At 38.9% G+C, this 65,520-nt stretch overlaps 8 protein-coding genes across 8 annotated transcripts; 7 read left to right on the top strand and 1 right to left on the bottom strand.

Moving 5' to 3' along the window:
- The first annotated feature begins 5,588 nt into the window (after positions 1 to 5,588).
- On the top strand, positions 5,589 to 13,305 carry pmpca (peptidase, mitochondrial processing subunit alpha). Its single transcript, XM_053325282.1, has 13 exons — positions 5,589 to 5,648; positions 7,185 to 7,387; positions 7,490 to 7,569; positions 7,676 to 7,758; positions 7,864 to 7,958; positions 8,074 to 8,174; positions 8,377 to 8,640; positions 10,153 to 10,245; positions 10,333 to 10,451; positions 10,538 to 10,628; positions 10,815 to 10,877; positions 10,980 to 11,124; positions 11,267 to 13,305. The coding sequence occupies exons 1-13, from the start codon at positions 5,602 to 5,604 to the stop codon at positions 11,434 to 11,436; spliced, it is 1,554 nt and encodes a 517-aa protein (XP_053181257.1). The 5' UTR covers positions 5,589 to 5,601; the 3' UTR covers positions 11,437 to 13,305.
- A 100-nt stretch (positions 13,306 to 13,405) lies between these two features.
- On the bottom strand, positions 13,406 to 22,442 carry inpp5e (inositol polyphosphate-5-phosphatase E). The gene is made up of 11 exons (XM_053325278.1): positions 22,354 to 22,442; positions 20,454 to 21,320; positions 19,234 to 19,357; positions 19,047 to 19,144; positions 18,314 to 18,438; positions 17,034 to 17,153; positions 16,790 to 16,897; positions 16,264 to 16,425; positions 16,039 to 16,154; positions 15,499 to 15,635; positions 13,406 to 14,560 (listed from the first exon to the last, which is right to left on the bottom strand). The coding sequence occupies exons 2-11, from the start codon at positions 21,248 to 21,250 to the stop codon at positions 14,428 to 14,430; spliced, it is 1,920 nt and encodes a 639-aa protein (XP_053181253.1). The 5' UTR covers positions 21,251 to 21,320; positions 22,354 to 22,442; the 3' UTR covers positions 13,406 to 14,427.
- Positions 22,443 to 25,030: 2,588 nt separating this feature from the next.
- On the top strand, positions 25,031 to 26,096 carry LOC128364694 (gamma-crystallin M2-like). Its single transcript, XM_053325285.1, has 3 exons — positions 25,031 to 25,063; positions 25,466 to 25,708; positions 25,818 to 26,096. Exons 1-3 carry the CDS (start codon positions 25,031 to 25,033, stop codon positions 26,094 to 26,096), a joined length of 555 nt encoding a protein of 184 aa, XP_053181260.1.
- A 3,204-nt stretch (positions 26,097 to 29,300) lies between these two features.
- On the top strand, positions 29,301 to 30,217 carry LOC128364695 (gamma-crystallin M2-like). Its single transcript, XM_053325286.1, has 3 exons — positions 29,301 to 29,333; positions 29,585 to 29,827; positions 29,939 to 30,217. The coding sequence occupies exons 1-3, from the start codon at positions 29,301 to 29,303 to the stop codon at positions 30,215 to 30,217; spliced, it is 555 nt and encodes a 184-aa protein (XP_053181261.1).
- A 3,568-nt stretch (positions 30,218 to 33,785) lies between these two features.
- LOC128364698 (gamma-crystallin M2-like) lies at positions 33,786 to 35,074 on the top strand. The gene is made up of 3 exons (XM_053325288.1): positions 33,786 to 33,818; positions 34,442 to 34,684; positions 34,796 to 35,074. Exons 1-3 carry the CDS (start codon positions 33,786 to 33,788, stop codon positions 35,072 to 35,074), a joined length of 555 nt encoding a protein of 184 aa, XP_053181263.1.
- Positions 35,075 to 39,459: 4,385 nt separating this feature from the next.
- On the top strand, positions 39,460 to 40,702 carry LOC128364700 (gamma-crystallin M2-like). Its single transcript, XM_053325290.1, has 3 exons — positions 39,460 to 39,492; positions 40,070 to 40,312; positions 40,424 to 40,702. Exons 1-3 carry the CDS (start codon positions 39,460 to 39,462, stop codon positions 40,700 to 40,702), a joined length of 555 nt encoding a protein of 184 aa, XP_053181265.1.
- Positions 40,703 to 45,833: 5,131 nt separating this feature from the next.
- LOC128364699 (gamma-crystallin M2-like) lies at positions 45,834 to 47,145 on the top strand. Its single transcript, XM_053325289.1, has 3 exons — positions 45,834 to 45,866; positions 46,513 to 46,755; positions 46,867 to 47,145. The coding sequence occupies exons 1-3, from the start codon at positions 45,834 to 45,836 to the stop codon at positions 47,143 to 47,145; spliced, it is 555 nt and encodes a 184-aa protein (XP_053181264.1).
- Positions 47,146 to 50,674: 3,529 nt separating this feature from the next.
- Positions 50,675 to 51,864, top strand: LOC128364696 (gamma-crystallin M2-like). The gene is made up of 3 exons (XM_053325287.1): positions 50,675 to 50,707; positions 51,232 to 51,474; positions 51,586 to 51,864. Exons 1-3 carry the CDS (start codon positions 50,675 to 50,677, stop codon positions 51,862 to 51,864), a joined length of 555 nt encoding a protein of 184 aa, XP_053181262.1.
- Positions 51,865 to 65,520: the final 13,656 nt, after the last annotated feature.

Raw genomic sequence — 65,520 nt, 5'->3', positions numbered from 1 at the left:
CTTTTATCCAGCCTAACAGGCGTGTAGCGTAGCCACACTTTAGAGCGTTTAGGTGGCATCTTGGCGGCTAAACTGTTAAACGCGCTAATTCAAACCACCACAGATGGTTTGTACTGTAGCTGCTTATGTAAACAGAAAAGAGTTTTCCCCAAACTGTTGCCACAAATTTAGAATCGTATTATTGTCTGAAATATTATTGTTCATAGTTGGATTAATATTTACCTTAATATGAATTAGGGTCAAGCCCAAACCACAGAAAACATCCCAAGACTTAACAAGTATGTGGATATGGGAACACTTACTTTTGGGACTAATCTATATATCCGTACATCTGCACTAATTAAATCTGTAGTTAGGTGTATATGATGTACTGTAATATCTCACTCAATATGTTAGAAATTATACTAATATTAATAAATTCCGTTTTAAGCTCCTTTTTTATAACCTAAAGGCACTATACAGCAAACACACAATATTTTATTTTCTAACTTATGAGCCTATGGATGTCTGTGATACTCAGCATTTTATCTATTTTGATGATGGTTTAAAGTTTAGTTGTGTAAAAACCTGCTGAACAATTTGCCAGTTTTCTTCACCAAATATTTGAATTATTTTTCAATTACACTGACATTTAGCTGATTATCTACAGTAAAGTTAATGGGTCACACTGTGCATCATCACTACTGGCAGCAGCTGGATTCAACCATCCACCTTTAGTGGATGAAGCGCTGCCAGCACACAGCGATCTTTACTTCAGCACATTTGTCCATTTAATGTTGCTGGCAGTGCTGGTCGAACTGTTTCCCTCTTAAATGTGGGTTAATGAGGAGTCATCAATCTATGCAAAGCATTTTAAAGACAAGTATTCTTCTTTATTCCTGACTCTACTTAAATAGTTTAACTCTGTGTTTTACTCATTAGTTTATACATGATGTGTTTATGTGATTTGTGCTTTTATCTTCACTTTTGGAGACCAATAACATGGATTTACTGAGAAGCACACAACCATAACTATCTCACCATGTAAGATATCGATGTAAACTTGTCTTAAATTGATTCTTTTGTCAGAGCAGGTGACAAAATCTTCCAGTGCATTGAATCAACACAACCTGAGCAAAGCACAGTAGATTTTCTTAATAGATAAGGCCAAGATTTCAGCCCCTGTGGTGGATGTTTGTCCATCTCTACGTCTGTTAAAATGTTGTCATGTTAAAACAGAAACACTGAGAGCTCAGAGTTGTCTGTGCAGCGGCTTCTGCCTCGATCGCTCACAGGCTCGCATACTGAGGTCTTACCACATGTCTACTGGCGCCCTTGCAAATGTAAATTGACAATCCATTCAGCATAATCAAATGTAAATTAAAGTACAAATGCACCGATTTATAATCTATGCAGGGAGGGTCATTTTAATTAAGCAGACAAAGACTGATTTAGCAGGCGAAATGTAACACTGTTGGATTCAGGACAACATCAAACACATAAATCCACCAAAGGAGATTGTAGCATCTCAGTTCTGCTAAATAATCTGTGTGGGAACACAGTTTGATGATACTGAAATGTTTTTAATTCTGCTGAAGACCTGTTTAGTTTGTCAACGCTGAAAGAAGATGAAATATTACTGTTGATACACTGACATATTATTATATACTAATATCGCTGACCTCTGTACACTTTGTCTAGTACATTGTCTTCAGTCAATCCTTTTGCACTTGACATATGTGTTTTGCTTTTTAAAAAGATTTTTTTTTTATTTTATTATATTTCATTTTTATACTTAATATTAGAGCTTCAATTGATTCATCTAATAAAATAAATTTTGATAATCAATTAATCATCAATCCATCAATTTTAATTATTTTTAAGCAAAAAAAAAAAAAAAAAAAAAAATCTCAGATTCCAGCCTCTTAAATATCAATATTTTCTGTTTTCTCCTATGACAGTAAACTGAATATTTTAGAGTTGTGGACATGTGGACATTTTAAGACACCTTGGGCTTTGGGAACAGTGATCGACAAAATTTCCACAATTTTCTGACAATTTATTGATTTACTGAGAAAATAATCCAGATATTAATCAATAATGAAAATAACTGTTAGTTGCAGCTACTTTTCTTATCTCTACTTTTCACATTAGTCTTTCAACACAACCTAAGACCTAATATATTACTCTATTAATGAACTGAGTTCTTAGCAGCTAAAATGTCCAAATCAAACATAATTTCATGGGGTAAATTTTATGAATTATAATCAATGGACGGGAGCAAGTGTCAGAGCTTTGAAGTGCTGCAAAACTATGAATATGAGTTAATTAAAATGATGAATAAATATTTAGCTGAGGTGAGAGCTGTTTAAGAGCATGTGGGTGTTTTTAAGTGTTAAATCATCATTAACATCAAACAGCCAGTCAGGTGATAACAAGAAATAAAGAAAAGGATGCTTAAAAAGTCACAGTCACACAAAAATACAACATGAAGGCCAAAAATGTTTATTCATGAATAATAAAAAAGCCATAGCTACCAGTGAAGTCAAAAACACAACATCAAAAAAAAAGAGATCACGTTATTTTTGCATTTTATAGCCTGATTCTGATATATTATTTTGTAATTATCTTAATATTTGACAGCTTTAAAACACAAAAACCCACTGGCAGACATTAAAGGGTAACAACATTTATAAAGTGAAACAAGCAGAAAACAACATTTAGACTAGTATGTATAAAGTGATAACATTTACAGAAGATTTAATTAAAAGCAAATGAATGAATAAAATGTGTAAGTACTTAAAAATGTTTCCTGAGAATGATTTAAACAATACTCATGACTTTAATATTTATAAAAAATATGTAATAATTACACGTACAAATACTTTCCTAATCTAGTACATTAATTACAATGGACGGTGTTGTTTTTATGATCTGAGAGATGCTCTTTTTTTTTGGAGCAGCCTCATAACAGCACCGAGAGCATCATAGAGACAAGAGGTAAGAGGAAGAGGAGAAGGAAGCCGGGGGTGATGAAGATGGATGGAGCGGCACCGTGGAGCTCGGACAAGCAGAGGGCCTGCGCCAACATTTGGTGAGTCTCATCACTGATGCCTGGAAAGCAAACAGAAAAAGAAATTGTTGTTTTGTTGTGAAAGAACAGGATCTGGATCTCCTTCATCGTGTCGAAGACCACCAGGAGAGCTTACCTTGTTGGGACCATTCCTTCCAGGCGTGCAGGTACTCTATGTAATCTTCCCCTCCAGAAACTGTGAAAGAAAAGACAACTTAAAGCTTCAACTCTTTAATTTTAACTATATCTGTGCAATAAATATATTTTAAAATGCAACCTGGTGTCCGTTCAAAGATGCCCTCACCTTTAGAGTACTCTGTGAGCAGAAGTTTCAAGTCTCTGAGAGCCTGGGTGAGGTTCTCTAGCCGGTGCTGCAGGTGAAGGTTTTCATCTTTCAGAGTGTGGATGGTGTCCTGGAGCTCGTAGGCTGAGCTGCAATGTGAAAACAGAGCTATCAAGCAAAATACCACCCTGAAGAGCATTGTTGTCTGGGTTAGTGCTATTATTGGAGAGGCATGATGGATGCTGATGGTGAAAGCTGCTGCCAGTCGCCTCTTTGGTAGAAAAATGTCCCTTAAAATCCATCTGCAGATACAGAACATTCTGAAATCACGTGGAAGTGGTAATGTTGTTCAAGAGATGGCCTATTTTTGAGTCAAGATCGATGGGGTGATGGGTATCTAAATGCTCTTGGCTAACTGACCACTCTAAAGAATCAATAGTTGTTAAACACAAATTAGACAGATGGAGTTGTTATGGAGTTAAAGGCCAGATCCACAGTTTTTCAAGTGCCCATATGAACATTGAAAGAGGTTTTCCTTGCTGTAATCTTTCCTCCTGATCATACAGACTATTAAAAGATCCCCTTCAAATGTGCTTTTAAAGTGCATAACTGTCATGTTTACAGTCGTTTTAGCATCAAATTTCCTCTTTGTTTTTCCCTGTTGAGCTGCAGTGGAAGTATTGTAACAAAAAGAGGGATATCCTGTTATAATCATTCAGTCTTGGATTGTTGGAGCCAGATTTGATCTCCAAAGTTTTAACAATAAGAACTCAAAAATAGTCTTGTGACAGAGAACAAAAAGCAGTTTCAGAAAGTACGGGGCTAGACCAGCCAACAAGTGCCGAGGGAGAAATCCCAGTGGGCCACTTGAGTGAACAAGAGTGAGGGAGATGCTTCATAAACCCCATCCCCCTGACCAGATTATGGAAGCACTTGGTCTATAATCAGGGGAGAGGGGATTATGTGTGGGGCCTGTTGTTGTCATTATCAATTAAAGTTCATGTGCTTGTTTGCTTCCATGTGTTTTATTTTCTACTTTTTGTCTGTGCTTGTGCAGTGCAGCAGAGGATGTTTATGTTGATTTGTTTTGTTGTAATAAATAATAAAAAAAATGATTTAAAAAAAAGATTGTAACATTGAAAGATATTTACTTGATTTGATAGATTTTGAAGACTGTGGATCATAAAGAGGAGGGACTATGTAGAGGCAGAAGGTCAGTTTGAAGATGTCGCAACAGGCCTTACCATGTTGATTTTCACCATGTTTAATATTCCCAGGGAGATCTGTTCACCATCACTTATGAATAGAATTCCAGGAAACCGAATATTAGCCTGAACATGCCAGGCCAAGCTGACCTGGTGCGCACACAATGATGTATGACACCCACACGCCACCGATAGTATAAAGAGTCTGTAAGAGCGTGCCTCGGGGCTGTTTTGCTGTTTGTACTATTTTGCTGTGTTATGTCTCATTGATGAGTGCAGTGTCTTCAATAAAGATCCCAGTTGGCTGTTCGACGACTTCTGTTCTTCGTCTCATACTTTAAGGTTACTGAAGTTAAGTAATCTAGAAGTTCTACTATAATTTCATCCCCATCACTTACAGTCCATTATGAAGGGATCTTTTAACAGCCAGTATGAACAAGAGAAACAATTATGGCAAAAAAAAAACCCCAAACGATTTCACTGTCCATATGGGTACCTGACTGTTATTTTAAGACAATTGAGAAATTGCAAACCCAACCTTTTTCCATATACTTGTCAGTCAGGTACATAAAATATAGGATACTTAGAAATGTATGTTATGGGAATCCTATATGATCCAATTGGAAAACATGGAAATCCTATAGGACTGTGCAAATCCTAAAAGCAAAACCTTTCCTATATAATTCCTGTAAGATCTTTAGAAACGTATGGGAAACCTATAGGATCCTATTGGAAAAGATGAAAATCCTATAGGACTTTTTGACAGGGGGCACCTGAAAAATGTGAAGTTGTCCTTTAAATTCAAGAACATTTCAAGGTCAAGTTTTTTCATTTGGGATTTTTCTTCTTTTTTTTCAACCACCAAAACAACTTTCAGCTTTGTTTCTTTATTTTTTAAAGATTTTTAGAGAATGTGATGACATTATGTCTCTTGTTCATATTTTTTTTTTATTTGTTTGTTGTTTATTTATCGGTGTCTGAGAGTTGGTGCGGCCGGAAGTGCGTCAGGAAACCTTCCTCATCATCATCCGGGTCACTTTGAGGGTCACAGCGGATCCGAGATGGCGACTCACATGTCGAGGTGTAGGAGCTGGAGTCGTGTCCACAGGTAAACACACACGCTGCTAATTAACGCTTCAAAGTCTCCGGTCAGACACGATAGATCAGCTGCTGTCGGTAAACCGGTGTGACCGTCGTAACCGTTGTAACGTCTCTCATCGTTACTCAACGGTAGCTTCTGCTAACGGCTAACCGTTAAACAAACTGCTGTCTAACGTTCAGCCGTTGACAGTTAAACCACCTCGTTTTAAACGTCTGAGAGGTACGCTCGCGTGCAGCTCAACGGCTGTACTCTCAGTTCTAATGGTTATAAAATGTTTCTATAGAAACCCATTTCCGCCCATGTGATGACCAAATATGATGTAAGTCATTGCAATGAGACAATCTCAAAATAATGACTTTACTTATGGCTTGTTAGTATTTCAATATTGTAATCCTAAGTCATTATTTTGAGATAGTTTCTCATTATTTCAATAAACTAAGTCATTATTTTGAGATAGTGTCTCATTATTTCAATAAACTAAGTCATTATTTCAAGATACAAAGACTTTATTCCCAGATATTAAGTCATAGGGCTGAGCGATATGGACAAAATCAAATATCACAATATTTTTGACCAAATACCTCGATTTTGATATTGCAACAATAATGTAGAGATGACTTGATGCTTTCAAATATTTACACTATGAAATTTTTGAGAAATAATCATCGGTAATGTGGATATAATGATAAAGTGGGTAAAAAGTAAATAACAGAACAGCTAGAACAGTACTGTAATGCAGCATTTAAAACCAGGAAAAAAACACTGATGACATTTCACAATATTACGACATCTAAAATCTAAGACAATATCTGGTCTCATATCACGATATCAAGACAATATCAATATATTGCCCAGCCATACTAAGTCATTATTTTGAGATACAAAGTCATTATTTTAAGACACTTTGTTATTATATCAAGGTACTTAAATATTTTGAGATACTAAGTCATTATGATAAGACACTTAGTCATTATTTCAAGAAACTAAAATAATTCAAGATACTAAGTCATTATTTTCAGATACTAAGTCGTTATTTTAAGGCACTACGTCATTGTTTTGAGATAGTATCATTATTTTAATATCTCATTATTTTAAGACATCAAGTCATTATTTTGAGAAAGTTTCTCATTATATTGACTGACAGAATTTGTTTTTCATCACAATGGCAGCAATGGGCTATCCAGGCCTAATGTTACTTGGAGGATTTTTCTTTTTAAAGAAATATTGCTCTATTCAGTTTTTAAGCTCCACATATCTGAACAAACTCCCAGAAGACTGCAGGTGCTTTTTTGTTTTCAACTGCTTTTTAAAGGTTAATATCTTCAGCTGCACCATAAGATTTTATTCTCCTGTTTTTATGTCTTACTGTATTATAGCTTATTTTCATGTCCAATTGAACACTTTTAGGCTTGTGTAAATATTTTTTCTTTTGTTGCCATGTGTTGCTTTCATATTCTGTCCTGATGTATTTTATGTTTTATTTGATTTGCCTTGTTGTTGAAATGTGCTATACAAAATTGCCTTGCCCTATTCTTCTCAAAGGTTTGGGATAGCAGCTTACAGAAAGTACAGCAGTGGCGGTGGATACCCCAATATCTCTCTCTCTACACCGCTGCCTGGGATCCCCAAGCCGGTGTTTGCATCCGTGGATGGTCACGAAAAATACGAGACCAGGATTACCACTTTAGAAAATGGCCTTAAAGTCGCCTCTCAAAACAAGTTTGGTCAATTCTGCACAGTTGGAGGTGAGTTGTAGCGGTGATACACAAATAATAATGACATCCACTTGTCTTCAAGACCAAAAGTGGTAAAAAATATGTGTTTTTCCTATCTTTTTTTTTCTTCAGTCTTAGTAAACTCTGGATCCAGGCATGAAGCAAAGTACCCAAGTGGGATAGCACACTTCTTAGAGAAACTTGCCTTTTCTGTGAGTCCCTCCATTTTCTAACAAACCATAATAAGTTGATGTATTTATTGTTAGACTATAGTCACCATGCATTGGGAACTGATGCCATTTTTAAAAATCTATTTAGTCTACAGCTCAATACGGCAGTAGAGATGAAATTCTTCTCACGTTGGAAAAACACGGGGGGATATGTGACTGCCAAACATCGAGGTGTGAGATCTTTTAACATCATAACATTTAAACTTTGTTCTGTTGGAGAGTTTGTTAGTGTGTATGTGATACAGCTGTGTTATGTGTGATGTATTTCCTGTGCAGAGATACCACCATGTATGCCGTGTCTGCTGAAGTGAAGGGTCTGGACACGGTGGTCAATCTGCTCTCTGATGCCGTCCTGCAGCCTCGCCTGCTGGGTGAGTTTATTTTCACACGTTAATCTCATCACACAGGAGTTGTGCAGGGTGACGATCTTCACCACTGATATCTCTGCTCCTCTAGAGATGAACTTTTTTTTTTCTTTTCATGCAGACGAAGAGATGGAGATGACAAGGATGGCGGTTCGTTTTGAGTTGGAGGATCTGAACATGAGGCCGGACCCTGAACCCTTACTAACTGAGATGATCCATGCTGTGAGTCACATCATTGTTTAAATCCCTTTAATAGTGACTCTCTGTTAAAGTGGTTAATCAGTCAGTGAGGTTAGAGGGTGGATCACACTTAAAAAAAAATTAGTAATCAGCTTATTGATCTCTTATTCTGTAGAGTAGCAAAACTTCTGTGTAGTTTTTTAACATTAAAGACTTAAATGATTGTCTCTTTTTTTGTTTCCAGGCTGCGTATCGTGGTAACACGGTTGGACTGCCTCGTTTTTCGCCTGCAGACAACGTGGATAAGATAGATAAACAAGTGCTTCACAGCTACTTGCGCAACTACTACTGCCCTGAACGGATGGTGCTGGCGGGAGTCGGCATCGAGCACGAGCAGCTGGTTGAATGTGCCAGAAAGTACCTGCTGGACGTGAAGCCGGTGTGGGGAGCGATCACAGCGGCCAACGTGGACCTCTCTGTGGCACAGTACACCGGGGGCATCGTTAAGGTGATTTATAGGGTTTGCATTTGTACATTTTAATCTGATTTGGTCCTAAAATTTCTCAGATAGTATTCAGAATTTCATTTCCAGTTGAGAAATGTCTGAGAAAAAAATCACAGAAAACAGCCATGAAAACAAATCAGTTACCAATGCTTTCAGCCATTAACCAGGAATTTAAAATATCATTCTAAAAAATAAATTTGTCATATCAGATAAATATATCATTTTCCTCCGCCATATATCAGCAAAACTGAACGAAATAAACTAAATACATCAGTTTTCATGACTGTGGAGTGATATTAGACACCAAATAGCAGTTCATTATTTACAGAAATAAACCTCAGTGTGTGTGCATGGGGAATATACAAGGATTAAAAGAGGAAGTAATTTCCTTTCTTTATGTATTATGTACCTTTTTTATGAATGTTTTCTAAAGATGGCAACAGAAAGATATCATATATCAAAAAGCAACAAACCCTCTCATCCACCCGCACACAATGTCCAATTCCTTCTTGTCAACCCTGAACCTCGACCAGGCCGGCCAGACATAGAAACATGACATTAAATTAACACGTAGTACAAATAAGTTAAATAATAACAAAAAACAAGTGAGTGTAATTTATTCAAAAAAACAGGTGAACACAATCCTGCAAATAAAGAACAGATACTGCAAGATATTTCATTACTATGTGATATTCATTCCATGCGTGGATGTAGAATGAGAACTGGATACAGGACCACCTGTACACCAAAGTCCATTTCCCACTCCATCTAAAGTCTAATTACATCACGTGATGCTGTTAGACTCATAAATTGACAAATTTTGAAGAATTTGATCCATTTGGTCCGATCACATTTCGAAAGTCTTGTGGAGCTGCACAGTTGAATAATTTTATCCCCAGTCAAGTTAGCTGGAGGGGGCTAAAGTGGAAGTTAGCTGTCTCGGCCAGTGGAGGTCTCTAGTGAGCATGCTCCATGGTTGCATCAGTCCTATAGAGCATGTACAGTATGTTTTCATCCGTGTAATTCCTTTACAGAAGGAATTTACTTTTTGGCTTTTCTGCACCACTGAGCGGCTCTTTTAGGAATGAACAGGGTGCTGCCTCCGAGGCCGTATCCAGTTATCTTTATACATCCACGATACCAAGTTTGCATTTTTGTATCATTTTATATACATGTGCACTTAAATATAATAGATTAAAAATGTCCTGACTAAGACAGGCTACAACATAAAGTTTCAGACAAACAACATAAAAAGAAGTAACACAGACAGATCCATCACAACCTTTCATTAGTCATTATACAATTATACACTTATAAATTGTATTATGTTTCTAAAATCAATAAAACTAAAATTGCAATAAAAGAGTGAAAATTAAAATAAAATCTTACAGTGACTGTAATTATAACTAGGCAGACCCAGACTTATATCTATAATGAGAAGTAGTTTTGATAGAAGCATTTCTTCTTAGTTTGTGTACAATAAAGAGTTATAACTGTTTTCTTTGCACCTGTCAGATGGAGAAGGACATGTCAGACGTGAGCCTCGGCCCCACCCCCATCCCAGAGCTGACCCACATCATGATCGGCCTGGAGAGCTGCTCCTTCCTGGTGGGCGTTTGTCCTTTCTGGATGCTTACAAATCAGGTTTCTGACATGTGTAAGAGTTCAAACTTAAAGACATGTTTGTCGTTACAGGAGGACGACTTCATCCCATTTGCTGTTCTCAACATGATGATGGGCGGAGGTGGCTCCTTCTCAGCCGGAGGACCCGGGAAAGGCATGTTCACTCGCCTCTACCTGAACGTACTGAACAGGTGAAAATCTCACACACTTCAATTCAGCATTATTTCAAATAATCATGATATATACATCCTTACGCCATCCTTTCTGTTTGTTTTAGGCATCATTGGATGTACAACGCCACCTCGTACCATCACAGCTATGAGGACAGTGGTCTGCTGTGTATCCACGCCAGCGCAGACCCCAGACAGGTGGGTTCAGGCTCCAGACAGCAGAGCTCATTTGTCATTGTAGCCACATAGCAACTTTTAGCCATCACAGCTTTACAGAAAGGCTTAAACGGTGTCCAACATCCTTCTAAAACTGAAGGTTTATATGATAGTCTTTGTCCACGTTAATATCTGAGTTCTTACTACATGCTGTACTTTCATTCTCAGGTGCGGGAAATGGTGGAGATAATAACTAGAGAGTTCATTCAGATGGCGGGAAACGCTGGAGAGGTAATAATGATCGCTACACAGAGAGGAAATACAACACGACTTTGGCTGTATTGATCACAGAATTTAAAAATATTTTTTAAATGATTATTCCTGCCCTTCTAGATGGAGCTGGAGAGAGCCAAGACTCAGCTGAAGTCCATGCTGATGATGAACCTCGAGTCACGGCCGGTTATTTTTGAAGACGTTGGTCGCCAGGTTCTCTCAACAGGAAAGAGAAAGCTGCCACATGAGCTGTGCGATCTGATAAGTGAGTACTGAACATATTTATACATATTTTATGAGTTTCAGACATTGACAAAAGATTGGGGAGTGGAGAAAGTAGCCTGAGGCTTTAATCAAATACCAGTGTATATTCAAATGAACTTGTCACTATCTAATCTAATTTCCAGGCAACGTGACGGCCAGTGACATTAAAAGAGTGACTGCCAAGATGCTGCGTAGTAAACCAGCAGTAGCAGCTCTGGGAGATCTGACGGAGCTGCCCTCATACGAACACATACAGGCCGCCCTGTCCAGCAAGGACGGACGTCTGCCCCGCATGTATCGCCTCTTCCGATAGACCCCGACCACCCTCCACCACCAACTTCTTCCATCGCCATTTTTGCCAGTCAGCCATGGCAAACATCGCTGTAAATAAACTGGACTATCTGGAAGCTTACACTAAAGTTCCCTCCCAACACAGAACTCACTCTGGGAGGGGACTAATTCCTGGGCTCTGGACTGAGCCTCTGAGAGTGGTCAATTTTAAAGAAAAAGCTACATTTACTCTCCAGTAAGTAACCTTTGTCTACACAGTCGTAGTCTCTGTATTTATTCTTCGTGGGCAGGAAGCCATATGTCATTATTTACTGGATTTGCAGAAGTTCCACCCAAAAGAGCCCCCAAAGTTTAGGTTTTAATTTTCAATTTGAAAAAACAAAACAAATATAAATTAAACTGTTTTGTTCAACTATATGAATGAAAGGTGTTACACTGTGAAAAGATCTTGTTAGTTTGGATTAAGAGAGCTTCACCTGGAGCCTCCACTCCCCTTTTTTTCCTCAGTGGATGGATTAAAAAAAAAAGTAGAATGTCTCTATTTATAAAACAGCACTTCTTAATGTCCCGTGTCCAGATGAGACACAATACACAGTGATAGGAAAAAGGTACTGATTCTTTTCTTTTTTTTTATCATTATTATTTAAATTTTGGATCAGTGTGGCCAGCGTTACAGCTGCAGTTTTTCAGGCAAACTTAAATCATGTTTCTGTCGCCATCGTGTCTCAGTTTTACTGTGAAGAGACTGAAATCTATTCTGTCTACTGTTTTTTTTTATTGTGTTTATGTCTTTACAAAGTACCCCAAAGTTTTACATAAATTAAAGTTTAAAATAAAGTTACAGTCAGACATTTTGGGAATTATGCTTGTTCACTGGCTGGTGTGGAGAGCTAAACTTATAAGGACAGGTTCACAATTTTTAAAACAACAGTCAGGAGCCCAAATAAACTTTGAAACATGTTTTTCTTGCTGTAGTCATTCCTCCTGTTCACGCTTACCATTAAGAGATTCCTTGATGTACTACTTATAAGTGATGGGAGACAAAATCCAGTCCTCCAGTTTATCTGAAGTTGATATGAGGCTTCAGTCAACCAAATGAGTCAAATCAGATAGATATCTTTCAACATTTCAGTGTTTTTTAGTGTCAAAGTCTGTTTTTATTACTATACTTCACTACAGCTTAAGAGTGAAACACTGAGGAAACACAAAGAGGGAATTTGATGCTAAACAGATAAATGTGGCAGATATCCACTTGATATGACTAACTCAAACTGCTGAATCCTTATATAAGCTTCAAATTAACTTTTAGACACACTGTGGATTTCGTCCCTCATCACTTACATTAAAGCACATTTGAAGGAGATCTTTTAACATTCAGTATGAACAGGAGGAATTAATATGGCGAGGAAAAACTTTCACTGTTCATTTGAGCACCTGACACTTTAAAAAATGTGAACATATCCATTAAAATGATCTCTAACTGTGTTTACTAGTGTAATAAACCAGTTTTGTGTATCAGAGATGATCATTGAGATATTAAATTCATGTCAGAAGGTGGAACAACACACACATTTCTCTCTCAGCATGTTTTATCTTTACGTTCATCTAAATGCATTCAATTCAGACTCTGTGAACTGACACTGGTATAACTCTCAAAATGTCTCCCTTATCTCATCATCAGTCTTAAAGTGAATTTAGGAGCTAAACTATATCTCAAATGAACATTTAATCAATCTGCACCAAAATACAGTCAAGTGTATTTTACTCTTTATTATTTCATCGGCTTCTGCCTAAAGTGAAACGTGTTAAATGTGAATGCTGTTAACATCTGCGAGTCAACTGGTAAATAAATGTAATTACTTCCACAAATAAAAATTATATATATTTTAAAGGATCTCCACTTGTGATGTACGGCCGGTTCTTTCGACACCAACACACAGAAAAAAAACACACATTTGTTTTAAAAACTTTTATTATTACAGGTTGTTAAGTAGGCGTAGAAAAAAAAAAAGAAGAGACGCAGAATAAAGAGGAGAGGTCCCGAGGAAATGAAAACAAGACCCACAGGCACTTTTTTTGTTGTTTTTTTTGTTTTTAGAAGCAGAGCTGCCTCTCTCCATGCTGAGAAGTGAGCGTTCATTAATGTGGTACAGTACAGGGACAGTTTTAGTGTGTGTGTAGTTGCACAGCAGTGATATGAGAGGTAAGGCATTGAGTTTACAGTCTGCTGCGAAGGATCACTTCTTGGCCTATTAAGATAAAACGTAGTGATGGTATTTTAATAATAAACGCTCCATCTTAGTTCAGTCTTAACATTTAATCTCCCTGAAATTCAACATTTGACCTCAGTCGTACCTTCACCTACAAAACACTTGGCTTAAGACTAAATTCAAGTCAATGACCTAAAAATGCAAAATGAATCTTGACTGCATTTAATTATTTTTTTAGTACGCTATTTGAGAACAAACTCAAGGCATTTAAATACTGATGTAAGAACATTATATATGTATATATATGTATAGTTATAAGAAAAGACGTTGTGGTTCATGTCATGATGCTTTTTTTTTTTCTTTTTTAAAACACAAAAATAATTAGAAATGAAACGGAGCCTTTAAGGTTAAATCAGTTCACATTGCAGCATGTGACTGAGGAGTAAGCCACGATGGGAGCAGCCCCCCTCTCCACCCCTCACCACTGTCCCAGTCATGTTTGAGTAGAGGAGGTGGAGGGGCTGTATAAATAAAGGCCAGACTGCTGAGTCTGCAAACGTCTGTCTGACCTCAAGGTCCCTGCCCTCAAGTCCAGCCAGCCGCTCCTCCCGACCCGGTTTCACCAGTTCACACCAGATCCCAGCAGAGGGCGCACTCTGCTCCTCCACCAGCACCAGGCTCCGTGTGGTTAAGACAACTCTGGTTTCCTTTTGGTCCTTTTTTTCCACCTGCCTGTTTTCTGGCACAGTTTCGATCCAGTCCGGTCCGGTCCGGTCTGGTCTGCAGAGTACCATCTTCAGGGCTTAGCAGATGGTGCAGATGGTGCTGCTGCCTTGGTTCTTCATGGCCTCCCTTCGCTTCAGCTCTCTGGTGATCCTCCTCCTGATGCCCTCCAAGTACAGGCTCCGGTCAAACTGCCCCGCACCTAGGGGAATACTGACACACACACAGACACACACACACATAATTTATAAAGTTAGACCAGAAGAAACACAAAAAGTGACCAATAATCAATAAGGAATAAACAATGAAAGCAGCACATAACTCGTATCGTTATGTATTTTAATTAGAATGTATTAATTAATGATAAATGAATTGATCAATCAATCAAAGCAGATAAATAATCACTTGTTCCAGCTTTACTTTGTCTTATATGATTGAAAACGGAATATTTTATGTTTTACAGTGTTAGTTAAACTTTAAGAAACCACGTTGAGGTTTAGGAAATTATAGTTGCTGTTATTTTTCAGTATTTTATGACATGCTGTAGACCAAAACTATTAATTAATTGATTGGTTTGATAAGAAATGATCACCAGATGAATTGGTAATGAAAGTAACCATCAGTTGGAGCCTTCATTGTGATATTTACAAGTTCTGTTAACTTACTTTATGATTTGTAAGGCTGCACATAATGATTATTTTCATTCTTGAAAAATATTTTCTCAATTTGTTGAGTTGTTCGATCAATAAAATGTCAGAAACTTTTTGATCAACCTTCCTCAGATTCATCTTTAAATGTCTGTAAATTGCCCCAGTCCACAACCCAAAGTTATTCAGAGTTTGGACATTCTGGATTTCATTTGTCATCTCTCCTCTGTCGCTATAAAGGCATAAAAAAATATTTACAAAAATATCTAATGAAGCTGTTGGATTCACAATCCCACATCATGTTCTCTAATATTTCAGAGATTATTTGAGGACAATCTGACATCTTATTAATTTTGACAACAGAATTTTGTATTATCACATTATTTTTAAAAATGCTTGACACAATGCTGCTGATATTATATCATGTTCACACTTAAAAGTTATAGTTAAAAGTATCTTTTTTTTTTTTTTTTGTTGATATCTGGACTGAATGACAGGACTCACTTGTCTCTGCCCGGCCTCAGTTTGACCTGGAAGACACCGACGACGGGCCGGTGGTCTGACGTTCTGATGCTGGTGCAGCTGGTGTATTTGACCACCTTGATGTCATCAGCCTGCCTGTTCCTGAATAGGATCCTGTCCTGTGAACACAAACATCGAGGTTTCACCCGGCTGAGAACCACATGACAGACTTTTATTTCTTCAGCCAGTTTAGACATTAATTACAGCAGCTATAAACTGTATGGGAGAAATAAAAAGAGAGTTTAGCAAGTGTGTGTGTATATATATATATATACATATATATATATATATATATATATATATATACATATATATATATATATATATATATATATATATACATATATATATATATATATATATATATATATATACATATATATATATATATATATATATATATACATATATATATATATATATATATATATATACATATATATATATATATATATATATTTGTTTGCTATATCAACAGATTATCTTAAGTCATGTGGAGCTTTATTTTAGTTTTCTTCTTACTGTGTATGAAGGCGTTCTCTGTTTAGAAGTAGTGTCGTAGATATCACAGCCGATGTCAAATTTATACGTTGGGGGAAAGTTAATTTGAGCCTCTTGGAAGCCTTTGAAGATCGAACCTGGAGGGAAAAAAACAAACTTACAGGTTGAGAATCGATCCAACACAGCAGCTTACTTCTACATAAACTGCTGACTGTGTTACAGCCTCCTTTATGCATGCATGCATACCATCCTTCATTTCCTTGGAGAGCTGGTCGTGCTCCAGCAGGGGAGCCATATCGCCGCCTGCCGACTGGTTCATGATGGTCTCCACATCACATCGCTCCTTGCTCAGCCGAAAGTTAAAATCTCCAAACCAGAAGACCTGGTCAAATCTCGTGGTGACGTCAGCTGCGATTGAGGAAGACACAAGTTTATATAGTATGAACTACTGAATACTAAATGGATTAGAAAAGTCTCTGAACTGAAAGCACACTGTCAGTCTCATTCTACTCATATGAGAGGAGGGGGCAATTTATAAAAATGTAGACTAACTTTTGACAATGGAAACTGCCTTTTTTTACCTATCTATATCAGATTTTTCTGCCCAATCTGGCAACAATGGTCAAATGTCAGAGAAACTAAAACCTGTATTTTTTTTAACAGTAGGATAGTCTGTTTAAGTTTGGGTACATTATGTTATTTTAACTCTGAGTGGAAACAGCATCATCCAAATAGTTTCTCCTCATGTCGTTCACACTAGATAACTTCTTACATGCTGTTGAGCGGTAAGGGTTGGTGTCTGGAAGGCCTTTTGGAAGAGCTAAAGCTTCGACGATCTTGTTGTAATCTAGTATTCTCTCGTAAACTTTGGTGTCTCCGGCTGGAAAGAAGAACGAGAGCAACATGTGAGTATCAGGCTGAAACATGATAATACCAAACTTCACCAAAACTACGAGCGGATTTAATAACTAATACATTACCCTCGGACTCTCTGACTCAGAGAAACTAATACTCACAGGTAAAATGGGATGTGATGAAGAGGAAAGAAGTGCCAAAAAAGGTGAAGCCGATTCCGACTGCCCCTTTGGTCTTGATCTGTGAGATGATCCTCGTTGTGACTGTGGCGTGCTCCACCTCTGTAAGGAGGGGGGGGGGGGAGGGGGGGGGGGGGGGAATAAATGGTGACAGTCACACAGTAATAGAGGTTTATATTTTAGATTAAAATCGAAATCCTATCAGTGAATCATTAATCATAATCATTATTTCGTGCATGTTTTTTTTGTAGTGTGTTTTTATTAACTTCTGTTTTTTATACTTTATTTATTTTACATAATTTCATTTTATGCATCTTGCGCATGTAATATAAGCTACATAGTGATAAGTAATGTAATCCAGTGATACAACATAATAACAATTAACTAATATAGAAATGAGTGAAAGTAAATAATAATTGTACATTTACAGTACAGATTTAAATTGTTATAGTATATTGTAGCCTTTTTAAAGTCATAGAAAAAGAGAATATGTTTTTTATTAACTAAATATATAAATACATGTTCTCAACCTAAGTGGTCGGTATTACTCTGTGAATGCTGTGTTTATTTAAAACCTAGTTCATTGCTTTGTGAAATGTCATATTTGACTATATGTATGTTAATTATTTTGCCTGTTTTTAACAGTTTATGTTGTTGAGAGAGTGATAAAACAAATTATAGTTTGTAGATTTTTGTGTGTCTTTAATCTGACAAACCTTTAGAGGACAGTGTTGTTTATTCTTTAATTTAACGTGGCGGTGATGTCATTTTGTTATCCGATGCTGCTTTGGTCAACATGTAGGTGATGTCATTTTGTTATCCGATGCTGCTTTGGTCAACAGGTGGGTGATGTCATTCTGGTGCATATGGTTGTAAAGAAATCTTACCTTTAGACTAGTTTAACTCTTGACTTTTGTTTCTATCTGTGGGTTGTTCACTGAGCTTTAAGGTTAGCTATCAGTGTTTTTGATCAAAGGTATTTAAGAACTGGCTGAAATTGAGTTTTAGTTAAACAGTCAAAATCTTTGTATATGTAAACAACTTTGGCTGATTAGGAGGAAGTAGCTTCTTATACTGACACATGCTTGTGAAAATACTGTATACTACCATTATGACTGGAGAAAATGTGAAACCACAACAATGAAAATAAATATCAGATGATCTTGCAAGAAGAGAAAAAAGATTATATAAAACAGGGTGAATAAAACTGAACCACAAGGGGTTTATTCCTTCTTAAACGGGTGATGTAAAGCAGGACTGACCTGAGCAGAACCAGATGAGGTCTCTTCTGACAAATACAGTAAGATACAAAACACCGTGTGCTGCTGCGTATAGCATGACGTAGTACGGCCCCAGAGTCTCCTGAAGACGGATCTCCCACTCCCTCCTGCACAGATATATGGGTCAGTGACAAATAAGGGTTGGCAAGATGAGCAATTCAAAAATGTCTTTTTTCTTAACAGCAGCATCAGGTTTGTTAAAATTTGAAATAATTTGAAATGACATTTGCAATTTTTTGTTTTCTAACCAAAAGTAATATAGTAAAGACGTAGTATGTTCCTGAAAATGTCAAATGGTGTAACCACAAAAAAAAATATATATATTATTCTATCCACCTACAGTGTATTTAAGTGCACTTATAAAAATAATTACTTAATTTTTAAACATCAAATGAAAAGAAACAAATTTTAAAGCATTTGTCAATACTGAGAAGGACATATCCTTAAAAAACAACCCGTTTTTTTAGAATACTGGTTACACCAATGAGCAATTTTTGACAAATGTTCTAAAATTTGTTAAAAAACAGTGTTACGTTGCCAAAGTGGATTATACATGTTTATTTTCCCGTATATAATCAGATTTTTGACTTTTGTAAAAAATACTGGTTACACCAATTGACACTGGGTTACATCACGTCATTGACCCACACACACACACATTGTGGTGTAATTTCATTCAGTGATCATGATGAAAATCAAACAAAAAGTCTCATACCTGTCAGGACAACCTTCCTGGACCCCGATAATATAAAAGTCTTGTGCAAATTCAGAGTCTGTCGGAAGCAGGAGGTCGTCTAAGTTGGCCGGTATCCCCTGAAAATGATACAAACCCTGGTTATAATACAGCTGGTGCCTGGAGTGACGCTAGCGGAAACAATACTTTAACTGAGTCCCTCTCTTACCTTCTCTCCCTGCATGTTCCACGTGGTGATGTAGATCCCCACTCGCCTGTCGGGGAAGTAGCGGTCCAGTTCCTCGGCCCCCAGCAGGGCGCCGTTTCCCAGCACGCTGCCCTCCAGAAAACTCCTGCATTGAACATATACAAAAAATGCATCTCTTTCTGCTTTACATGTTGATAATTTAAATGTAAAAATGTAAACTTTTCCCTATTAGACATTGACTATGTACTAAGTAGTCCTTGCTGTCAAAAACTCTGCTGAACAAGCATCTCTTCTGATCCTGCGTTAATCCCCCTCCACTCTGTCATGTTCCCCTTTTTCCTTTAAAGATGTGAGCGATGTACACACACATTAAGTCAGCAGCCAGGTTGCTTTCCGGGGAAATTAACAGTCAATCAGTGTTACAGAAACACTCACTCCTGTCAGGGCATCAAGCTCCAGATGTGCTATGCTAATTAGCTCCACCCAGAGGGCAAAACCACTAATAAAATACATGTAGAGGATTAAAGAGACTGTACAGTTATTTTGAGTAGTTTTCTGGTAATAAAGCTAAAGATCTGAAGCCTGGGTAGTGCTCAATCTGACACAGCATTAGTGAATATTTGAAGTTTATCTGAAGCTAATATGAAGCTTCAGCCCTCCAAATTAGTCAAATCAATATATCTTTCAATGTCATCGTCTTGTTTAGGGGCAAATGTTTCTCTCGTTGTTACTAAACTTACTTGTTACTTTGTAACAAAAGAGGAATGTTGACACTAAAAAAATACTGTATTGTTGAAAGATATCTACTTGATTTTACTCATTTGGACGGCTGAAGCTTCATATTAGCTTCAGATAAACTTTTAAATACATTTTTTAACACAGAAGGAGGACTGTGGATTTTGTCCCCCATCAATAGGAACATCATGAAAGAATCTTCTAGTAGTCAGTATGAACAGGAGGAATGATTACAGCAAGAAAAACCCGTTTCAATGTTCATTTGGGTTCCTGACTGTTGCGCTACGTCATGACTGTTTTATTGTTACAAACACTAAAAGTGACACACACACGTCTATATTTTCACCAGCGTGTTTCTAAATTAACCATCATCTAGAGGCTTAAGATATGCTTGAATGCGATAGCCCTCTAATAGCCTAGGTGTGAAGCAACAAAAGGAGCGCTCACATCCAGTGTGAGGATGACTCCAGCTGCATCCTCTACATGGTCTGTTGAAGCTACTGTACCTGTTCCTAACGTCCTGGGGTCTGATGGGGCTCAATACGCTGTAGGTGGACCTCATGGAGTTGACAGATGCACTGTCCGACCCCATGTTCTCCAGAAGCCGACTGTCACTTAGGTTCCTGTGCAGCCTCTCCCCGAGCTTCCCTTTGCCCAGCGTGACATAATCCAAACAATCCCTGTCAATCCTATTAGCTGCCCTTAAAGTGGCCGAGGCAAAGCTCCTCTCCAGAGCGGGCAGCGGCCCTGTGGGTTGCACTGGAGACAGACGCAGCTTGGTGGACCTCAGCCTGTGGTCTGTGGGGTCGCTCTGCTGGCTGTGGGGCCTCCTTTCGTACTCGGAGAGACTGCTCCCTCTGTCCCGGAAGACTGGGGAGTCTGTCGTTGCAGCAGGGAGGCGTCCCACATTAGAGGCCTGGTCGTTCCTGAGGGTGGCAGCACCACTGAGGACAACAGCTTGGTCCTCTTTAAGGGAGTCTGTGGAGGAGCCATTCTCAGGTGAGTCACTCAGACTCTCCTGGCTGTTTCTCAGCCTCCTGGTTCTCACAGTCTCCTCCAATGAGACACTCCTACTGCCCTTCGACAGCCTGGGTAATGACGGTGGCCGGGGCTGATAAGGTATGATCTCACCCTCTGTGTTTCTGGTAATCTGGGAGTGTTTAACGGCATCATTTTGTTCCTTGCAGGTATTGACGTCTACTAAGAGAGTCTTGAGTGCCCTGCTTTCATTGACGATTGAATCTCCTTTGGCGGGAGCTTCACAGGGCTGACGGAGGCCGCTGTCCTCTCCATTCTCAGTCATCCTCTCGTCATGCCTCGAGACCAGCTGTGGTCTGGTGGATGAAGATTTCTCATTGCTTACTGACAGACATCTGCAAACACAGGGCATGATATGATTCAGTAAAATGACTGCCTTAAAGGATATGTTCACAGAAAAGTCAGTTGCCCATATGAAAAATGAAAGAGGTTTTCCTCGCTGTAATAATTCCTACTTGCTATTAAGATCCCCTTAAAATGTATGTGAAAAATCCACAGTCTGTGCAAAAATGCATTTAAAAGTTGATCTGAAGCTAATATGAAGCTTCAGCTGTCCAAATTAGTCAAATCAATATAGTCGCTGTTTTGGGGCCAAATGTCTCTCTTGTTGTTAATAAACTTACTTTGTTACTATATAATTTTGTGCAAAAATACATTTAAAAGTTAATCTGAAGCTTATATGAGGCTCCAGCAGTCTGAGTTAGTCATATCAAGTGGATATCTGACACTTTTTAGCATCAAATTCCCTCTTTGTATTTCCCTGTTGAGTTATGGTGAAAGTATAGTAACAAAAAGAGGGACTTTAACACTAAAAAGACTGTAATATTGAAAGATATCTAGTTGATTTGACTAATTTGGACAGCTGAAGCTTCATATTAGCTTCAGAAGGAGGACTGTGATTTTGTCCTCCATCACTTACATTATGAGTACACCATGAAGGGATCTTCTAGTAGTCAGTATGAACAGTAGGAATGATTACAGCAAGGAAAAACATGTTTCAATGATCATTTGGGCTCTGACTGTTGTTTTAAGACCGTCCTTTAACCAACCAGCTAATCTGTTTAAGTTTTGATATTACAGCCATTGAAAACCCTTTATCTGCAGCTAAATGACTGTATATATGTAGCAACCAATTAACTAACACTCGTTCAGTAATAACATTTTGACTTCTACTGACTACTTAACAACTTAATACTACTAATTAAGAAAAAAATCAGTGTGGTAGTGGTGTTAGCATTAGCCGCTTAGGTTATAATCAAAGCTACGCGTTATCTAAACATTAGCAGTGTACAGGCTTAAAACGAGTATGAATACACACAGCTGACACGTGTCTCTCCATCGTTTATGTCTCACTGAAGGAGAAGTTACCTCTGGTTTCACTGTAGTTGTATTTCAGAGTGGCTTGTTTTATAATTAGCTCGGTGACTTCCTTAGCAACGCTTGACAACACTGTCTTTGTTGCCAAGACGAGAACGAGTCAGTCAGAGAGGAGGCAGCCGGGGTCACAGCGCCCCCAGGCGGCCGATAGTGGAACTACATCCACCGCTGCATCCTATCCTCCTGGGAACCAAGGAACTATGCAGGGGCGATTCTAGGATCAGACCTTTAGAGGGGCTCAGCATGAGAATTTGACATACAATGCCCTGTGAAAGTGAAAGTGTTCAGACTCCCTGCTAAATAACTCATTCCAGTGGATAACATAAATTACAACAATAAATATTAATACATAGTAGAGTAGTCTACTATGATAATAATAATGGTTCAAAAGAGAGGACCCTAGGATTAGTAGATAGTTAATGAACCCTGAGGGAAAGACAATATTAATGACAGAACTATCCAAAATACATTAAACCTGTTATAATAAAACCATTTGAACCTGTTGCATAATCGTTTGTCCCATATTTAACTGGCAGCAATTACAATTTAGACTTTTTAAAAAACACTTTTTTTTTTATCATTCTGGATTGTTTCACTAACTGAATGAGAAAACGTTGTTCTCAATTTAGAGAGAAAAGAAATTAATTGGGCTCAGGGTCATTTTGACACTCAGGAAGCCCAGATAGTATAGTTGTGAATCTAATATCATTGGAAAAAACACCAATGAATGAAAGCAGTAAAAAGAGATGCATGTAAACAAAATGTCCACTACAGAGGACACAAGTCAATGGGCTGATTCTCAGGACGCTATAGCCAGAGGTGGAAGAAGCTATGTGCCTCAAAATGTTTGGGGGGCTCTTTTATACCGTCAGCCATCAGACTGTACAACTGTATCTCCCACTCCCACTAACAAAAATAACTATCCTGTACTGTATATTGGAGCCTGACCGACAGAGGATTTTTGGGGCCAATGCTGATACCGATATTAGAAAGTAAAATATTAGGTATAACAGCAGGATCACGTCGGCACGGGTTCCCTGCAGCCTTGGTCCATGGAAGCTCACCATCCATAAGGGGTCCACAACCCTGATCCACAGCAGCCTGTGAGATCAGAAAGCACAAAAAACTCAGAGGAAAAAGCCAAGTTAGGAACATGCATTTAGGGTATGAATACATTCAGATGGAGAAGAAGGGGAGGGGAGCGGAGCATCATGAGAAGTCCCCCGGAAGTCATGGCCCATAGCAGCACGACAACAGGCAAGCCTGGGCTGGCCCTTACCGTAAGATTTATTAGAAAGGAAAGCTTTAAGCCTACTCTTAAACATAGAGAGGGTGTCTGCCCCCCACTGGGAGATGGTTCCACAGGAGAGGAGCCTGCCATAACTCTGCCTGCCACCCTACTTCTGGAGACGAGCGTAGAGTAAAGCCATCCAGGCCTGAAATTGGTTAAAAACTAATTCTGTCATTGAAAACAAACCAGGAAAATGTAAACAAAAATGTACAAGCATGGGTTCATATAATGAATTTAATCATTATATCAGATTAGATATTTGGTCATTAGTGTCTGTTTTAAGTTACATAATGGCAAAACTCACAGAAGTTTCTCATTTTGTTTAGCAAAAATAATAAATATTTATGAGATGTCAAACTGATAACATACTTATTTTTGATGAATATTTTATTTATGTATTGCTGAACATATTCCTACCACCAGCCATAATTTATATAACTTATTTGTGTAACTATTATTTAAAGTGAACAACATTTTAAAGTGTTTTTAGGCATAAAAAGTTACACATCAGTAATACAATCAAACTCATAATAACACGCAGCACATACACTGTTTTCATATATAGATTTTGATGCATATTACTTTTTTATGTTTAACTTAGGCAAAACAAATTTATATGTGTAGCACATTTCAACAACAAAGCCTATGTTGTTTTACATACAACATGAATGGCATCAAGAAAGAATATAAAAGCAACATAAGGCAAAATAAAAAGACATTAAAATACAATTAAAAAGCATTACATTAGAAATTTTAAAACCAGTGAAACAAAAGTTAAAGATATTAAAAGATATGAACTCTCAAATTTGGTATAAAAAAGGCAGCGGCAAACAGAAACCTTAGAGAAAGAGTGTACAAATGTGATTTTATATTTGGATCTGTGATGATTTTCTGTGTATTTAAAAAAAACAACCCCAAAAAACAAACAAAAACCTTAAAAGTTGAAACAAAAACCTTACACATGCTAAAATCAGTCAACCACCACATGACATACTATTCAACATGTGTCAGGAACAAAAAAAACAATAGAAGAAAAAGGTTATTGCTGACAAAACAGTGTATGTCACACTGAACAAACAGAGTCAAGGTATGACCTCCAGTTGTTAACCCTTTCCGCCTCTCTGTGAGCCCCCCGTCGTTGTACGAGAAATGGCCAATGAAAGGATTTCTGAGCCTGCCGGCCCCGAAAATGTAGACAATCCCTCCATATTCTGTGCATTTCTATGACACTCTTGCTGGCTCAGGGGGTTTAGGACAAAAGGGCCGGTGTGTAGATCAGGTATAAAAGGAAAGGGTTAAACCAGGTAAAGTACAGTTCAGTGCAAGAGCAGCAGCAGCAATTCCACCAGCAGCAGCAGCCGCCCACTAACCAACAAAATGACTTCCACTGGAATGAACATGATGAGCAAGGTGAGATTTCTTTAATAGTTTTATTACTGCTCTCTGGCTCCTGTTGCTTCAGCCACCACTAAAACCATAGACTGGAAATTGCTCTGTTTTTGGCTTGAATACTTTAAAGCAGCTATAACTAGTATTCTTATGATAATTAATTAACTTATTACACCTAGTGTGAAAAGAGTTACTCAGTTTTATTGTAACTTAAAGCTCACTGTTTCTGTTTTCTGGTCTCCAATTTTACAGTTTTGGGTAATTTAGGCCACTTTAAGCAACTGTGCAAAACCTCTAAAAATACCACTTGCCCAGCACCAAGTTAAAGAGTTATTTACATAGGATTTACATTCATCAGATGGCCAGTAACACAAATTTAAACCTGAATATGTATTAACCAAATATGATGTCTCTCTCCCCTAGGTTGTCTTCTACGAGGACAGGAACTTCCAGGGTCGTTCCTATGAGTGCATGAGTGACTGCCCCGACTTCTCCTCCTACCTGAGCAGGTGCCACTCCTGCAGGGTGGAGAGAGGTTGCTTCATGGTCTATGACCGCACCAACTACATGGGTAACCAGTACTTCATGAGGAGGGGCGAGTATGCTGACTTCATGAGCATGATGGGCATGAGCGACACCATCAGGTCCTGCCGCATGATCCCCATGGTAAGACCACACTACGGGCTTGATTTAGTGTAGAAGACACCTCTTGAATTATTCATGAGCAGCCTTATAGATGTCATGCTGAGTTAATCTCTCCTCTTCTGCACAACAGCACAGAGGATCCTACAGGATGAAGATCTACGAGAGGGAGAACTTCGGTGGTCAGATGCACGAGCTGATGGACGACTGTGACAACGTCATGGACCGTTATCGCATGTCTAACTGCATGTCCTGCAACGTGATGGACGGACACTGGCTGATGTACGAGCAGCCCCATTATAGAGGCAGGATGATGTACTTCAGGCCCGGAGAGTACAGGAACTTCATGAACATGGGCATGAGCGGCATGAGGTTCATGAGCATGAGGCGCATCACTGACTCCTGCTATTAGACTCTCTTTGCACTAAATAAAACTGTCATAACCTAAACTGATAGTGTGTTTAAATCATTTTCATTCTGAGTAAGCTCACATGGTCTCCACAAACATCCACACAGTTGTATAAATAAGAGATAGCGACTGATGAACTCAGAGGGAAATAGTTGTTGTGATTTCTCATTTCCATATTCACAATAATCAACAACACGTCTCCTTCTTCAACTTGGCAACTGTTTATGCCAGATCATTTTAACCTTAACGTACTGCTCAGGTTGAATTTGACTAATTTGTACATTTGAGAGCTGTAAAAATACCTAAACATCTTTATTTTAGCCTAAAAATGTTAGGTTTTGTCCTAAAACGACCCAGTATTTACAAAAAAAAGTAATATTGATGCACATTTTTATAGATAAAGTGTTCATTTAACCTTTTTTTTTAACAACAACAACAAAAAAGAAAAAACCATTTAAAGTGTTTCACATTCACATACATTATTCACAGTCAATAACATTCTTTGAAAATATGATGACTGTTATGTTCTCCGGTTTTTAAATAAGCCTAAAGAAATTTGTGGAGAGTTTTGGCACTGTGGGTTTTGGTCCACATTACATACACTGAAAGCACATTCTCTTTTTAGTAGCCAGTATGAACTGAGGAATGAATACAGCGAGGAATAAATGTTTCAATGTTTAATATGGGCATCTGACTGTTGCTTTAAGACAGACTTGAAAAATTGAGAATCCATTACTATCCATTACATAAAAGTACACAGAATTAACAGAAATTTCACAATTTTACACACAATATTCAATGTTCAATTACAAGATTATTGGGACATATACAGCACAAGTGTTGTATTAACTTAACGGTGATATCTGAGATGATATGGGAGAATAAGATGCAATCCAATACAAGACATATGGACTCAAATTTTGCCCCAAAACACCTCTTTCATTGTAAAGAAGAGCATCATAGAAAGTCAACATGCAGTAACATGAGTGGGTGTGTCAGAAGTGTGAGGGTATATTTCCCTGAATTTTATGCTGTTCACAATGTGTGGAGCCTTTTGATTTGCAGCTGGAAACTAGTGATACAAACTACTTGGATTGTTTCACTCTCATTATAAAGTGAAGCTTGTGTCAGCTAAAATCATTGCAGTGGGCTGGAGGAAGTTTAGTCTAAGTTAGAGAGGAATTCATATTGTTGTGTCTTGCCTTCTTCATAGTAAACTATGGATGTTGTCATATAAATACTGGAAAAGCTGACATTCTCTGATTGTATTAACACTGTTCCCAGTTGGCTTCAATCTTGCTCACAGTTGTTATGAGATGTAAATATTGTTTTTAGACCGTCTGGGTTCGTTTCCTTCAGTCCAGTTCTCATTAGGAATGCAATAATAGAGCAGTCACACAGGTAAACACACAACCTGGGTCTGGTCTTTTTATCTCTGAATTACATATCAAACATGCCTGGTTACAATATACAAAATGGCAAACAATTGTTCAGGTAAGATTTGGGAATTTTTAGTCACGATAGTAACATGGCGCATGGGATGTCAGTCTGTCCATCAGTTGTAACACCTCTTTGGTTCACACTCAAATATCTTATGTATATTTTTGTAAAGACATTCATGGTCCCCAATAGAAGGAAATTTACTGACTTCCTATTACTTTCCTATTTAGCACCACCATGAGGTTGACATTTTCAGTTTTGAGTAAAATATGTAAACAATTATTTGATCGGTTACCACAAAATTTTGTACAGATATTCATGTTATTTTATTTATTTGTTTTTTAACAAGTTTATGTGATAAGGACAGTGCAAGTTGACATAGTATTCCTTCCATTCGTTACAAACAAGTTGAAATACTGATGTTCTCCACACAGAGATTATAGCTTGTGCTAGTTCCCAACTCATGTCACCTTCAAGATGAACTGTTTTAAACTTTGATCCCCTAAATTGTCATTAAAAAGCCATGCAGCGTGGTGATGTTTAGCTCAGTGGGTAGAGTACACACCCCATGTGTTGAGGCTACAGTCCTCACTGCTGGTGACCCTGGTTCAAATCCCAGGCTGAGTGGTCCTATCCTGCATGTCATTCCTCCCTCTCTGCATCCATTTTCCTGTCTCTCTCTCTCCTAACCTGTACATTAAAGGCAAAAAAGCCCCAAAAAATATACTTAAAAAAAAAAAAGCCATGCAGCTCTAAACTTGTACTTGTCACATGAAGAATCACCACATTACAAGATGCATTGGCAAAACTTTTTGTGAAGGTCACAGAGGATAAATCCCCTGACTTTTCCCCTACTGTCATCATGAGGTTCAGATTTTTAGTTTTGAATGAAATTTCTCAACAACTATCAGACAAATTGCCATGAAATTTGGTGTAGACTGTCATGTTCTCCTCAGAAGTAATTATAAAAAACTTTGTCCTCCTCATTTTTTATTTAAAGGCCCCTTTCCGCTGCTGCCTAAGATGAGAGTTGACGATTGAGAGAGAAATATGATGAAATCTTTGGTTGTCAGTTCAAAGCGGTGATCCTTGGTCTCACTGTGAGATACATCCAAGTGACCAAAGACAGCCTGAAGCAAAATTAAGAAGTGTTAGAAATTCAAGATCACATTCTCACAATGTGACTGTTACTACAATCCTCAACACTCAAAACAATCAAAATAAAACATGAAATGACACAGAATACATTGACCAGCACAACATTTCATAAGTAGACTTTTTCAAATAAAGTTTAGCAGGGAAACACACTTGTAGCATAACATTGTAGCATTAAGGTTCATCTCACAGTCACACATACCTCAAATTGAGATCAGTCTGACACAATGGCTCATTGTTAAGGATTTTCCATATTTTGGATCAAATTTTGGTTCCAACATTTACAGATGAATTGGAGAAGTTGACATTTTAGAATGAGGAAAAAATAGTGAAATCCTTTGTCTACTGTTTGTTTCATGGTTTGCTGACTTTGCCTTATGGGCATCTGTAAAGGGACAGTTTCTAAGAGCTGTTCAGTCAGTCCAAAATGTAGACAATCCCCCGTATTCTTTGCATTTCTATGACACTGTTGCTGGCTCAGGGGTTTAGGACAAAAGGGCTGGTGTGTGGATCAGGTATAAAAGGAAAGGGTTAAACCAGGTAGAGTACAGTTCAGTGCAAGAGCAGCAGCAGCAATACCATCAGCAGCAGCAGCAGCAGCTAACCAACAAAATGACTTCCACTGGAATGAACATGATGAGCAGGGTAAGATTTCTTTAATAGTTCTGTTATATTACTGCTCTCTGGCTCCTGGTGCTTCACCCACCACTAGAACCATACATGGGAAATTACCCAGTCTTTGGTTGTAATATTTTAAAGCAGCTATAATTAGTATTTTTTATAATTAACTTGAGTGAATATGAGTAAATAAGTAGTAACGAGTTACTTGTTACACACACTAGTGCAGCTTTAAACTCTAATATGTACTAACCAAAGATGATGCCTCTCTCCCCTAGGTCGTCTTCTACGAGGACAGGAACTTCCAGGGTCGTTCCTATGAGTGCATGAGTGACTGCCCCGACTTCTCCTCCTACCTGAGCAGGTGCCACTCCTGCAGGGTGGAGAGAGGTTGCTTCATGGTCTATGACCGCACCAACTACATGGGTAACCAGTACTTCATGAGGAGGGGCGAGTACGCTGACTTCATGAGCATGATGGGCATGAGCGACACCATCAGGTCCTGCCGCATGATCCCCATGGTAAGACCACACTACGGGCTTGATTTAGTGTAGAAGATACCTCTTGAATTATTTATAACAAGCCTTATAGATGTCATGCTGAGTTAATCTCTCTCCTCTTCTGCACAACAGCACAGAGGATCCTACAGGATGAGGATCTATGAGAGGGAGAACTTCGGTGGTCAGATGCACGAGCTGATGGACGACTGTGACAGCGTCATGGACCGTTACCGCATGTCCAACTGCATGTCCTGCAACGTGATGGACGGACACTGGCTGATGTACGAGCAGCCCCATTACAGAGGCAGGATGATGTACTTCAGGCCCGGAGAGTACAGGAACTTCATGAACATGGGCATGAGCGGCATGAGGTTCATGAGCATGAGGCGCATCACTGACTCCTGCTATTAGACTCTCTTTGCACTAAATAAAGCTGTCATAACCTAAACTTGTGTGTTTAAATCACTTTTATTATGAGTGAGCTTACATGGTCTTTCCACACATTTACACATTTCTCATAGGATTTAGGAATGAGGTGCCCGGGATGTCAGTCTGTCCATCAGTTGTAACGCCACTTTGGTTCACACTCAAATATCTTATGAAGTATTGAATGGATTAATATTTTGTAAAATATTAATGGTCCCAATAGAAAGACTCCTACTGACTTCCTATTACTTTTCTATTTAGCGCCACTATGGGATTGACATTTACAGTTTTGAGACAGAGATTATAGCTTGTGCTAGTTTCCAACTCATGTTACCTTCAAGATGAACTGTAATAACTTTTATCCCCTAAATTTTCATTAAATGCCATCAGCAGCTCTAAACTTGCACTTGTCACATGAAGAATCTCAAAATTACAAGATGGATTGGCAAAACATTTTGTAAAAGTCCCAGAGGATGAATCCCCTGACTTTTCTACTAATGTCATCATGAGGTTCAGATTTTTAACAACTATCAGACAAATTGCCATGAAATTTGGTGTAGACTGTCATGTTCTCCTTAAGGCTGATTTATGCTTCTGCGTCGGAGCGACGCTGTTGCTACGCTGTCACTTCCACGCCATCATTGTCCTTTCGAAGTTCTACGTCGAGGGAACGTGTTTCTAGGGTGTGTGTGTGTGTGCGTGTGTGGTTTCAGAGGAGTCTCTATCTGTATCCTTGTTTATCTTCCAGTCACAGTAGCATGTAGCATTGCGCTGTGACTGGAAGAGAACAGAAAACACATACCTTTTGTTCATTATTAATATAAAGCAACTTAAAATTATTAACAAAGCAACTACCGGAGGAACTGACTCTTTGACCAGACCAATCACAGCCCTTGCGGTCCGCATTGCCGTGACGCGTAGTTAGGATTTTTTGGAGGTGCATGCAGGCGGGGAGTTCTGGTCCTCTGAAATGAAGCCAATGCGGAAGTAACTTAGAACTGCATTCTATCAAAAGGCCACCAGGGGGCAACCATTTTGGTGTCAAAAGGACTTCCGTCAATGGAGAATTCACCAACTTCTCACTTGATTTCTAACCTCAGTAAACGTTTTCAAAATGTGTTTATGGTCTCAATCGCTAGTTTAAAGCCTTCTTCAATGCAGTATGATGTTCATTTGTGAAATTTTGGCCTCCCTGATTTTATATTTGACGATAAAGCAGGGTATGCATTAGGGCGTGGCTACGTCGTGATTGACGGGTTGATTGACAATGTCCTCGAGATCCAGCCCTCGCAATCAATCGCAACCTCCCCGCTCCGCCGTTGGCTCTGCCCATGGCCCCGCCTCATGCCCATACAAGTAGAATCCGTGTTTTTATTTTTCCCAGCATGCACCTGAAATTTTCAAGATGGCGCCTCCTAGACTCGAAAGTCGAAACTATTGGCTTCCGAGCAGCAGTCCACAAACCAATGGGTGACGTCACAGATGTTACGTCCTATGGTTACGTCCATTTCTTTTATACAATCTATGGGAGGGCTACACATAGCTACGCCGTCGGTCCGACGCAGAAGCATAAATCAGCCTTTAGAAATAATTATAAAAAACTCAGACCACCTGATTTTTTATGTAAAGGCCCCTTTCCACTGTTGTCAAAGATGAAAGCTGACAGTTGTGAGAGAAATGAGTTGATCAATGTAAAACGGTGATCCTTGATCTCACTGTGAGATACATCCACAGCTTTAGTGACCAAAGACAGCCTGAAGTAAAATTATGACAGTATTAGAAATTCAAGACCACATACTCACAACATAACTGTTACCGCGACCCACAACAATCAAAACAATCAGAATACAACATGAAATGACACAGAATACATTGACCAGCAGAACATTTCATCAGTACAGTTTTCTGAATTAAGTTTAGGGGGAAAGCACACTTATTCTTCTTAAGTATGATCATAGCACACAAAAACCAAAGCACCATCAACTTGTCTAAACTTTCAGTTGTAAAGTGAAGAATTTCAACATTACAAGTTGGATTGGCAAACATTTTATAAAGGTCCCAGAGGATGAATGCCCTGACTTTTCCTCTAGTGTCATCAAGAGGCTGAAATTTTTGGTTTTGAGTGAAATTTCTCAACAACTATCAGACAGATTGCCATGAACTTTGGTACAGACCTCCATGTTCTCATCAGAAGTAATTATAAGAATCTTTGACCACCTGATTTTTCATGTAAAGGCCCCTTTCCACTGTTGTCCAAGATGAAAGCTGACAGTTGTGAGAGAAATGAGTTGATCAATGTAAAACGGTGATCCTTGATCTCACTATGAGATACATCCACAGCTTTAGTGACCAAAGACAGCCTGAAGTAAAATTATGACAGTATTAGAAATTCAAGACCACATACTCACAACGTAACTGTTACTACGACCCTCAACAATCAAAACAATCAGAATACAACATGAAATGACACAGAATACATAGCACAATCAGTAGGTCTAACTTGTCAAGCGAAGAATCTCAACATTACTAGATTGATTGGCAAGACATTTTGTAAAGATCCCAGAGGATGAATCCAGCTGACTTTTCTTCTAGTGCCATTATGAGGTTCATATTTTTGGTTTTGAGTGAAAATTCTCAACAGCTGTTGGACAGATTGCCATGAAATTTGATGCAGACTGCCATGTTCTCCTCAGAAGTGATTATAAGAAACTTTGTTTTCCTGATTTTTCATGTAAAGGCCCCTTTCCACTGCTGTCTAAGATAAAACTTGACAATTGTGAGAGAAACGTATTGAAATCTTTGACCGTCAATCCAAAACGGTGACCTTTGACCTCACTGTGAGACAAATCCACAGCTTTGGCGACCAAAGAAAGCCTGAGGCAAAATTATGACAGTGTTAGGAGTTCAACACCTCAATCTCACAACTGTTGACGATCAAAACTATCAGTCAAAACTATCAGAATATGACATGAAATGACACTGAATACATTGACCAGCACGACATTTCGTAAGTTTAGTTTTCTGAATAAAGTTTAAGTCGAAAACACACTTATTCTTGAATACATTCATACCACACAAAAAACAAAACGATCAAGGTGACTTTGCAATTGTTTATATTGTAGCATGATGATTCATCTCACATTCATCTTACAGTCTGACATACCTCAAATTGAGATCCTACAGTCACACTTCCTTTTTGCTAAGGTTTTCCCATATTTTGTTCACAAGTTCAGAAGTTGACATTTCAAGTAAAGAATAAGAAAAAACAGTGAAATCCTATTTCTACTGCTTATGTCATGATTTGCTGACGTTGCCTCACGAGTGTCTGTGAAGGGACAGTTTCTAAGAGCTGTTCAGTCAGTCCAAAATGTGGACAATCCCTCCGTATTCTGTGCATTTCTATGACTCTCTTGCTGGCTCAGGAGTTTAGGACAAAAGGGTCGTGTGTGGCTCAGGTATAAAAGGAAAGGGTTAAACCAGGTAGAGTACAGTTCGGTGCAAGAGCAGCAGCAGCAATTCCACCAGCAGCAGCAGCCGCCCACTAACCAACAAAATGACTTCCACTGGAATGAACATGATGAGCAAGGTAAGATTTCTTTAATAGTTTTGTTATATTACTGCTCTCTGGCTCCTGGTGCTTCAGCCACCACGAAAACCATAGACTAGAAAATGCCCTGTTTTTGGCTAAAACACTTAAAAAGCAGCTATAATCAGTATTTTTACACTAACAATGAATTAACTTAATATATTTATGGTTAAAAGAGTTATTTATACTGGCTTTATGGCAACCCAAAACTCTTTTTTTTTCTCCAGTTCTATTGCTTTGATTCCCTTAGGGTTTTTTGGGTCACAATAGGTAGCTGTTTTCAGGGTACAATCTCTAAAAACACCACCTGCCCAGCACCAAGTTAAAGAACCAGATATTTACATTAGATTTAAATTCATCAAATGGCCAGAAACATGACTCTTGGTAAATGTTAATGTTGCATGTCTGCTGGATGTGTCAATAGTCAACTTAAAAAATGATAAAACTCAGTTATTGCACTTCAAAGTTAATTTAAGAGTAAAATCCAAGCTTCTGCTTTAACAGCACAAAGAAAAGCTGGAGTCACCAATAGTGAATACTTTTCCTATTTTCTCCTCAAAAAAGAAACTAGTGCGGCTTTAAACTCTAATATGTGCTAACCAAAGATGATGTATCTCCCCTAGGTTGTCTTCTACGAGGACAGGAACTTCCAGGGTCGTTCCTATGAGTGCATGAGCGACTGCCCCGACTTCTCCTCCTACCTGAGCAGGTGCCACTCCTGCAGGGTGGAGAGAGGCTGCTTCATGGTCTATGACCGCACCAACTACATGGGTAACCAGTACTTCATGAGGAGGGGCGAGTATGCTGACTACATGAGCATGATGGGCATGAGCGACTGCATCAGGTCCTGCCGCATGATCCCCATGGTAAGACCACACTACGGGCTTGATTTAATGTAGAAGACACCTCTTGAATTATTCATAAGCAGCCTTATAGATGTCATGCTGAGTTAATCTCTCTCCTCTTCTGCACAACAGCACAGAGGATCCTACAGGATGAGGATCTACGAGAGGGAGAACTTCGGTGGTCAGATGCACGAGCTGATGGATGACTGTGACAACGTCATGGACCGTTACCGCATGTCCAACTGCATGTCCTGCAACGTGATGGACGGACACTGGCTGATGTACGAGCAGGCCCATTATAGAGGCAGGATGATGTACTTCAGGCCCGGAGAGTACAGGAACTTCATGAACATGGGCATGAGCGGCATGAGGTTCATGAGCATGAGGCGCATCACTGACTCCTGCTATTAGACTCTCTTTGCACTAAATAAAGCTGTCATAACCTAAACTGATTGTGTGTTCAAATCATTTTATTCTGAGTGAGCTTATATGGTCTTTCCACACATTTACACAGTTAGAAAAATCTGAGATGAACTCACAGGGACAAAGTTGTGATTTTTCATTTCCCACCTAAGATTGTTTAATTCAGTTCAATTTAATGCCTTTATTGTCATTGCCCAGCAATACAATGAAATTGTGTGTCCTCTGTGGCTAATACACATACAAACAACATCAGACAATAATCATAAAACAACATACAATGAGACACATAAAAGACGCTATGGATTAAAAAAGGTGAATTTAAAAAAAAGGCAGTAATAAATATTGGATGTAGCAATAAATATGAATGCAGTAATACAATTCTCTGAATGCAGCAGAGATAGAAAGACACAGGCAGTTTATGGGACAGTTTAGATTTTTGCAATGTCCCGAGAAAGTACATTTGCCGCTGTGCCTTCTTCACAAGAGCCATGTAAGTTCCTGTGAGATGTGTGTTCCTAAGAATTTAAAGGAAGGCACTATCTTCACAATGTCTCCTTTGATGTGTAACAGAGAAGGATCCCCCTTATGTTTCCTGAAGCTCACTATCATCTTCTTTATTTAAGTGTTGTTTAGTGCCAAGTTGTTGGTACTGTAAAGTACCATTCAGTCAGTCTGCAGACTTCATGCCTGGAGTCAGACTCATCACCATTCTGTATCAATCCTACCACAGTGGTGTCATCCGCAAACTTTTTTTTTTTAAAGGTTTTTTTCAGCATAAACACCTTTATTGAGCAGTAGACAGACAGGAAACATGGGAGACAGAAACCCGACCTCTCGCCGAGATTCGCACCGGGGTTGGCTGTGTATGTGGCATGCGCTCTAACCACTCCTGTGCGCCCCATCATCCGCAAACTTAATGATGGTGTTTGTGCTGTGTGTTAATGTCATGTCGTGTGTAGAGGGAAAACAAGAGAGGACTCAGAACACAACCCTGCAGGACTCTTTTGGGTGTCAGGGAGGAAGAGTGATGGGTCCCCAGCCTGACCATCTTTGACCAGTTGTTTAAAAAGTATTTAACCCAACTGCACATGTACTGGTTCACACCCAGGTTCAGCAGCTTGGTCTCCATTATGCTGGGGATGATTGTATTAAATGCAGAGCTGAAGTCCAGAAACAGCAGCCTCACAGATGTTCCAGGGTGTTCCAGATGGGACAATGCAGTGTGCAGGGCTGTGTTAATGGTGTCCTCTGTCAACCTATTTGCTCTATTGGCAAACTGGTGCTGGTCCAGGGTGGTGGCAGTGCAGCCTTGATGTGCCTCTGAACCAGCCTCTCAAAGCACTTCATTACAGTGGGGATGAGAGCTACTGGTCTGAAGTCATTAAGGCTTTAAGGCTCTAACTGTTCAATACACAGTTTTGACAGGCTTACTCTGTTGCATCAGTTAAAATCAAGTAATGTCAGCCTCACCATGGATGAGCAACATTAATGTCAGAGAAATAAGGAAAGCATGCAGAAGGGAAGAGCAAAGGTGGAAGCATGATAAACTTGAAATATAATTTCAAATTCTGATTGATCTGTTGAAGACATACCAGCTGGCAGTCAAAAATGCTACGGCTCAATATTTTTCTGATCTCATTGATAAAAACCATCATAATCCCAATATACTTTTTAATGTACTAAATTCTATAACCTCCTCCACTCCCACCCCTTGTTTTGGAGCATCTGTCTCTAAATGTGAGGACTTCTTTGATTTCTTTAAAGACAAAGTAACTGCCATTAGAGCTAGTATTACTCCATCTGCTAATATTTATCCATCTCCTCCAAGAACATTGCAGTTCTAAATTATTTCCACTCCATCACTCTACCTGAATTTCACCATATAATTTCCTCTTTGAAGGCCTCCACCTGTTCAGTTGACATCATTCCCACTAAACTATTCAAATAAGGTACTGGCACCATTGGCCCCGGCATTCGTTCTATTATCAATGGCTCTCTTGAAACCAACCATGTTCCCCAATCTTTCAAACATGCAGTCGTTCAGCAACTTTTGAAAAAAAACAAAAAAACAGAATCTAGATCCTTCAGTCCTCAATAACCACAGGCCAATTTCCAAACCGCTTTGCCTTTCTAAAATCCTTGTAAAAGTAGTTCTTACTCAACTGTTAACCCACATGACTCAGGAAGCTGCTCTGTCCTCTTATTCCTCAATCTAACGACAGCCTTTGACACTGTCAACCATTTTATTCTCATAAACAGGTTAAATAAATGAGTAGGGGTCCCTGGTTCTGCCTTAAACTGATTTTCTTCATATTTATCATATAGATCCTTCAGTGTTTCTATTGGCAATTCCTCCTCTTCTTCAACCGCCATCCTCTGTGGTCTCCCTCAATGGTCCATTCTTGGTCCAGTCCTTTCTTCCATTTATTTGCTCCTCTTAGGTCACATTATCCAAAAGTACATTTCTTTTCACTGTTGCATGAAAAATACACAAATCTTCCTCCCCCTAGAACCTAACAACTTAAATAAACTAACTGACCTCGCTAACTTTCTTCTTTTTTTTCAAAGATTTTTTTTGGCACAGACACCTTTATTTAACAGTAGACAGATAGGAAAGAGGAGGGTGAGGGGGGTGTGTGACATGCAGCAAAGGACCTCCGGCCAGGACTCGAACCGGGGTCAGCTGCATACTTGGCATGCGCTCTAACCACTCGACCATCTGCACGCCCCAATAGCTTTCTTCTTGACATCAAATTCTGTATGGCTTCAAACTTTCTCTCGCTCAGTGACAATAAAATTGCAAATGTTTTGCTTGGCCCACATCTAACCAAAATGATTTCTCCTCATTTTGGAAAATGAATTCCCCCTGTTAAACCACATGTAAAAAACCTTGGTATCATATTTGATTCAGGATTGAAATTTGATTACCAAGTCAATAATGTAGTTAAATTCAGTTTAATGCAGCTTAGGATCATCTCAAAACTCAGATCATTTTTTGGAATTCTGACCTGGAAATAGTCATTCATGCCTTCATACCATCCCGCTTTGATTACTGTAATTCATTATACCTTGGTATCACTCAGTCTAGTTTATCCCGTCTCCAACTTATTCAAAATGCAACAGCAAGAGTTCTGACAAGATCAAAAAAGAGGGACCACATCACTCCCCTTCTTGACTCCCTGCCCTGGCTGTCTGTTAAGTACAGAATTGATTTTAAAATACTAACGACTGTTTATAAGGCCATGAATGGACTCGCTCCCCTGTATATTGCAGAACTCCTGTCCCCATACTGAACTGGCAGAGAACTGAGGTCATCTGACCAGGGACCTTTGTCCACAGATCCAGGACTAAGTGTTATAGGAACAGGGCCTTCTCTATCGCTGCCCCACCATCGAGACTTTTAAGAAACACCTAAAATGTACTTTTACTCCCTAGCTTTTAAAATGTGACTAACTGTCACTATGTACTCTATGACCATGTTTTTTTTTGTTTTTGGTATTTATTTTGTAATTTCAAAAAATCATCATTATGAATTATTGTGTTTTTGATGTGTTTTTTAAAAAAAAGTTTCTGTGTGAAGCAGAAGAAGATCAATTATGTTTTATTTAAAGTGAATAAAGAATGAATAAAGTTGACGATGAAGACATTAAGTTGCTCGGTTGAATCATTTGTTTACTTTTGGGTTGCATATCACCATCTACTATCTCCTCTTTGTGTGCCTTGACAGCCTGGTTGTACTCAATGATCTGATTTCCGCACTAGAAAACATAAATGGGTTATAGTTTCATTTTGTCGCTATATCATTGATATCGTGATATGACACTTTTTTGTCACGTAAAAATGAACACTGGTTTTATCGTGGATGATATGATATAGCACAGCCCTACAAGGTGACTTTGCTGTATTTAAAATTGTTCATTATTCACCTCACATTCATCTCAAAGTTGGATTTACCTCAAATTGAGATTGTACAGGTTTTCCCATATTTTGTTCAAGTTGTACACACTCATATTTTGGACTGGATTTCAGCTCCAACGTTTACAGGTGAATTGGAGAAATTGACATTTCAAGTAAAGAATGAGAAAAAATAGTGAAATCCTTTTTCTATTGTTTGTTTCATGGTTTGCTGACGTTGCTTCATATGTGTCTGTTAAGGGACAGTTTCTAAGAGCTGTTCAGTCAGTCCAAAATGTGGACAATCCCTCTGTATTCTGTGTATTTCTATGACACTCTTGCTGGCTCAGGGGGTTTAGGACAAAAGGGCTGGTGTGTGGATCAGGTATAAAAGGAAAGGGTTAAACCAGGTAGAGTACAGTTCAGTGCAAGAGCAGCAGCAGCAATACCATCAGCAGCAGCAGCAGCTAACCAACAAAATGACTTCCAGTGGAATGAACATGATGAGCAAGGTAAGATTTCTTTAATAGTTCTGTTATATTACTGCTCTATGGCTCCTGGTGCTTCAGCCACCACTAAAACCATAGACTAGAAAATGCCCTGTTTTTGGCTTGAATAGTTTAAAGCAGCTATAATTAGTATTTTGACACAAACAATTAATCAATTTAACATGTTTAGTGTTAGAAACAGTGAAAGAGTTACTTATACTGGCTGTATAGCAACTTAAACCTCATTGTTTTAGTTCTCTGGCCTCAAGCCTTATATTTTTGGTCATTTTGGCCACAATAGGGAGTTGGAACAGAGCTGAAAGACAAGGGGCCAGAAACATGACTGTAAATGCTCTGTGTCTGCTGGATATGTCAACAGGCAACTCAGAAAGTGATAAAACTGGATGTTGACTTGTTTCTGCTGCCACCATGTGGCTAAAAAAATCAGTTATTGCACTTCAAAGTAAATTTAGGAGTAAAAATCCAACCTTCTTCTTTAAAAGCACTACATTCAAAGACAACTTTTCCTATTTTCTCTTCAGAAACTAGTGCAGCTTTAAACTTGAATATGTGCTAACCAAAGATGATGCATCTCCCCTAGGTTGTCTTCTACGAGGACAGGAACTTCCAGGGTCGTTCCTATGAGTGCATGAGCGACTGCCCCGACTTCTCCTCCTACCTGAGCAGGTGCCACTCCTGCAGGGTGGAGAGAGGCTGCTTCATGGTCTACGAGCGCACCAACTACATGGGCAACCAGTACTTCCTGAGGAGGGGCGAGTATGCTGACTTCATGAGCATGATGGGCATGAGCGACTCCATCAGGTCTTGCCACATGATCCCCATGGTAAGACCACACTACGGGCTTGATTTAGTGTAGAAGACACCTCTTGAATTATTCATAAGCAGCCTTATAGATGTCATGCTGAGTTAATCTATCTCCTCTTCTGCACAACAGCACAGAGGATCCTACAGGATGAGGATCTACGAGAGAGAGAACTTCGGTGGTCAGATGCACGAGCTGATGGACGACTGTGACAGCGTCATGGACCGTTACCGCATGTCCAACTGCATGTCCTGCAACGTGATGGACGGACACTGGCTGATGTACGAGCAGGCCCATTATAGAGGCAGGATGATGTACTTCAGGCCCGGAGAGTACAGGAACTTCATGAACATGGGCATGAGCGGCATGAGGTTCATGAGCATGAGGCGCATCACTGACTCCTGCTATTAGACTCTCTTTGCACTAAATAAAGCTGTCATAACCTAAACTGATTGTGTGTTTAAATCATTTTATTCTGAGTGAGCTTATATGGTCTTTCCACACATTTACAAAGCAGTATAAATCGAAGGTGGCTGCTGATGAACTCACTGGGGAATAGCTGTGATTCCCTAATATAATTTAGGAATTTTCATATGAACATGTAGTGATGACAGTAACGTGGCGCCTGGGATGTCAGTCTATTGATCAGTTGTAACACCACTTTGGTTCATAGAGAAATATCTTAGTGGTCCCCAATAGAAGTACTCTTACTGACTTCCCATTAAATTTCTATTTAGCACCACCATGAGATTGACATTTACAGTTTTGAATATAATATCCAAACAATTATTTGATGGATTACCATGACATTTTGTAAAGACATTCATAGTCTTTTTATTCAGTTTATTTTATAGGGACAATGAAAGTTAACATAGTATCACTTCCACTCACTACAAACAAGTTGAAATACTGATGTTCGGTGTAACCCAATAGAGAACTGGGTTATAATATTCTATTTCTGATATTATTTTCTTATTACTCAAAACTGTGTCATTAATTCTGCTCACAATTTGTTTTTATTGCTTAAAATTTTGTCACTCTGAGTTACTTAAGGCCATCCACACTAAGAACTATAACAATAACTACAATGACAAAAATGTGAGCATCCACACTTACAAACTATAACATCTTGTAAACAGTGGTTACAGCTGTAGCTGCTAATGCAAATTGATTATTAAAATAAATAAAGTTTCCATGCAAGCTTTGCTGAACTGCTTAAAATATGTTAAATCATGGATGGAATTAAACTTCCTGAACCACAATGAAGAAAACTGAAATTATCATATTTGGGAAATCTGAACTTCTGGATGGCACTGACAGTGCTCTTGGCCCCATTAGCCTAACCCTTGTGTCAAAAACCTTGCTGTGATCTTCGACAGAGCTTTCAAATTTGACCAATAGATCAGTTCACTTGTAAAGACAAGTTTCTATCTTCCTTTACATTAAATGTGTATTACTTCACGTTTGGATTATTGTAATTCTCTCAGCTGGTCCAGAACACAGCAGCACGTCTCCTGACTGGGAAGAGACGACATGATCACATCACACCAGTTCTGACCTCTATCCACTGGCTTCCTGTCAGCTTCAGAATCCAGTTCCAAGATTTCATTACTTGTATTAAAAGCCTTTAATGGACTGGCACCATACACTTATCTGAGTTGTTGCACCATCATGCTCCAGTCAGAATACTGAGGTCAACTGAACTATGCTTCTGCATGCACCTAGGTCAAGGCTTAAAACCAGAGATGATAGGGTGACTTTGTGGTGGCTGCTCCAAACTTGTGGAACAACCAACCTTACCATATCCAAACTGCTCAGACCCAGGAAAGTTTTTAATCATTGCTTAAAACTCACCTCTTTGCATTGGCTTTTAATCCTAGTTGAGCTTGACATCCTGAATATTATTAACTTTGCTTTCATCCATTGTGTTTTTATAGTTTTATTTATTGTGTTTTTATAGTTTATCTTACTCATAATTGTTCTTTTATTTTATTGTGTCTTCAGCAGGTACCGCATTTTGGTCAAATGAGGTTGTTTTATATGTGCTATATAAATAAACTTTGACGTGACTAGACTCGTCCTCATAGGGGGGTCCTCCCAATTCAGATAGTGCCATCTAGTGGTGTTAACAAGTATCATGACATTTTCCCACCTGGCTACATATAAACATAAAACATGCTACTTCACAGTGAGAAAAAAACGAAGAAGACCAACTTCCACTTCATCATTGAAGTTATTTTCCTTTCAACTGTGTGGTAGAGGTCAAGATGTCTGTGCTATGTCCGTAATTTTGTGTGCAGTTTGGTACTTTTGGCAGAAACAGCATGAACACGAGGAAGCTACTAGAGGTAAAAGCTAGTAAATTTTCAGTGAGCTATAGTGAATAATTTCGCGACAAAAACATGAAGTGTACCATCAGAAGACACTTGCAGGAGATGAGAAAGGTGAACCAATAACCTGCGAGCCAGGAGTTTAATGGGTGTTGGCGGCGTCTATGTGAGTTAGCGGAGTTGTGCTAATGTGGCTAGTAGGCTAATATTAGCTGGGGTTGTTTAGCTGTCGTCAGTGAAACCAAAGTAAGCATGTGTTTTCCTTTTCAGTAAATTGACTTGACGTACATTTACTGCTGTGTAATTAAAAGTGTTAAAGCATCATAATGCATTGATCCAACAGGAAATAAAAAAATAACTGACACATATTCATATGTTCATTTTTTAAAAACTTTTCTTAGTGTTATTATTATACATATTTTGCAGCATTACTGTCTTGTTATGAGTGGTAACAACATATAATATGCCCAAGAAAGCCACTTAGTGTGTGTACTTAATTTGTAATCTTGAATAGAAGAATTTGAATAGCAAATATGATAATGTTATTCAGTTGATAATATGAAGAGAAATACATGTTAAAATTATTAAACTGCTTAATAATCATAATTCATGGTTAAAAGCTAACATTTCATGTTTGATGTAAAAAGGGATACAATATTCTATTAAGACAAATACTGTACAAATAAAATGAATTCATCCACTCACTATTGTGTTACAGTAGTATTGTAATGTGACATTCATTATGGCCATAACAATACTGAAGTTGCTTGAATCAGTAATAGCCTTGTTTCTATACAGGCTAGGTTTTCTGAGATCACTTGGAAATTAGATTTTGGATTCTGGATTCTCCCTGACAAGGGAGGTGGCAAGCCGCCTTGAACCTGGTCTGTTCCTTGATCCAAGGAGTTGGACCAAGATCACCTTTTGCCTGGATGAAACCATCAATTTCTTCTTTCTCATCAAGTACCTCAATGTGGTAGGACTGTTCAAGCCCACCTCTGCTACCTGACCTCTGACTGAACTAAGTGCACTTTGGAACTGGAACTGACTTTAACTGACCTTATCTGACTGAAGCTAGTTAAACTGAAATGATCACAACAAAGGAACAAAACTGAAGTTGAATAAACAAATCAGAGGAACTCTGAGCTCTTATTCTCAAAGGACAATTTCTTTTTCCTTTTTCTTTATTCTCACGTTTTTCTGTTGTGAAGCACTGAAAACACTGAATTGTGATACTGAATGCATTTTATACAGTATTTACTGAGTTAATTAATACTAGAATGTAGGGCTATGCCATATCATACCGTCCATGATAATGCAGGTATACATTTTTACCTGATTAAGAAAGTGTCATATCACAATATCAATGATGTAGCGATGCAATTACATATAACACATTTACATTCCTTAGCAAATCACATCGGTAAGTACAACCAGGCTATGAAGGTACATGAGGAGGAGGTACTAGCAGCTGGTGAAGTGTGACCCAAAATTAAACAAATTACTCAACTGAGCATCACTGGAGCACTCGATCGTTAGTTGCACTCCATTTTACAGGAAGAGCAAACAGTGGCTGGAAGGTGAACCATTGGTCACGACCGTGATAAATAGGGAGGAACCTGACAGTCCGCCAGTTCTACCTTTGACTCTGCAATCCGTAAGTCTGCAGTTTTTCACATTTCAAATCAGGTAGTATGTCATCAATGACAGTAGGTCATTGAAAAAGAAGGATGGAAAGTGCCCTTCATTTTGTTTGCACCAATACATGATTCTGCCTCCAAGCTGTAATCACTGATAAAACGTTTTTTGTTTTCCCATATTGTCATATATCATTATCGCCCACCCCTAGTAGAAAGCCAGCGGAGGAAAAAAACAAACAAAAACTTTCATTTTTGTTAATAGCAAAGGTTTTATATATATATCTTAAGTAAAAAGCACAACATGGCTCCAGTTGCCTATTGTATGTGTCATTCCTTCTCATTTTACATCCAGTCCCTCCCTGCGAATCTAGATACTGGTCCATATATTTGAGTGTACTGAAATCACTAAGTGGGTTACATCTGCATACAGAGAATATAACTATTGTTAGTATGCTATAACTAACCCTAACCCTTCAAGATGAATTGTAATAATTTTGATACCCTTTTCATAAAATGCCATCAACAGGTCTAAACTTTCACCTCTCAAGAGAAAAATCTCAACATTAAAAGATCCCAGATGATGTATCCAACTGACTTTTCTTCTATTGCCATTGAGGTTCAGATTTTTAGTATAGAGTGATATTTCTCAACAATTATTCGGCAGATTGCCATAAAATTTGGTACAGACTTTAATATTTTCCTCAGAAGTAATTATAAGAAACTTTGAACACCTGACTTTTCATACAATTTTTTTTTACCCTTTCCACTGCTCTCCAAGATGAAAGTTGACAATTGAGAGAGAAATGTGGTAAAATCATTGGTCATCAATCTAAAGTGGTGATTCTTTGATCTCATTGTAAGATATGTCCACAGCTTTGGTGACCAAAGACAGCCAGATGAAAATTTCTGACTGTTAGAAATTCAAGACCACAATCTCACAGTGTGACAGCTGCTACGACCCCTCAACAAACAAAACAATCCGAATATGACATTTGCCAACATGACATTTCATAAGTACACTTTTTTGAATAAAGTAGTTTTAGTGGGGAAACATACTTATTTTTCTTCAGTATGATGATAGCACACAAAAAACAAAACGCAGATGAAACGAAAAGGAAGTTCATTTAATTTTGCTTTATTATGTTTCATCTCACAGTCTGACACAACAGCTTGTTGCTAAGGTTTTTCCATAGTTTGTTCACTCCTATATCGGATCGGATTTCGGCTCCAATGTTTACAGGTGAATTGGAGAAATTGACATTTTAAGTAAAGAATGAGAAAAAATAGTGTAATCATTTTTCTACTCTTTTCTCATGGTTTGCTGACGTTGCCTCACGAGTGTCTGTTAAGGGACAGTTTCTAAGAGCTGTTTAGTCAGTCCAAAATGTGGACAATCCGTCCGTATTCTGTGCATTTCTATGACACTCTTGCTGGCTCAGGTGGTTTAGGACAAAAGGGTCGCTGTGTGGATCAGGTATAAAAGGAAAGGGTTAAACCAGGTAGAGTACAGTTCGGTGCAAGAGCAGCAGCAGCAATTCCACCAGCAGCAGCAGCCGCCCACTAACCAACAAAATGACTTCCACTGGAATGAACATGATGAGCAAGGTGAGATTTCTTTAATAGTTTTGTTATATTATTGCGCTCAAAGTGCTTCAGCCACCACTAAAACACCATGTTTTTGGGTAGAATACTTTAAAGCAGCTATAATTAGTATTTTGACACTAACAATGAATCAACTTATTACATTTAGTGTGAAAATAGTTACTTATATTGGCTTTATAGCAACTTAAAACTTGTTTTAGTTTTCTGGCCGTTTTACTGTTTTGATTCTCTTAGGGTAATTTTGGGTCACAATAGGTAGCTGTTTAAGTGTACAACCTCTAAAATCACTACTTGCCCAGCACCAAGTTTAAGAGCCCAATAGTTACGTTGGATTTACATTAATCAGACGGCCAGAAACATGACTGTTAGTAAATGCTAATCTTGAATGTCTGCTAGATGTGGCAATAGTCAACTCAAAAAGTGATAACACTATATATTGGCTTGTTTCTGCTGCCCACATGTGGCCGAAAAAATCAGTTATTGCACTTCAAAGTAAATTTTGTCCAATTCAAGCTTCTTTAACTGCATGACATCCAAAGAAAGCTGAAGTCACAGTGAAAATGTTTCCTATTTTCTCCTCAAAAAAATAAACGAGTGCAGCTTTAAACTCTAATATGTGCTAACGAAATGTGATGTCTCGCTCCCCTAGGTTGTCTTCTACGAGGACAGGAACTTCCAGGGTCGTTCCTATGAGTGCATGAGCGACTGCCCCGACTTCTCCTCCTACCTGAGCAGGTGCCACTCCTGCAGGGTGGAGAGAGGCTGCTTCATGGTCTATGACCGCACCAACTTCATGGGCAACCAGTACTTCATGAGGAGGGGCGAGTATGCTGACTTCATGAGCATGATGGGCATGAGTGACACCATCAGGTCCTGCCGCATGATCCCCATGGTAAGACCACACTACGGGCTTGATTTAGTGTAGAAGACACCTCTTGAATTATTCATAAGCAGCCTTATAGATGTCATGCTGAGTTAATCTCTCTCCTCTTCTGCACAACAGCACAGAGGATCCTACAGGATGAGGATCTACGAGAGGGAGAACTTCGGTGGTCAGATGCACGAGCTGATGGATGACTGTGACAGTGTCATGGACCGTTACCGCATGTCCAACTGCATGTCCTGCAACGTGATGGACGGACACTGGCTGATGTACGAGCAGCCCCATTACAGAGGCAGGATGATGTACTTCAGGCCCGGAGAGTACAGGAACTTCATGAACATGGGCATGAGCGGCATGAGGTTCATGAGCATGAGGCGCATCAGTGACTCTATGTATTAGACTCTCTTTGCACTAAATAAAGCTGTCGTAACCTAAACTGATGGTGTGTTTAAGTCATTATTCTGAGCTCACACAGTCTTCCCACACATTTACATAGTTATATAACTCAAAGATGAACTCACAGGGAAATATTGTTGTGATTTCTCATTTTCCACATACTATTGTTCAGGTAAGATTTAGGAATTTTCATCTGAACTTTTAGTTACTATAATGGAGGAGAATTAGATCAGTTGTAACACCACTTTGGTTCCCACTGAAATATCTTATAAAGTATTGAATGGTTTAATATTTTGTTAAAACACTTGAATTGAAGGACTCCTACTGATGCTGGTGATCCCATTACTTTTCTTGGTGGCACCACCATGAGGTTGAAAGAGTAAAATATCTAAACAATTATTTGATGGATTGCCATGACATTTTGTAAAGACTTCCATGTTCCCTTCAAGATGAATTGTAATAACTTTGATCCCCTTACTTTTCATTAAACACCATCCAAACTTTAACTTGTATATTGAAGAATCTCAACAACAAGATAGATGGGTAAAATGTTCTATAAAGATCCCAGAGGACGCATCCCCTGACTTTTCGTCTAGTGCAGAGGTCTGCAACCTTTACTATCAAAAGAGCCATTTTTCGTAAGAACACCCTCATCCACCCAACAGTCCATCTGATAAACCTGTCTGTCAAGCAGGTCATCTTCCCTAAAGCCTGAAAGTTTGCTGCTGTTACACCAATTTTTAAATCTGGAGACCCAATTGATACGAGCAACTATAGATCCATCAGTATTCTATGAATCATATCCAAGGTGGCAGAGAAATTGGTGACAGAGCACCTCACAAAAATAAACAAAGGGGGTGCAGTTGGCGCTGTCTTTTTAGACCTAAAGGGGGCCTTTGATACAGTAAATCACAAGGTCCCCTTATTCATATCATCTTCCTCTAACCTATAAATTGTCAATATCAAATGGATGGCTTCATATTTAACCAACAGGAAGCAAGTTATCCGTATAGGGGACACTGTCAGCAGCCCTCACAATGAATATCACTGTCCCCCAAGGATACATACTGGGCCCGTTCCTCTTCAGTCTATATATAAATGACCTCCCATCATCATGCCCATCTGTCAGTCTCCACATGTATGCTGATCATACCGTTCTATACACCCATGCAGAAAATCAACAGCAGGCTGCACATAAACTAACAGAAACATTGGCCAGTGTATCAAGCTGGCCGAGTCAGTCATGCCTGCATCTAAATGTAAACAAGAAAATCTGCATTTTTTTTCCAAAGCAACTACAGACGTCTTTTAGTCAGATGTGTTGTTTAATGGTAGAAAACTATAATTGGTATCAGAATTCAAATATCTAAGCATCATTTTGGACACAAATTTGTGAAGTTTGGTCTGGCCGACATCAGATTCATTCGTCCTTACCTATCAACTGAGCTAGCCCTTTTATACTTTCATGCAATGATAATCTCCCATCTGTCATTCTGCATCACAAGCTAGTCACAAGCCCAATATGACAGCTCAAGTCCGTCTGTAAACAAGCACTTAAAGTCATGGACAAGAAGCCTCACAGATATCACCACTGCAACATCATTCATAAGTATAATCTTCTCACCCTGGACAATCTCAGGCTATACATCTATACATTGACGCCTGCCTTGTTTTTAAAATTACACATGGTCTTGCTCCTCCACCACTGAGCCAGTTTGTGGCCAGAAAAGACACTACCAGAACCACAAAGTCCACATTTAGAGGGGACTGCTTTGTTCTTATAGAAGGAGTACATTTGGATGCTCAGCCTTCTCTGTCTTAGCAACACTCTACTGGAGCATTCTGCCCAGACATATAAGGACCTGTTCAACCATTTCCCGGTTCAAAAAAACTCTAAAACACTGGCTTAAACAACACCAGAGCTGCAGCCATAACTAATGAACAAAGCTTTTACTTACTGTCTGCATTAATGATGGATTATTTATAATTCATAATTTAATGTTTATCTTAACATTATCTCTTTCTCTCTTTTCTTTTTTACTGTACTTTGCTAAGTTGTTGACCTGTCTTGGGACTACAGATGAAAACTAGCTCCATGGCTAATGCTGTCACATTTACATTGCGGTGTAAACTACAGTGCTGTTTGATGTGTATTGTCCCTGCCAAATGAATCTTAAATAAATAAATAGAATTAAACTCTCTATTTACCTCTGGGACTTTTTTTTTTTTAGATTCATCCATGGTTAGCTAACATGGGGTGGGGGTCGGAAACTCAAGACTAACCACCTGCAGAAAAAAGGCACTGGTCCGTAGATGTAGTAGGAAGTGATTCATATTTTAATTGATGAAATATTAAAACATTTTATTTTATTTCAGTGTCACAGTATCACCTCGAAATCCAATATATGAGATGTTCTCTTTGAAAGACTGTCCAATGCACAACAAGAAAATGAAATGAAAATTTAAAAAATCACCAGTATTTATTATTTTTTGTGAAAGCTGCAGAGGGGCAAAGGAGCCACATGTGACTCCAGAGCCATGGGTTGCCAACCCCTGTTTTAGTGCCATCATGATATTCACATTTTTGGTTTTGAGTGATATTTCTCAACAACTATCAGACAGATTGCCATGACGTTTGGTGCAGGCTGTCATGTTCTCCTCAGAAGTAATTATAAGATACTTTTACCTAACTTTTCATGTCCACTGTTGTCTAAGCTGAAAGTTGACTCTTTGATTGTCAATCTAAAACAGTGATCCTTGATCTGACTGTGAGATACAGCCACACCTTGGGTGACCAAAGACAGCCTGAAGCAAAATTCTGACAGTGTTAGAAGACAACATTCTCACAGAGTGGCAGCTGTGACGACACTCAACGATCAAAATAATCAGTATACTACATTGGCCAGCATGACATTGCATAAGAACAGTTTTTTGAATAAAGGTTAGTGGGGAAACACACTTATTCTTCTTCAATATGATTATAGCACATACAAACCAAAAGCAATGAAACAAAAAGGTTCATGCAACTTTGTTGTATCAACATGACTATTTACATTGCACAATTAAGATTCACCTCACATTCATCTCACAGTCTGTCATACCTCAAATTGAAATCATACAGTCTGACACAACAGCTCGTTGCTAAGGTTTTGCCATATTTTGTTCACTCTCATATTCCAGATAAGATTTCAGCTCCAACGTTTACAGATGAATTGGAGAAGTTGACATATTAAGTAAAGAATGTGAAAAAATAGTGAAATCCTTTTTCGTTTCATGGTTTGCTGATGTTGCCTCACGAGTGTCTGTTAAGGGACAGTTTCTAAGAGCTGTTCAGTCAGTCCAAAATGTAGACAATCCCTCCGTATTCTGTGCATTTCTATGACACTGTTGCTGGCTCAGGGGGTTTAGGACAAAAGGGCCGGTGTGTGGATCAGGTATAAAAGGAAAGGGTTAAACCAGGTAGAGTACAGTTCGGTGCAAGAGCAGCAGCAGCAATTCCACCAGCAGCAGCAGCCGCCCACTAACCAACAAAATGACTTCCACTGGAATGAACATGATGAGCAAGGTGAGATTTCTTTAATAGTTTTATTACTGCTCTCTGGCTCCTGTTGCTTCAGCCACCGCTAAAACCATAGACTAGAAAATGCCCTGTTAAATACTTTAAAGCAGCTATAATTAGTTTTTACTTAATTTTTTACAATGAATCAATTTATTGTATTTAGTGTTAAAAGAGTTACTTATAGTGGCTATATAGTAACTTAAAACTTTTTTTTCTGCCCTCCAGTTTACTGTTTCCTGTTTTGATTATTTTAGGGCCATTTTTGGCCACAATATTGTTTTCAATGTACAACCTCTAAAAACACCACCTCCCCAGGCTTGTTTCTGCTGTCCACATGTGGCCAAATAAAATCAGTCATTGCATTTCAAAGTCAATTTAGCAGTAAAATCTTTATCTTTAACAGCACTATATCCAAAGAAAGCTAGAGTCATGAATAATGAAAACTTTTCCTATTTTCTCCTCAAAAAAGGAAGTAGTGCAGCTTTAAACTTGAATATGTGCTAACCAAAGATGATGCCTCTCTCCCCTAGGTTGTCTTCTACGAGGACAGGAACTTCCAGGGTCGTTCCTATGAGTGCATGAGCGACTGCCCCGACTTCTCCTCCTACCTGAGCAGGTGCCACTCCTGCAGGGTGGAGAGAGGCTGCTTCATGGTCTATGACCGCACCAACTTCATGGGTAACCAGTACTTCATGAGGAGGGGCGAGTACGCTGACTACATGAGCATGATGGGCATGAGCGACTGCATCAGGTCCTGCCGCATGATCCCCATGGTAAGACCACACTACGGGCTTGATTTAGTGTAGAAGACACCTCTTGAATTATTCATAAGCAGCCTTATAGATGTCATGCTGAGTTAATCTCTCTTCTCTTCTGCACAACAGCACAGAGGATCCTACAGGATGAGGATCTACGAGAGGGAGAACTTCGGTGGTCAGATGCACGAGCTGATGGACGACTGTGACCACGTCATGGACCGTTACCGCATGTCTAACTGCATGTCCTGCAACGTGATGGACGGACACTGGCTGATGTACGAGCAGCCCCATTATAGAGGCAGGATGATGTACTTCAGGCCCGGAGAGTACAGGAACTTCATGAACATGGGCATGAGCGGCATGAGGTTCATGAGCATGAGGCGCATCAGTGACTCTATGTATTAGACTCTCTTTGCACTAAATAAAGCTGTCGTAACCTAAACTGATGGTGTGTTTAAATCATTATTATTCTGTGAGCTCACACAGTCTTTCCAAATATTCACAATATAAATTAGAATCAGATGAACTCACAGGCAAATAGCTGTTGTGATTTCTCATTTCCCAACTACATTTTCAGAATAATCAACAACTTTTTGATCTCAAGTCTCCTTTTTCAATTCGGCAACTGTGTATGCCGGATCATTTTTACCCTACTATACTGATCACAGCACACAAAACCCAAAACGATGAAACAAAAAGGAAGTTCTTTTGACTTTGCTGCATTTACATGACTATTTACACAGTAGTGTGACAATTCCCCACACATTCATGTCACAGTCTGACATAGCAGATTGTTGCTAAGGTTTTTCCATATTTTGTTCATGTTGTCCACTCTCATATTTCAGATTGAATTCTGGCTCCAACATTTACTACTGTTTTTTCAGTGGTTTGCTGATTTTTGAGTCACGAGTGTCTATTAAGGGGCAGTTTCCACAGCAGAACAGAGTGAGCTCCTCGGGAGGAGGGCTTTAAAGAGACAGGCGCTAAAACGGCCTGTTTCAGACAGAGGCTGAACTGAAGGGCTGCATAAAGGGCCAGTGTAAGACAAATAAGGATTTTCTTGAACTGTAAACCATGCAAAGATATTCCAGTAAAATTCCAGATTAATAATACAGACCTGCAAAATGGGCACGATATGTCCTCTTTAAATGAACAGAAGTTCAAAAAGAAAGCAAAACTATAATCAATGTATATAAAATGTATATATTATATACTGGTTTTATCTGCCAACATTAATACACATTTGCAGTTTTTGTTACACGTCTCAGAGGAGCATATTAGTAGCACATGTCTCCCTATCTTTCTTTCTCGTCTCCTCTTCCTCCAGAGGACGGCCAATCCAGCAAGCGAGAGGGGAATCGATGCCCTGATACGAGATTCAGCCTAATGAGGATCAGAAACATCTTAATAAAGACCCATAATCCACCACTTAATCCCTCATTACAGAATCATCTGCATTCACTGGTCCTGCTCCATACCGCCGCAGTGACGGCACATTCAGGTCCATTGTTCTGCCTCGCCTCATCTCTCACCCAGGGCTACATCTCCCTTTGTCTCCCCTCGGTGTCGAGTTATATTTGATCCGCTCTCATTAGACTTTTAGACGAGATGAGCAGAAGAGCCTGAAAATAGTGCTTTTGTGTGCACTTCTATGCTATCTCCTGTCTGAAATGGAAAATGAGACATATGCTTAATGAGGAAGAGATGGACTGGGACCTGCCGTTCAATAGAGAGATAGCGAGTGTATTGTGTGGAGAAAGTGCTGTGACCGATACTGTTCAAGACACACTTTACAGGCAACGTCTGTGTCGATGATTATGACTTCTGAGAGTGTGAAAAGAAGTGGGACAGATGGATTAAAGTTTAATGCTGAGCACCGGAGAGATTCTGAGTCTGGAGTTGAGGAAGTTTGACTCAAGTTTAAAAACTCAAGTATAATTTCTGGAAGTATGTTTAGTATATTATAATATATATATTATTATAATATTATATTATATTATATGTAATTATATTCATCTGCCATGTAATTGTAAAAACCTTTCTTTCCGAGCTTTTACCCTCAGGGAGGTGTTATAGACAAGTTATAGCCACAAGAAATGTTGTATTTCAACTATTTTCTACTGTATTTATGTATTTTATTTAATGTTGTTGGTTTCTGGTGTTCTGTGTTGTTGGCTATCCTGTTTTGTGTTTTTTGGCTCCTCTGTGGTGGAACCAAAGATCATTTTCCACAGCGTGGATGACAAAGGTCCTCCCCTCCTTCCAAAAACCTGCTTTTTCTATCATTACGTAGCCACCATAAATGTGAGTTTGACTGTGTTCAAGTCTATTATATTCACACTTTAATGTGCTCTTTGTGATTGACTTAATATTTCATACACAAACAATTAAGTCATATAAAACTCCTAGTCTATGTATTTGAAAAATGCTCATCAGCACAAGAAATTTAACTCTGCATTGCTCATACTTCACATTTTCTTCAAAGTATGCCAAATGTACATGTATATACTGGATGTATCTTTATTCACTGTAATCATCCTCCTTACACAGACAGACTGGCACATTTAGTTGCCCAAGAAACTTTGTATACATGTTTTGATTTGGTCTTTAAACTGTAAAGAAGTCAAGCCTGTGCCAAAATGTCAATTAATGGAATAAAGTCTATACTGCATGACCATCTTCTGCCCCTTTGCAAGTGTTTATGCTTGCAGTTTTGAGCATCTTAGCTACACGATGGGATGTCATGTTGTGTCATGGTATAACCCCCCCAAAAACAAAAAATAACTTAAATTACACTGTATCAATCATTTCAGGGAGTACTTAATATACAATTTAATCAGTATACAAATTAAAATATTTTTGATTAGTATACCTGCATGTTCACAAAATATAACAAATGTATTCAAATACAGTTCACGTTAGATAAGTACTGTATTGCCTGGTTCCTGCTCACCTGTTGCCACTCTGAAATTATCCTCACCTGCTGCTCATTACCTCATCAGCTCCAGAAGCTTATATATCGCCCCTCTGATATTCCCTGCCATTTTTTCAACGTTACTGCATCCCTTGCGTTCTAACGAAACAAGCCTGTATTCTGTTACCCATGATCCTGATTGTCCCTGTTGTTCTGTCATTCTGTACCTGACTTTGTGGATCTCTGCTGCCTGTGTTTTTTACCTGTTGTCTGCTATGCTGTCTGGACTCAGTTTCCTGGTTGGACTGCCTTTTCAATGCTGACCTGAAAGCCTCAATAAAAACCCCTTTTCCTCAACTTATCATAATTTGGTGTCTCCTTTTTGGTCCTTGTCCTGTTGCCTAATACTCACCCATATAACATAATTTACTACAGATGACTAAGTACCAAATATACACAAAAAGTATACTGTAGACGGAAACGTACAAATACAAAATCTAATCCTTTTCTGGACACTTTTGCTTTGTTCTGATGTTTTGATTTACTTTCATATGACGTAATCTTGCAGTTTCAATTTTAAATGGCAAATTAACTGCACTCGTAGCACCTCTCTAGTCTTCCACCCACTCAAAGCACCTTTCTAGTCTTTCACCCACTCAAAGCACTTTAAAATACATTCACACCGCTCTATACACTGATGGCAGATGCTAACATGCAAGATGCCAATTTTCTCATCTGGATCTTATCTAACATATATCCACAACCACACACACAATGTAATGGGTTTTTTTTTCAACCACTTGAGCTGTATGTTTCAGGAAATCTTTAACCTATGGACCTTGTGAACTTGAGGAAGTGTACTTAAAGATTCCAAGCAATATTTTAAAAATATTCCTATAGGCAAATGTTGTACCTGAATATAGCATAAGTTTTATATCTGCTAGTGTTCCCTTTTCCTTGCGATCATCTTCATTCTCTTCCTCATCAGTGAAGCAGCATGCTAGGAGTCTTGTAAGAGGAAATAGTCTGTATCAAGATGCCAAGAGAGCGTGAATTAACGGACGCACTCAAATTTAGACTAACGAAGGAGTTTAATATAGAATTATGTGTCGAGAGGGGTAGAACTCTCCTTTCCTTTAGGTAAAGCTGCAAGATGATCCTCACGAGAGTTGGATAATTAGCCCCATGAAGGTGTGGAGAAGGCTGATTCTTAACCCACGCTACCCCTCCTTCTTCATTACTCTGTGTACCGAGGTGAGTAGGAGGTGGAGGGGGATAAAACAAAACAAATAAAACTCATTAAAGGTGCCCGTGTGGCTACAAATCCCCTCTGCAGTATGCTTACGCACCGCAGACATCATTAACTCTGGTCAAAGGAGCCATCGTTATTCTGCCTGGATATGAGTGCAGATCAAAGCCCGCTACAGTTCATTGTCTTTTAACCTGAGGCAGGATTCTCAAAATCAGAGCTTCCTTTTTGGCAGTTTTCCATTTTTCCTCCCTGATCTCAGACTGTGGAGGCCAAGAAAATCATTACATAGCGAGCGCAAATCTTGAGATGAAAAAAAATAAATCTAAATGATTTCTCCAATGATGCACCTCTGGCATTTTCTTGTTGTGAGGAATTGATTTAGTTTTTGATGCTACAAAATAGATAACAGTTCTTTTTGTAGTGATATAAAAGAAGTTTGTTAAATCCTCCAGGGAATTTATATTAAGCATCAAGAGGCCGGTTTTCCCCCTTTTTTTTTTTTACAGTGAAGTTGATGTCTAGGGATGCAATGTTGGTGTGTTTATTTTGTCGTTTCATCACGTTGGTCCAGAATATCTCAACAACTATTTGGTGGATTGCCATGATCTTTAGAACAGAAATTCATGGTCCTCGTGGCTGCCATGAATCCAAATGACTTTAGTAATCACTCCCTCAGGGAAATTGTGATTTTTGCGATCACAATGATTATTGCAAATTCAAGAAATCTCCACACTATTTGTAAAAGCTTGCAATTTTGTTAAATTACAGCAACTTCTCTGCATTGAATGGCCAAATCAACCGATATGGACCAATTGACTCTTTTTTGTGTCGTGGTAACTTATGTCATCACAGTGCACTCAGTAACGATATGCTCTGAAGTATAGTTGTTTCAAGTATAGTTATCAAATTGTTTTTATCAAAGGAGGTGATTAAAAATATCTCAATTGGTGGTAATTACAAAAAAAAAACATAGTTACCTTAGCTTGCAGTTTTTCCAGTTGTTAACACCGCAGCAGGGAAACTGATTTTTCTGAGAGCTCTGATTGATCTGACTTGGAGGTTCATAATACAAAAGTTCAAGTTACAAATCAAGCAAATCAGGATCCCTCAAAGTCCATCATTCAAATTGACCGAATTTATCATTGGGTTATGTTTCCAGTGCGCAATATTAAGTCTAACTGGACTAACTCTGTAATCATACAACCACCTTGAGCGGTTTGATGACGATAATTCTTGCAAGTCAAAAACAAGGGAATCTTTACCGTCATCCCATCCCTCATGTAGACTCATATTTCCTCCATGTCTTGTCTATCAGTTACTGCCTCATTTATCATTTTATTTCAACAATAACTCAGCGACTATAATTCAACCAAATCAAAGCGTGATTATGAAACTTGAAATGTTGTTTTGAGAATAATCTTGTTTATGAGGGTGTGTTTCTGTTAGCTGCCAATCAACGCCAAACCATTACTTAAAAATACTTCTAACACAAACTTATCCTTGACAAATGTTCATATATTGAACAACTGGTCAAATCATTAAACTGACCAACATTTAATCAGTTTGAAAGCTGAGGCTGAATCCTCCCCAGAGGTGATGATTTGCTCCAACATGCTGGATGTAATCCACACCAATCTCCTGCCTTATTTCACACACATTTGCATCAGTGATCCTCTGGGTCTCATTTCCCTGACCCCCACTGATCTTATGTTCCTAATAAACAGGGGAATTTTTCTCCTCAGGTATGATGGCCTCGACCCGTCCTAACAACATGATTTCATGTGTGCAAATGATCCATTTACATACCACATTTCCCTCCTCCTTTCATACACATCTGCTCATTTATTTTGAAAACCTGTTTACATAAGGGTGAAGCAGAGGCAGGTGCAGGGGTTTTCTCCTCGGGGCTCACAGCTGTGACGAGTGTAACCGCTATCAGAGACAGAGAGCATGTGCCGACAAACACACTGTACTAATCACACATGATAGTATCTCCAACCAACAGACAGCAGGCACATGTTACAGGCCGCAGGCAGCGGAGCAGCAGGCTTTAATGTCTGCAGCCAATCGTGACCACATCAGACATGAACACAATATAGACTCACACCCACCCACACACTTACCCCTGCACACAAGTATAAGTTACATTGAAGTGGCTGCCTGTGTTATAAAGAAGAGATTATAGTTCATGTTTGTGTTTACAGAGCACAATATGCTCCACCTTAAGTACACAAATGGATGAGTTTAGCGCAGGGAATAAGGAAGTAGCCTACTTTGATTCCTTGGTACCAACACTATAATCTGAAAAAAGTCCTGCTTTAAAGGTTTTCTTAAAGTAAAAGTTACTGTCAAGTACTTCTTATGGCCCAGAGAGCTCACTGATTATATATCTTGGATTATTATGACTGATGAAACACTGTAGTTGAATGAGATGAAGCACATTTTAACTATTGTATGTACCTTTGAGCAGTTTAATATATAACAATGTAATTCAATACATTTTTAAATCAAGATTCACTTACATCCTTTTTTTGGGGGAATGCTTTGGAAAAAAGCTAAAAAATATAATTTTCACACTCAACTACAACAATGTAATGTTTAAACTGATCCATACATTGCTTTTGTCGAAAGTGACAATATAAAGCAATCAAATAAGCTAATATCTGTAGTAATATGATGCCTCAGAGTTGTGTTTGCTCATACCAACATGTTATAGACCAAAAGGCAAAAACACTCTCAAGAACAAAGAACGATCACACACCAGCCAGTGCTGATGTAATCGACTGGCTCAAACTGGGATCCACACCAGGGTTGACGTAGGTGAAGTTTATAAATTAATTTTCTTGGTCACATGCTTAATATTACCTGACATGAAGCCGAAACATTGAATTTGTACTCAATAAGTTTTTTTGGAGCTTTTATTCAGTGTGTGAGTGTTCTTTGTTCTTGAAAATGTAATGAGATGTAAAGATCATATTCACCATATAGACAAAAGTATATGGACACCCCCTATTCACATACTTTTGTGCTGCAGCGTGGTTTCCTGTGCCTGCTGTACTATCTCCTCTGTCACCAGCCATCACTGATAATAACCCAAACCTGTAGGAGGAATGTGGCTTTGGCACTGTGTTTCTCTCGGTGTTTTTGTCCCCGCCTGCTTCTCCCCTTTGTTTGTTGTAGTTGGAAGCCTTGGGAAAGAAACAAACACTGGAATCCAGTCTGCCTGTAACACCAGATACCCGGGAAGTGGTGAATGGAGAGTGGATGTGGCCGTAATGGGAGAGAGCCATGTCTATTGTGTCCCATTGTGTACACTCTCCCTCAACACACACACACTTTGCACCGGTCAGCGGTAGTGGGGTCAGACATTGACCTCTAGCCCCTGACCTTGTGATGGGGTGGTGGGTCAACTATCAGCACAAACAGATAACTCTTTCTAAAGAAAGTTGAGCTCCTGTCACTCAAAATATTCAGTCTTTTTGAAGAGGAATTTAACATCAATGAGTTGGGTTCTTTGTTTAGGTATCTTATAGGTAGCTTCTCTTTCTTTTGACATATTTTGTGATTATTTTACACAGATAACTTCTGAAAAATCTTTTGTTTTTATTTATTTAACTATGTTGAGCATGTAGGTTCATTGTTGATCTCGGTAACACATATCTGATAAAATACTTAATTCTACTAATTCTCGATTTAATGATTATATTCGATTTAATCATTTGTCTCATTATGGACTGCTTGTATTTAATAAGGTTTTATTTTGATCTTGGACTAAGATATGGTTACACAGGTTTTGCCTTGTAAACACAACATTATGTTATCTCTGAGATCCCTTGAGTTTATTCAGCAGGATTACAGACAAGTTATTTGATCAAATAGTTAAGTTGTTGGGTTTTTTCTGTCACTGACCGATGATAATATGGCATTTAAAAGGTGTAGTAGTGACATATAATATAGTATATAGTATAACATCCATGAACTGTTTTCTGATTTTCTCTTTTTTATAGGATACATTTACTATTATTTTGGACATTAAATCTCATTTAAACTGATATTTTGGCAACAGCAAAGGAAATAAACTTTAAACACACTGACATGTTTGCATTTTGATACAACAAACTCATTATTTTGCTTGCTAAAGTTCAGCATATCAACTTAAAAGCTGACAATATAGTTATTTAAACATCCAGCAGATATGGAGCAACATTAGCAGCTATTTGGAGTTGTGTTTCTGTCCACCTGATGAATCAATATACCAACATTCACTCTCCTTTTAGCAAAGTGGGTTTGGGTCAATTTAGGCTCCTTAGCTGCTAAATATTAGTTGCTAGCTATGTCTTTGTGCTGTTTGATGCTCAGCAGAAATGCAGCGAATGAAAGCGTTGAGAGTTAAGCAAATCTTATATGTTTGTTTTGGTTTTATGACCCACAACTTAACAGCTGAAAGAAGCTGAAATGCTCTGCAGGGTGATGTGATATTTATCTGTGAACAATTCCGTGACTAAAAATACTGATTGTAGCGGCTTATTTGGTGGTGGGCAGTACAGTGAGGTTTAAAGGAGGAGACATCTGCAACTTTCCAGGTCTAAATTATTTTTCTGGGACTTTACTGCAATATCTTTACATGATATACAGTTTTATATATAAAAAATACTTATTTGTCTTATACTGGTTCTTTTGCAGCTCCTCAGTTCTGCCATATTAGCCCCTGTCTGTTAAAGCCCCCCTCCAGATGAGTCCACTCTATTCAGATTGGCTAGCTTCCCTTTTGACTTTAAATCAGTTTACACTCATCTCAAGTTTTAGACCCTTGACCATATTTAACATAGATATCTAACATTAAAAGTATATAAAGAACTTTTTCTCTGATACTGTACAGCAGTGAGTGATTGAAAACAGTAAATGTGTGTGCTATAAAACCAAATCAATAAGCTGTACTGTTATTATTTCACTAGGATTGAAAACTCTTACATTACATGTTGTCATTTTATCCATTGTTAATATCAAAACTGATTATAAGAGCTTTACATATTAAAGTAAAAAAAATGTATATCAACCATTTCTGACTTTTTTTTGGACAATTTTGAACTTTTCACTGTTCATTGTTTGTCTTTTGTCAAGGTTATAACATGTTGTCTTGAACTCATCAGTTCTCAGCATTCTTGCTTTGGGCCTGGAACAGGAAGTGAATCACTAAGTTTTTGGAGGAACTCTTTATGACCTTGAAGTCTGCTACAGTGGATTAACCTCTAGCCTTTGTCACACTTAATAGCACTTAATAGTCTGAGAAGGTTAACACTAGTAGCTTAGTCCCTTCACTGATAAAGTATCACTACTTTAAATACATTTAACCACAGTGGAACAAACTGTTTTCTTTATATTTTAGTAACACCGCACATTTTCCACAATTTGTGAGTATAAATGTAATATAACTGAAATGTGTTTTACAAGCTTTTTACCCTGTGTGGAATACCAATAATAACTGAGTGTGCAGTTACACAGTTAGATATTTTATTTAGCCCTCAAACTTTGGCCAGGCTATTAATTTCTGTGTGAAAAGATCCGCCTTAAACAATAAATCTACAGCCAAGGTTTGTGTCAGAGGCTGCCGATTTGACCTCAGGCCGCTGTGGTGAGAAGACACTGATGGAGCTCTAGTGACCCGCGGTGACCTCTGACCTCTGTCCTGAGCCCAGACCCTTTAATATAGCTACAGCAGATCAGTTCCATATGGTGATTTGGAGAGTAAAGTCTGGCAGAGGCCACTTTAGAGTAATTTAATTATAACTCCCCCTACGTCTGGATCAGTGGAACATACCAGAGGTTATGAGGATGGTGATGATCAAAGGAGTTATTAATGTTACTGTAAATTACAAAGTACATGTTTAATGTGGTAACACAATCTTCTTTGAAGCTTGGTTGAGGTTGCAAAGTCACTTTCTTTTTGCGTTATAGCAGGAAAGTTTAAATTGATGCTATAAAGTTTATAACCTCACTGACAACAGATACAGTTCAGCCAGCCATAGACCAAAACTTCACCTTGAAATCTGTGCACATTAAAAACGTGTTATCCACTTTATCTCTCCCCTCAGTAACACACAGACAGATTATCATTATCTGTCTAGCAGTGTGGCGTGGAGCTAGTTGTTGACACAGCTGCAGTCTGGGTGTAAACGAAAGTGCTCAGGATGCACCTCGCTCCTGCCTGCCAGCCAAGCAGCTTCACGAAAATACAAAGACTGGAAAGATTTTTCCCACCCAAATGTGTGAAGCCAGTCTGGGAAACTTTCTTTGACCTTTAAAGGGAAAATGTCAGAGATTAAATGATGATTGAAAAGGACATTTTGTTTGATTTGAAAAACAACTTTTTACTAAATTGATGAATCACTATGTATGTTTTACAGGCAGATGCAATTGATAACCTCTGATAAGGCGAGAGAAAACAGCATGGCTCTCCTCAGTCAATTCAAGACCTGCCTCCACCAGAAGGGGGCAGTGGTGCTATTACTCTCACTCCAATCTCTGTCGAGGTTGATCTAAAACTCTACAGAGCCCACTCATCAGATCCCTCTCACAAAGCCGAAGATCTGAAAACAAAACTTGACAAGGAAGCCCAAACTCTGACCCTTTGTCGACAGCGGATCTGAACCCAGTTCTGAGATGCCTCTGGGATCTTTCTCTGTGATCTGGTGTCACAGTTTCAGTGATGGGATAGGCCTGCCCTTTAGGCACAGGATCCACCCTTTGTCTAGCTTTTTACCTTGTCCTCAAGCCATGCTCAACGATTCAGCTTTGTGTGAGAGAGGGTGTTAATGTACTGAGGGACAATGGTATCAGATGGGCTCTCCACTGAGACAAGTGTAGAGATCTATATTTAACACTTTATATATATCCTCATACTGTGTTTCAGAGCAGTATAAGTTGTCTTTATTGTTGTGTGTAGGTTGGGGGTTGATGGGAGGGAGGACATCCTCTTCGCAAAGAGCAACAGGTGCTGCAGAGATGAAGCTTCCCCAAGGATCAATAGGGAAGAGCTCTCCCTGCATGGTGTTTACATGCCTGTGAATGGAAAATCTGAGAGGATGCATTATAACAATACAGTGCACACTAAGATGGTAAAAAATAGTTAATTGTCTGGCCAAAGATCCCTGTTGTGCTGTAAATAGACATGAACAGAGTCATCTAGTGTGTGCTGAGTGCAAAGTAGCACACACTTTTCAAAAATGTGCATAGATGTGTCCAATCTTTCTGTTTAATGTAACAAAATAGTGCTGAAACAAATTCTACAGACAATTGATAGTCAACCACTTTGATCATCATTTCATCATTTGACAAAGTTCTTGCACATGCAAAAGTCTTATTGTCAGTAAGTAGGATCTTGACTGTGAAGGAAACAAAGAATCCTGCGCCCTATTGATAATTTACTAGTAATGCTCACTTTTAAAGGTAATATTTTACACATCAAGAACTTTCACATGACCAAAATGTTGTCAATAAAGTGACCAACATTGCCATGGATTCTTCGAAAACGACAAACATTTCTGGTTACAGCTGCTCAAATGATTGAATTTGTATTTTTGCTATAAGTAGATACTTTAGAGTCTGCTAACCAGTCAAAGGTTTCATGCCAGTTCCTTTAATTGCATCTACATTTCCTTCACTTGTGCCTTTTCTTTGTATCTTAGTCCCTCCCACCGTATTGCACACAGAGAGGAAACATGGACACAGGATTTCTAAGAAATGAGAACTCCATTTCTGATAAGAGGGGTGCAGCTTTTTGGTCAGCCAGCTTTAACAGCTCTGTAGCAACTTTTGAAAGTTTTACACATACTGTATATGCACTGTCCAGATAATAACAGAGGCCTGCTGGTTGATGCCTCAGTCACTGAAACACATGAACCTGAATAGCCAGTGACAAGCTATCCCCTCAATGTTGTGTTTATTATTATAATTTATGTCAATTTATGAAACAAACAGTGCAGATTTAATGATGAATCAAAGAATAAAGAACGTGGTTGAAAATGGGGGAAAAAAATGCTCTAAAAATACATCCATATCCTAGAAGGAGGTCTCCCAGGGCATGAAAGTATCTGTTTAACTGTAACTCCTCACAGAGGATCTGAGATCACTTCCTGTTTGTTATTCCCCAATGCTGTTATCCTGAATTGTCCAGCACTTGTTTTCCATCCATCCAGGAAGTCCTTTCTTAATTTGTTATGCCTCCATCACCTCCTCTCCTTTTTTCTCATTCCCAAAAGTAAATCCGGCACAGGCGCTTATCAGTCACAGACTTTAAACATGTTTATTTACAGATCATTGGGGAGCTTGGGAAGAGGCCTCAAAGACGTTTGCCTGCTGCTCTTCAAACTCTGAGATTTGGTCCCTTGGTGCGGCGTCGGGGGGCCTTGCTCCCGTGGTCATGTTTGATGGGTGTCGACAGCCACTCGCAGGGCATCAAAGAGTATTGTGGCTGCTGCAGATGTGTGACTGCTCACAGGGTCCTAATCTGCTCAGAGGAGGGGGATCCAATCCGGATCTTTTTCATCCCGCCGCACAGAGGCAGGGCTTTTTCCAAGGGGCCTGTTGTAATACAGTGCATTAGTGAGATAAAGGCCTCTCCTCACAGCTGTCTCATGCTGACAGCCTCTTGGAAAAACTGTCTCTGGGTGGATCTGGGAGGATCCTTTCCTTCTCTGCTGCTGTATCTCCTCTACAGGCCTCTTTCTTCACAGCCTCACACTCTCTCAGACCCTTGAGCTCAGCCTTATTTCTTCCTTTATCATTGCTGTAATATGGTCTTCTCATGGTGCTGGTTTGTAACACTGTGCACTTCACTTGCACTTTTTCTCAGACACATGAATTACCAAACAGAATCCCTTAACACCCTTAAAACATACTAAATCTAAATTAAGCTATTTCACATTGTAACCAGAGGTTTCTTATTTAGTTAGTATTATATTTGAAAGCAAAAAAAAAAAAAAGCAAAACAAACTATCAATTATTAATTAAGCAAATATATCTCAATTTACACATTTATTAAAGTTATCTGAATATTTGAGAAATACCTTAACCTTTCAAAATGTCTTGATCAACAAATTAAGTAGAATTTAAAGGTGTCCTCCTTAATTAGGCTATCAATTTAAGAACTTATTTATGGGTTAATCAATAGTATTTTAAGGTAAAAATGAAGGGATGCAGTGAGACAGAAGAGAAGAGTAAAAAAGGATCAATTCCTCAGAGACGAGGACAGAAAATCTCTTCTGATTTGGCAGCTCATGAAGTTAGTAGATGCTCCTGTCCAATAAGAGTCAGTGTTGTGACAGTTGTGTATTTATAGTGTGAGGGAGGCAGAGTGATGGATCGGAGGATTCCTCTCTCACAGCAGACAAGCCAGGACACAGAGGAGGACATACAGCCGACCAGACCGGGGAGGAAGGGAAGTGAAGATGAAGGGAGGGAGACCGGGCCCCAGACGTCACATCTGCCACCACTACTCCCGAGGGGCCTTCAGGGCATGGGAACCTCACTCGTCTCCACCCAAACCCCCACCCCCCCACCTCTCCCTCCTCTCTCCTCTCCATGTTCCAACCGGTTCCTCCACCAGTCTGAGACCCCAGATCTCCCACTCGTTTCCCTCACTCTGTCACACTGTTGTTGTTGTTTTGGTAACACTTTATAATTCACCCCATGATTTACAGAGTCGTGGAGTGGAGACATACATTTTACTCTAAGTAGATATCAGGTACATACTGGTTTACTACTGGGAGACAAAGTGAAGTTTGGGGGGTAATCTTCACACTTTAATCTACAGTATGTTTGTTAACTTCCATAAAGAGGTCACTAATCTTCCGGGGGTTCACACAGAAACAGTGTCAATAAAACAACACTTAAAATC

Source organism: Scomber japonicus, chromosome 9 (genome assembly GCF_027409825.1).
Source record: "Scomber japonicus isolate fScoJap1 chromosome 9, fScoJap1.pri, whole genome shotgun sequence".
NCBI classification, from domain to species: Eukaryota; Metazoa; Chordata; class Actinopteri; order Scombriformes; family Scombridae; genus Scomber; species Scomber japonicus.
Note: the sequence above shows the minus strand (reverse complement) of the source record. Positions and strands in the feature narration are given on the sequence as shown.

Coding starts and splice junctions, on each gene's coding strand:
- LOC128364699 (XM_053325289.1), top strand. CDS start 45,834: ATGACTTCCACTGGAATGAACATGATGAGCAAG. Junction 45,867..46,512: donor GAATGAACATGATGAGCAAG/GTGAGATTTCTT, acceptor TCGCTCCCCTAG/GTTGTCTTCTACGAGGACAG. Junction 46,756..46,866: donor CCTGCCGCATGATCCCCATG/GTAAGACCACAC, acceptor TCTGCACAACAG/CACAGAGGATCCTACAGGAT.
- LOC128364698 (XM_053325288.1), top strand. CDS start 33,786: ATGACTTCCACTGGAATGAACATGATGAGCAAG. Junction 33,819..34,441: donor GAATGAACATGATGAGCAAG/GTAAGATTTCTT, acceptor TATCTCCCCTAG/GTTGTCTTCTACGAGGACAG. Junction 34,685..34,795: donor CCTGCCGCATGATCCCCATG/GTAAGACCACAC, acceptor TCTGCACAACAG/CACAGAGGATCCTACAGGAT.
- pmpca (XM_053325282.1), top strand. CDS start 5,602: ATGGCGACTCACATGTCGAGGTGTAGGAGCTGGAGTCGTGTCCACAG. Junction 7,388..7,489: donor TCAATTCTGCACAGTTGGAG/GTGAGTTGTAGC, acceptor TTTTTTCTTCAG/TCTTAGTAAACTCTGGATCC. Junction 7,759..7,863: donor TGTGACTGCCAAACATCGAG/GTGTGAGATCTT, acceptor TTTCCTGTGCAG/AGATACCACCATGTATGCCG.
- LOC128364695 (XM_053325286.1), top strand. CDS start 29,301: ATGACTTCCACTGGAATGAACATGATGAGCAGG. Junction 29,334..29,584: donor GAATGAACATGATGAGCAGG/GTAAGATTTCTT, acceptor TCTCTCCCCTAG/GTCGTCTTCTACGAGGACAG. Junction 29,828..29,938: donor CCTGCCGCATGATCCCCATG/GTAAGACCACAC, acceptor TCTGCACAACAG/CACAGAGGATCCTACAGGAT.
- LOC128364696 (XM_053325287.1), top strand. CDS start 50,675: ATGACTTCCACTGGAATGAACATGATGAGCAAG. Junction 50,708..51,231: donor GAATGAACATGATGAGCAAG/GTGAGATTTCTT, acceptor TCTCTCCCCTAG/GTTGTCTTCTACGAGGACAG. Junction 51,475..51,585: donor CCTGCCGCATGATCCCCATG/GTAAGACCACAC, acceptor TCTGCACAACAG/CACAGAGGATCCTACAGGAT.
- LOC128364700 (XM_053325290.1), top strand. CDS start 39,460: ATGACTTCCAGTGGAATGAACATGATGAGCAAG. Junction 39,493..40,069: donor GAATGAACATGATGAGCAAG/GTAAGATTTCTT, acceptor CATCTCCCCTAG/GTTGTCTTCTACGAGGACAG. Junction 40,313..40,423: donor CTTGCCACATGATCCCCATG/GTAAGACCACAC, acceptor TCTGCACAACAG/CACAGAGGATCCTACAGGAT.
- LOC128364694 (XM_053325285.1), top strand. CDS start 25,031: ATGACTTCCACTGGAATGAACATGATGAGCAAG. Junction 25,064..25,465: donor GAATGAACATGATGAGCAAG/GTGAGATTTCTT, acceptor TCTCTCCCCTAG/GTTGTCTTCTACGAGGACAG. Junction 25,709..25,817: donor CCTGCCGCATGATCCCCATG/GTAAGACCACAC, acceptor TCTGCACAACAG/CACAGAGGATCCTACAGGAT.
- inpp5e (XM_053325278.1), bottom strand. CDS start 21,250: ATGACTGAGAATGGAGAGGACAGCGGCCTCCGTCAGCCCTGTGAAGCT. Junction 17,154..18,313: donor CCTCATCTGGTTCTGCTCAG/GTCAGTCCTGCT, acceptor CCCTCCTTACAG/AGGTGGAGCACGCCACAGTC. Junction 14,561..15,498: donor CTGAGGCCGGGCAGAGACAA/GTGAGTCCTGTC, acceptor TGTGTGTGTCAG/TATTCCCCTAGGTGCGGGGC.